The sequence below is a fragment of the Callionymus lyra genome, chromosome 13 (assembly GCF_982586985.1).
Source record: "Callionymus lyra chromosome 13, fCalLyr1.hap1.1, whole genome shotgun sequence".
Taxonomy (NCBI): Eukaryota; Metazoa; Chordata; class Actinopteri; order Syngnathiformes; family Callionymidae; genus Callionymus; species Callionymus lyra.
Genome location: NC_141830.1, coordinates 26,286,852 through 26,358,940, shown reverse-complemented (window position 1 = coordinate 26,358,940; position 72,089 = coordinate 26,286,852).

Sequence of the window (72,089 nt, the reverse complement as noted above, 5' to 3'; positions counted from 1 at the left end):
TCACACAGGACATAATACACATGATTTAACCTCTGCAGCCCTGAAGGCGGCTTCTCCTCAACCCCGACCAGTCGATATATTTCCTTCAGAACAGAGAGGTGACTGCAGAAATAATTCCAACGTGATGTGTTGGATTTCCTTTCAACAGTCTGGAAAACCTGCAGCGAATGCGTTTTACGACTTAAATGGGGAGTTTTAGTGTCTCGTAAAGCTCTAAATGTTCTGTCTAAGACTCATATAAACCGATCATTTCCCAGGGGACCTGGACATGTGTGTTGTGTGTTCATTCCTTTCTTGAAAGAGCTGCAGACATCAGCCTGACGCGTCTCGTCAGTGCTCTTTAAGGGCGCCTTGATTTAAATTCCTGTTAGCATGTTGCTAGGGTCACGTGAGGCAAATTCTTCTTCAGACTCTACGGTCGGTTTCAATATGTTAAAGCGATTCTATGTGATTTGAAGTGGAGCGACCCCAGTGGACTAAAGTGGTGGTGTTTAGCCCGACGGGAGACTACATTTCCCATGAGCACTCGCTAAACGTCGCAAAAGTTTCCAGACTTCCATTGATGAATGAAAGGATGATACTGATGAGGTCATGAATCAGATTGATAATGAAATAGGATATGACGGCTTTGTAAATAATATAACTTTAACTTTGTTTTTGTACCGTAATTCCCCCCCCCCACAACCAGTAGATATGTAGCATGTTCACACCATGAATAACTTTTACAGTGAAAATAAAAATCACACACAACACCTCAAGTCACGTACGAGTATGAGTCATTCAACTAGTTTGATGTGTCATCACTAGTTATTTTAGAACAAAAATATTAAGGCACACAAAACTACCAAGAGCTGCTTTAACATGTAAAACCTGTATAACAATATACATTTATTTTAGCTACAAATGAAAAAAATACAAATATTGGGAAACACTTCAAATGTAAAAAAAAAGATTGAAGAGTGAGATTGTAAACTTTGGCTCGGGCTTACATTTACTGATTGACTCTGACACCAATGGTCTGATCTACCCATCAATAACCATAACGTTTATAAAATACCACAAACAAAAAGAGAGGTATTGTAATGTCTGGTTCCAAAAGGAGTATCAAAGGAAACAGTGCTGGGAGCAGTTAGCTGGAAAAAAAGGTTATGGTTCAAATCTACACCAAGAGCATGAAAGGGAAATACACCATAGATGAAGTTCAGAGATAACTAGACCAGTACTGTGATATGAGAAGGTATGGTTTACCAACCTCCTAAGCACTGAGCTGCATCTGTGATACCTGGTACCTAAAGGCATACGCACAACCACACACACACACACACACACACACGCACACACACACACACACACACACACACACACACACCTACCTCTAACATTTCAACCTCCCCTTCACCATCATCGGAGTCTGTATACCTGTGTATTGTATACATTTGTCATGGGCCTGATCGGTTGCGAAGGAGACTGCCTGCCTCGAGTCCGGTCCTTCCAAGGTTTCTGCCTCTTACAGGAAGTTTTTCCTTGCCACTGTGAGTTATCATGAGCTCTTGGCAGGGAACCAGAGTCGCACTGTTAGCATAGACCAGGTTCAAACTAAAATTGTAAATAACAACCTGCTTTGCATCACATACAAAACTAGACTGTGCGACTCTGGTTTTATTGGGTCCAACATTTATCCAACAACTAAGTTGTTTATGAAAAACTGTTGATGGACAATGGATGCCCCACCACAGAATGGACAATGCAATTGTATTCTGTGACTGTTACAGTTTACATGTACTGCATTGTAACTGGTGAAGGTATGTAATAAAAAAAGAAAAAAGAAAAAAAAGAAAAAAAAAAGAACAACACCTAAAGGCAGAAGTAACTCTCACCATGTTTACATAAATATTTATTTTGTTTATTAACATGTAGGTTCTTAACTGATTTAGGGCTTCTAGGGGAGGACACCTGCACCAGAGTGACGTCAGAATGTTTCATTTAAATTGTAATCTCGTTTTGTGAGAGAGAACTTTATTAAGTAACAACTTAAAAACGAAGCAAAGGTCATGATGAATGACCTACTGCATTTTGAAGAGGATGACTTCAACATGTGAATAAGTCAGGAGAGTTGGGTTTTCACAATAGGTGCTCTTTAAGCAGAAAAGATACGTTTCTCCATCTGCGGCCGGTAGTGGCCAGAGAGAAACAAATGTATCGACAACAATCTCATCAAAGATACATAGCTATGGAGGCATCAAATGTCCCCTCACTGAGAACCTTGGCTTTGCTGCCACGAGGAATCCCACATCATTCTGTATCCTTTCCCTGAACCTAATGTCAGTCAAACCGTGCGTCCTTGCCACGCGCCACACCTCACCTGCGACATCCTGTACGCACCTTTCCCCCCCCCCGCCCTCCCAGCTGCACCGCTTCCCTTCCACTCCTTTGTTAAGCCAACAGTGTGGCGCCAGAGACACAGATGAAGGCGTGGAGAAAACACATGCCAAAAAAGACCCCCCTGCCACTCTCACTCTTGCACAGCGACAATGATAGGCTGTCATCACACAGCGATCAGCACTGTCACCCACAACACTGCCGCGCACACGCGCAGACAAGCAGGCGTGCGCACAGATGCACAAACAGGCACAGGCGCACAGGCGCACACATGCACGGGACCCACGGCTGTGAAAATCCGCACCAGCCTCGACAACACTGACAACCAAGTCACTGCTGTCACTTCAGTTATTTTTACACCGGGGTCTGACAACTCATCAAAAATCCCTCTTGCTATAGGAACAACATGAGACCACGGCATCAAGCCCATTAGACGCCACGCGTCACATCAAATATCTAATTATCGGCTTTCCAATATCCTCAATTAAGTTGGAGATGTTCTCCGTACCCAGTTTTCTGCTTCTATGCAAACCTTTTTGATGGCGTCGGCGTAAAAGAAGGGAAATGTGTCAGAAAGAAGACTGAATTAGATTCTCCTCGAGTCGTGATGCCCCATATTTCAAACACTGACCACAGACTCAAAGAAAGGGATTCTTAAAACTGCTTTTTTTTTTCTACAACCCGGTTCATGAAGAGTTAACTTCTCTGGCCCTGGCTGCTCTCAGCGAGCAGAAGGCAGCGTTGTGATGAGTCTGATTGGCGGCCGATGGCGGTGAGATCAGTGGCAGGGCTGCGCGATGGATGCCATCTTGGCCGGCTTGTGATGTGCAGTTTGTCGCCCGGGCTTCACGAGGAAGAAGAGCCTTGAAAATACTGCTGGCTGTCACTCAGACAGAAATGTGGTGAAGTTCCAAAAGAGGAAAAAAACAAAAAAAACATTGCCAACTACCTTTTGTACTCGTCCTCCTTTATTTGTCAGCCACTTGAGTTTCAGACTTATAGTGTCAGTGATAGTGTTTAAAAATCATGAAATAAGTGCTTGAAATACCTTAAACTTTGTAGTGTAATATATGATTTATGACTGAGTAATATATACAGTCATGACAAGCTAGTACTGTGTATGCTGTGCTTTAGCTCAGAGAAGTTCTAAGACTTATTGATGGAGCAACAGACTGGGTTGGTAATCTTAAGATCCAGGAAGTTCCTAATGTAGACCACCGAAACTGACTCCTGCCATGTGCCGAAAGATTCACTGGACATAACCTCACACCTGAGATCTCATCAAATCTATCCTGTCTGGCACCAACAACCATCTACAGTCGAAGTCACTCAATCTGATTATAAATCCTTCAGGTCCATGTCATTTAGTGTGGAAATCCTACATTTATTGGCAGCGTTGAAGACACATAGTGTATGCAGGAATAAAATAATAAAATAAGATAACACACAAAATAAGCAATATAAAAACAGAACCAAGCACCCAGACATTCTGTGGCGCCTAAAAGTAACAACATCTTACTCTAAAATACTCTTTTACTTTTCACCTATTTTCATTTCAAGTAACTTTATTCATTAACTTCTTTCCAAGCCACATACCTTTGCGTGGCGGATAAGTCAAATGATCTTGGACTTCCTGATACTTCCTCCAATGTCTAATATACTTACACTGGGTAAGCAAGTTCTTATCTCCACATCTAGATACAAGAAGCCTGAAAAAATCTGCCCCAAGGTTCAAAAAGGAAATAAATGAGGTCTTCTAAAAATATTTCGAAACCACCACTCTTGGAGCAAAGGATCAGCCGTTTTAATTCCTAAATCAGAAATGTTTTATACATGATCCGGACGTAGGACCGGTAGAAAGTGTCCTTGAAACCTGACGTGGTTTGTATCGTTTTCAGTCTCCTGCAGGACAGGAGCACTTGGAACAGGGTCTGTACCGGGTGAGAGGGTCAGCTACGATCCTGCCTACAAGCCCTCGATCTCCTGGTGAAGTAGAGTTCCTGCAGAGATGGAAGAGGGCAGCCAATCACCTTCTCAGCAGAACGGATAATCCGCTGCAGTCTGTTCTGGTCGCAGCAGAGAACGACACGTTGATGGAGGAGGTGATGATGGATCCACAGTAACCACAGTAACAGTGTGAAACTGCACCAGCATCAACTGTGAGAGTTGGACTTTCCTCAACTGACGCAGGAAGTAAATTTGCTTCTGAGCCTTCTTCACGATGAGACAGATGTTCTTCTCTCACTTCCAATCTCCAGTGAAGATGGTAGCTAGCTGAAGGATAAACTCCACGATGTAAACCGTGGAGCCGCTGACGTTGAGGGGGAGTGTCTGGAACCCTCTAAAAGTCCACGATCATCTCCACTGTTTTTGAGGCGTTTCCCCAGTCGATCCACCTCTGACCTGTAGATGGACTGGATCAGAGAATGATTCCTCACAAGGGTGACCGAGAAAACGCAGTTTCACCACTTCTATCTGTTCTTTTGGTCACCGCACAAAGTTGGTGTCCATGAATAAAAGCAGGAACACACATCACACCGAGATAGTTCAACTCCTCCACCTGGACCTGGACATTTCTTGGGTGGTCATCATAGTCTGTGTACAATAGTGAAGACGTCTCCAGAGGTTCTTCTGGACTGGCAGACTGGAGGGTACCAAGTCATGCCTTTCCAGTTAACAATCCATTGATGGTTGCACCCGCTCAACACGTTATCACCGGTTCTGGTCACCAACTCTGTGGATCAGAACCGGTGTGAAGAGGATGTTCGGTTTGGCGACTCATTTTTTTGCTACTGATGTAATGCTGTTCATAATTCAGTCGACATCGGTACGAAAATCTTCAGAGATATAAAAATATTGTCAAGTCACATGAAGACGTTTTATTACTTAACTCTTTGTGAGACAACTGTTTTGAAATAGACATATATTTGTGTGAACCGCCAGTCAAAGGATGACAAGGACGACCCCTCCTTTCTCTTTGCTCATTTCACCCCCTTCCCCCCCCCCCCCCCCATTAGCCCCTAGTTTGCCACGACAGAGTGGGATTAAACACAGTGTAAAATGTTACACTTCAGAGAAGAGATCTATTTAAATTTGGTGACAAAACAGACAAATTAAGCCTTTGCCCCCATGAAGCCCCCCCCCACCTTCCCCCCCGATTCATTCTCCCCTCACTTGCATTTTCATTGCCCCAAGCCAGGCTTGCTGTTTCATCACAGACAGTCAGAAGGGTCACCCGGGCCCTGGGGCCCTCAAGGGGCCCTTGAAGCCACACCAGCCGCTTGTGTTTAGTCTGAAACAACAAGGACAGAAATAGCTGGAAAATCATGTCATTTTTACTGACTGATTTATAACCAAATTATACTTTACCAATGATTGACACTTATTATGAAATCAACCTGACAAATACTTAAGAGGTTCTGTCTTTGGCTTTTTCCAAAAAAAATGTATTTCAAAATATTTTATCTTCCACATCGGACAAGTGGGCGGAACTTAAAATGTTTTTTATAATATATTTAAATAAAAAGAGAGTTTTGTACAAACACACACTTATGACACAATAGAGTCCGACACACAACAACACACACACACATAAAAACATGAGTTGCATCAGTAACTTTTAGGCATGTTTAAAAAATATTAATACAGCGATAATATTTTTTAAACTGTATCGATATTCGACAGCACCGTATTCATTAATTCATGTATTGCTCTTTCTTTAATCATATTTAATTTTTTACCATAGTTACATAACAGGTAACTGTTTAAGAAAGTGCTTAAAAAATAAGAATGTAATTACAATTTAAGGTGTTATGTGTTTATGTTGCAAATAAACCTCTGGCCCATAGTTAGCATTTATCACGTCCTCGCATCTAAAGGAAAATTAAATCTTGTGAGATCCCGGTGATGACTGGGGACGAGAGGATACAGTGACTCCAGCAGCTTTCAAAGCTGGTGTTTGTTGTATCACATTACCAGAATCAAGTACTAGACAATACTACACATATATACTTGTTACTACACTATCACAACACAGACTTGTCTTAACAGACATGCAATATTTGATTCTTAAGAACTAACTACTTTTTTCTTTTTTTTTTTAATTCTTAGACTAGAAAAAGGATAATAAAGGTATTCAATTGTATTTCATTGCTTTGGATAAAATAATGTATTATTTAAAACACAACTTTTTTCAACCTCTGGTTAAGTTTCTTGTTGGGGATTCCAAATACGCGTCGAGCTGAGTAAAAAGTGCCTAAAAACACCTAAAAAATATCCACTTTTTGGAGATTCAGACGACACACACGTATCGATGGTTCTTGTGCGACTCTGTGGTGAAACAGTCGTTTTCCGGGCGACGTCTCAAGACAAAGGGCGTCTCTATACGAAAGTGCTTCTTAATGAGGCCTGTTCTGGCTTCTTAAAAACCAAGACAAGGTCCTTATCAGACGCTTTCTCCCACGGGATTGTCACCCCTTTGCGTTTCCACGTAAGAGAGACTCCCTGACACCGAGGCATCTCGCGTCTATCTGCGAAGCTTCTTGAAGTGTTTATCCAGCAGAACTGACAGAGAGCTGACTTTAATTAGCACCGTCTCCCGTTTCTTTCACCCGCGCTCACCATCCCCTCGTCAGATTGCATAACTCACGACTGTATATTAGGCTTTATTCGCCCAGATTTTCTGAAGGACCGGCTCGTACGGAGCCGGCTGCTCTCTTCATTTATGGCACATAATTAAAACCAAATGACAATTCCACTCTGCTATTTAATTAACCACTTTAGATAACGCAAACACACACACTCGCGCACACACACACACACACACAGGCAGGTCGCACCCCCTCCCACCCCCCCAAGTCTTATTAAACCCCATAAAATTTCAATCTGGGCTTTTACTGACTTTGATAGCGCTGGGAAGAGAACGCGGCCCCTCCCTTGATGCTCTTCTGGGGGAGGGGTTGTCAGTCAACTTGACACCGTGTAAATACTCTTCCAAGCCCCCCCGCCTGCCTCCCGCCGTCCCATCATTCCAGAGTTTTCTCAGTGTTAATGATGAAGGGTTTAATTCATCATAACAGTATTCGCACAACCTCTAATTAGCGGCAACACTCGTACAACAATGCCAGCGTTATCTCTTCATGCAAATGAGCTTCGCCGTCTGTTCTTCTCTTCCCCACCGAACGCCGCGACGATCACGCCGCTAATCTTCGCCGCGTTTAACCCCAGTTTTTCTTTTTAATCCGCCATCCATAACAAACAAACAACAAACAATAATCCTATTATCAGCCTCATGATTCCTTCTCTTCTATTTACTCTTTCACTTCGTCTTCGTCGCCGGTCGAGAGGAAGCACCGACGTGCACTTTGTTCGTTCTCGTTTCCGACGAGATTACGGATCTTGGCGTCCCCCCGACGATCGCAAGTACGCCCGTGAACACGTGGTTCATTATTTACCGTGTTGTTGTTGATAATGGATACAATTCAATTAAGCAAGAGGAAGAAAAAACACCAGGGATTGTTAGAGTCAAATTAAGTTTTTAGTTGGTCTGAGATGCAGGAACATCCGGAGAACTGAAGGATCTTTGAGTTTCATGAAGCCAGGTCAAGGTTGTCTGAGTGGATTTATTCTTGAAAATGTTCAACAGGGAATATTATGGACTGGGATTGGATTATGTGACCGAATCCTAGTTTTAATCTGGATTAAACCCTTTAGTTTTCTTCCACAATTTTTTTTTATGGTAAATAAATATAACATACAGTAGCTCTGTCAATTAATCCATTTGTTACATTATTTGTAAATACTGTTTATATTTTTGATTTTTTTATGTTATATTGATGACATAGATTATGTAGATTTTGGACACTAATGAAGTCTTTCAGTAAAGTAAGAATTTCACCAAATAATCTGAAATAAAAATGATAAATTCAATATATATGTATATTATTTAAAAATAGAAAACCATCAGAGATACATTTTCAAAAATAATCTCTGATTCTGAACATTCATTATTGGTTACCTTTATTTTATTCATAGAAATATTGGCATCACTCTAAATTTCAAGTTAAAAGACAAATTATTATATTTTCATAATAGTGAGCACTAAATAAATATTTTAATTTTCATCAGGAAATTTAACATTCATAAATCAAAAATAAATATATCCAAATATTGAGGCTTTCATTTTCAAACTAAAAAAGTATATTGTGTATTTAAATTATTAACGGTAAAAAGGCTAATTATTCATAGGATTTAATCTTGATTTACTTAGAAAATTGTAGTTTTTCTGTTGATTTGTATTTATTTATATTTTGTGTATTACTTCAATCGGTGTCAAACTGTTTTCGGTTGTTTTTATTAAACGTTTTTTTCTGTCTCTCATTATGTGGTCCTTTGTTGTACATTTTGAATTGAATTTCAGTACATACAGGACCAATGTATCTACCTTTTGCTTAATATATATATATATATATATTAATATATTTAATTATATATATATATATATATATATATATATATATATATATATATATATATATATATATATATATATATATATTTAAACACATGGTGAGTCGACATGAAAGTGATGACTGAGTTTCTCTGGAAAAGTTACTTTGTTGTTTGAAAAACTGAATAAACTAAGGAAATGATTGAACTTAAGTTTGATTATTTAAGACATGTTGATGAAGATCATCTGTCCTTAAAGCAAACGGAACAAAACATTGGGAGTAAAACAAATATCCATGAATTCTAACAAAAAATAAAATTGAATTTAAAGGGACAAAAGTACTTAATTGCAAATATAAATGACGTTAAAATGTTTTCCTGGCTTGTTTTGGCCTGAAATGGTTAAGGAACTTTGTTTAATTAAATCAACTTTCACACAAAAATGTCATTTTTGTTTTCTTAGATATATTGAAACATCAATCTGCATCATTTTTCAACCCTTTGTGTTGGAATAATAGTCGTAATGTTGGTGCGTGTGACGGAGATTAGGCGTCAGGCGGGGCGTCGTGTGTAATGTCTGGAGGTGGGGGTCCGGCTTGTTATGGGCCCGGGTTCACTAACCTCGTCCATGTTGACGGCTCCTGCTATTAGGGGCCGCGGCTGCGACGGGATCCCCGTCGTTCGATTAGTGCGAGATGAATGTGAGCGAGTGTGCGTTTCGCTGATTACCCACTTTGCCTGTTGTGATCGTCTCAGAATGTATTCCGACGTCGTGATTTCATATTATTGACTCGTTTGCTTTTGTGACGCTAATAACAATTTCATTTCGATAGTCATTCAGAGTCACTCAGAGTCGCAGTGTGGCGGCGAGAGTTAAAATGCTGCCACTGGTTGAATGGGAAAATACTCCAGACACGAATACCACAATCTTTTGTTCAGCGCTGGGATTTCCTCCACTTGTAGCAACCATTTCCTAGACTCTATTAACCTCTATTTACCTTCAAAACATACACCTCTACTTTTTAAGTCTTTGAATTGAAATGTAGCTGAAAATCCAAAGTAGTTTTTGTGACTAAAATAACTAGTACGGATCATTACTAACATCTTTGTGTCATGATTGTCGGGAAATACATACATGTCCACCGTGTAACATATTTAACAAATCAAATTATTGTGTTGAGAAGTAAAAGTACTTCTCCTACTACTACTACAACTTGGATCCAAAACAAAGACCGGCACAAATGTGAGGATCATTGTTACTGTGGAAGTATTTAAGTATCATCAGAATATTGAATGAATTTCACATTTTAAATGTTAAATCTTTGGACTTTTATAATTGAAATGTTTTTTTTTTTAAGCAATTAATAATTTTTTGCAAATTTTAATTCAGTAATTTCTATGTTGAAAGGTTTCATTTGTTAAGATTATTAAATAAATAAAGCAAATAGAAAAAAAATATGAATATTTGTTTACACATACAGTTTGATATTCTACTTCAGATAAATCAAAAATATTTTTCTAAATATCATGTTTTTTGAATTGTAGTCTTTTGAATTCAAATGTAAAAATGTTGGTATAATAGTGTCACCAGACCATACTAGAAGATTACCGAGCTACTATATCGAACTTTCAGCCAATCATGGCGTCACTAACATATTAATGTTTTCTATATTGAATTTAAAAGGCTATTCATGGGGAGATAAAAAAAAAGTTGAATCGTGAATTATTGGACGTATGGTATCAAATTAATAAAACAAAAATATTTGGGAAATAGTCGATTAAAAAATGTAAATGTAAAAAAACAAAACCATTTCAACCTTCAATAAACTTGATGAACACTGTACCTCTGTGTGCTCTAATAATAATACAAATAAAGTTATTTTATTCATTAAACACAAAATTGTACACAAGATAGAGAAATACTGGCTTGCTTTGACAGATTGTGTTGATGTGATTAATGTGTATTTCACTCATTAAGATCTATTTTATTTCAATATATTGGAATTATTTTTTTATTGAAAGTGTTCCTAAATCCACGAATGTATGTTGAGAAAAACTGAACTGAGACCAAGTGTTTGATTTTCGTTCACCGCCTCTTAAAAACCCTCTATTTAATTGAGCCAATATCAAACATGAAGTAGAAGCCAGGATTTATATTCACATGCAATGTTGAGGTTATTTTAAAGGTGAGATAATAAAATAAATAGATTTTGTTCAACAGACGAGAAGAAAAAAAACAGTTTGGAAAGGACGACGACACAGATTGTGAGCCACGTTTATGGCCGGTGACCAAACATTCCGGAGCTAAATGAGGAGGAATATTTAGAAAATAAAACATTTTATTGGTCACTGTTTTCCAGACATATTTCCTTCTTAAATACTTCATGTGCTCTCCAGATCAACTTTTGTTCTCCAGGCTCCCTGTATCAAACTCGGCTAAAATAAATAAAAAAAATCACCCAATCTCTAAAATCCAGCAACACTGGGGAGAAAACTTCTTTTTCAACCACTTGTATCCACAATCTGTGCGTGACTGCCTTCTATTCAAGGTAGGTGAGGGTTGAGTCGTGGATCGACTGCTATACCAAGAGCTTCACCTTCTGGCTAAGCTCTATTTTTACCGTGTATCTGTAGATGTCGCACCAACTCAGCATCTCCCGATCTATTCCTCACTCGTGAACAAGACCCTGATATACTAGAACTTCTCCACTCCTCAACCCCAACCCAGAAGGCTGCCAACTCGGTTGAGAACCATGGACTCAGATTCAGAGGTCGTTACACACTCGCCATCGTTGAGGGGTTGGTGTGTTCCGACGGTCCCGGGAGACATGTCATCCGAGGGAAACGGGTCCTCGGGGAGGAAACCAGACAAAGAGTAGCTGAAAAACCCTTTATAATGATGAAGGGAAAATGAAAGAGTACAGCAGACTGTAGAGATCTTAATGAAAAAGTGAGAATTTAAACAACATTAACACGAAATATTAGATTTTCTTTTTTTTCCTGGTGTTTTTTGGCGATAGATAAAGATAAAATGAGGATTAAACATACAGTAAACATATTAAAATTCATGAAATAAATAATATTAATGAAAAAAAATGAATAATAGAAAAATACCAATATTGGTAACTTTGTTTATTTAAAGCGATTCTATGGGTATTGAAGTCGACACAACCAGTAGATATGTAGCATGTTCAATCCATCAAGAACTTTTACAGTGAAAATAAAAATCACACAAAACACCTCAAGTCACGGTATATGAGTTATTCAACTAGTGAAGTTGATGTGTCATCACAAGTTATTTAAGTATAAAAATACTAAGGTACACAAAACTACCCAGAGCTGCTTAAAACAATATCAACACAGATACAAACACGCATTTTTTATTAGTATTAGTATTTCCTGGTGTTTTTTTGCTATAAATAAAGATAAAATATACACTTATATCTGATCTGTCGTCAGCCTTTGACACAGTTGATCACCAGATCCTGCTGAGAAGACTAAGGGATGAAGTGGGACTGTCTGGGTCTGTGTTAGAATGGTTCTCATCTTACCTTTCTGGGCGCAGTTTTAGTGTATCTGCCAATCAAATGAGGTCTGAATCGGCAGATCTGTTGTGTGGAGTCCCTCAAGGTTCTGTTCTGGGTCCTTTATTGTTTTTGCTGTACTTGATTTCCCTTGGTAAAATCATTCAGAGATTTCCAGATGTTTCTTATCACATTTTTGCTGATGACATCCAGCTCTACTGCTCTTTTGACCCAACTGAGCCCCAAAGGCTGAACAGCTTAGTCAATTGTTTGCTAGAAATCAAACAATGGCTGAGTGAAAACACTTTACAGCTTAATGTGGACAAAACTGAAACTCTGGTGATTGCTCCTGATGATAAGATTCCAGGGTTGAGTCAGTACTTGGGTGACTTAGGTCAGTCTGTCAAACTGAGCCTGAGAAACCTGGGTGTTGTATTTGATAAAGACATGTCTCTTGTTCAACACTGCAGAAAACTGACCAGAAACTGTTTCCTTCAACTGAGAAAAATCTCTAAACTTAGGAAAATGTTGTCACAACATGATCTGGAGCTTGTAATCCATGCGTTTGTTTCTTCTCATCTGGACTATTGTAACAGTTTGTTTTCATGTCTTAACAAGAAGGATCTGTCTCGTCTGCAGTTGATTCAGAACTCTGCAGCGAGAATTCTGACCCGCTCAAGTAGGAGAACTCACATTTCTCCGATCCTTAAAACTCTTCACTGGCTTCCAGTTTCTTTCAGGATCAACTTTAAAATTCTGGTTCTTACTTTCAGAGCTATTCATGGTCAGGCTCCTCCTTACATCACTGATCTGATCCAGCCTTACACCCCAGCTCAGTCTCTGAGGTCTGTGGATCAGAATCTACTTATGGTTCCACGCACACGGCTCAGGACCAGAGGAGAGAAATCTTTTCAGGCTGTTGCTCCTAAGCTTTGGAACGATCTTCCTCTCTCTTTGCGCTTGATGGAGTCTACTGACTCCTTTAAGAAACATCTTAAGACGTTTCTATTTGTTCAGGCTTTTCCTTGAATTTCTCTAACTCCTGTGTTGTTCTCGGTGTTGTCTTGATCTTTGAAGTATGTACTGTTTTGAGTATTGTTTTGATTGTTAAAGCGCTTTGTGACCCTGGTCTCGAAAAGCGCTATATAAATAAATATTACTTACTTACTTACTTACTTATTCTCCCTCATTCGGGAGTAACCCAGAATTAAACATAAAGTACACGTATTAAAATGAAATAAATTATATTAAAAAAAAGATTATTAATAGAAAATACTAAAATAGGTAACTTCATAAAATAAATATAAAATAGAAGTTTTAAATGTAAATTTATAACAGCCATGGTCTCTGGATTTTAAAGTTTTGCTAAATGTATTTTGTAAACTCTTTTCATTTGTGAATCGTTGGTGCAAACGTTTGCTGATATCGAGAGGAGAATGAACAAGACCAGGTCAACAAAATGATTATTATTATTATTATTAATATTAATCTCTATACCGTGATGTGTTATAATGCAATAATGACGCAGTCGAGGAAGCAAATGACACGTTGTTGAGCGGAGACATTGAAGACGAGATGCTAAAGCACGGGTGTGTTTGGCTAAATGGGTCAGACTTGACGATTACCGGGCTTGAGGGTGTCAGGGGTGAGACGTTAAAGAGGGGGGACGCCACGAAGGGGGTGTTCATGGGAAGGCGGCTAATAGAATGTGTTGATGGGGTGACGTCCCTTCTCTCCACAAGCCCACCAGCCTTGTCTTAAAGATGTAATGACAACTCACATAACATAATGTCCCGACTCGTCGGCTGCTTTTAGCTGTCGCGCTGTATTTGTCTGAGCGCACAATTACTGTGTGTGTGTGTGTGTGTGAGATAAAACCTTACTGGATCAGTCACATCCCGTCGCCACAATAGCAGAGTAATAGAGTGTTAATAACACTCCACAATACTCCGTCGGTGCAGCCGTCTCCGAGGTGTGATGGATGTGATTATATATTTATTGCACAAGTGAGTGGTGATATTAATAGTGGCCATTTGTAACCTGAAGTCTGACATGATTAATGTCACATTTTAAATGTAGTGGATGAATGTTGCTAAATATTTAAGTGTCTGCTGATGGCTGAGTAGCGTGAGGGCTCCGGTGGCGTCGAGGAGTGATACGTCACACTTTGATACTCGTGTTTATTCCCTCGTAAATCTGCTCCTGGATGCTGCTTTTTTTAGACAGGATGTTGGCGAGGTAACCTGGCCGAGCATAAATTGTGGTTTCCTGTTTATTTGATGTTTCTGCAACTGCTTTATGAGCAGTTTTCAGTGACGGATACACAGTGATCGCTCGTTTATCGCGTTGGTTACGTTGAAAAAAATACATTTATTTCAACTAAACACATTTATTTCATTGTTGCATATGAGGCGTCATCCCTCTTAACAACCTTCTCAGGAGCGATGACCTAAATATCTCCCATAATGCTTTGCCGCCCAGCCAAACAATCAAAGCTGTCTATCAGTTTTGACATGGTAACATGGATGTAGAATTTATCCGAGTATTGTAGTGACCAATAGCAAATAAGCTAAACTACTCACCATCTTGTCGACTAATGTTGGAATTATTTTCAGAGTAATCTGTTCTTTTTAGAGTAATAGACAAAAATGTTTGTTCATTTTAATGTAGCGGCTGGAGCTCAGTTGTCTTTGTCCAAAAAGACACTGGATTGAAGCCTTGACATGAATTGAATCTGGATAAACTTACACAAGTCTATAATTTATGCTTTTTTTTTTTTTTTTTTTTTTTTTAGAATCCCTTATTAGTCCCGCGAGGGGAAATTCGACCATTCACACATACTGATGTGAGTAGGCTGCACACTTGCGCCAAGTTCACCATCAGGAGCAATCAGGGTGAAGTGTCTTGCTCAGGGACACAACGACACAAGCTTGTCTGGAGCTGGGATTGAACCTGCAACCTTTTGGACTGCAGGCAACCACTCTACCATCTGAGCTATGTCGCTATTGTTAATAGCATTAGCTTCAAGGCTAACATGCTACACAGGAAGTACTCTGGGTAAGTATCGCGAGTCCTTCATGTTTATCTTATGTTTCTGCAACTGCTTTATGAGCAGTTTTCAGTGATGGATACACAGTGATCGCTCGTTTATCGTGTGGATTACGTTGAAAAAAACCCCACATTTATTTAAACTAAACATATTTATTTAATCTCACAACTTCAACATTGCATTTAATACTTTGTTGCCGAGCCAACCAATCACAGCTGTCTATCAGTTTTGACATGGCAACATGGATGTAGAGTTTAAATACAGTATTTCAGCGACCATTTAAATAGAGCAGTGTGAAATGCATCATGGGAGTTCACTGATTTATTGGCACCATAGGTAAGGTAAGGTGTTGTGGTTGTGTTGAAGTTTATCTGCTTTTCAAATAATTCACATGTTTGTAAAAGAGTGAAAAAAGACAAAGAGCTTTGTTATGCTTGACAGTTGCTAGTATACATTTCAATATGTAGCACTGTTTGTAATACGGCAAGACCGTGAGAGTAGAACCACGATTACTTAGAGGGACACTGTGACACTGGAAGAAGAAGTGACTTTGTTTTCTGGTACAGGAATATATATATCAACTTTATTTTGATTCCCTTTATTCTATCTACTCTACGAGACAAATTCCACAATAAGTGTTAAAAATTAAGCCAAGATGACGATCTTTACTCATCTTTTCTTGCTTCTCAATACCAGAAATAACCAGAAAGCACTGAATGCATACATCTGCCAAAGATTTGATATAGATTTATTTACAAAAACACAGCAAACAATTGGACAATTTGATTCATGTCTACAACGAAACTTCCTCGTTTGGAAATCATGACATAAAACAATACAGAGTCATAGCCAATAAGCTAATGTCCAAGTCTGAGCCAACAACATTGAAAACAGCAGATTGATTTGTTAGTGATTAGTATTTGGATTTATTTAAGTGTTTTTTCTTTTTATTTATTTTCTTTCTTGTTCCGGAAAACTTAAAAAAAAAATAATCTTGAATTAATGCTTGTTTTTAGCATTAGCTTCAAGGCTAACATGCTACACAGACAGGAAGTACTCTGGGTAAGTATCGCAAGCCCTTCATGTCTACTGTCTTCACGACTGTCTACTGGAAGTGCCTGCGATATTTACCTGGAGTACTTTCTGTTTGTGTAGCACTCTATCATTTAACTTCCGTTAAAAAAGGAAAATAAAGACTTGTTCATTTTTTTATTCCTCATGTCGAGGCTTCATCCAAGTTGGACGTTACAGACGAGCAGTATGAAGGTATTTAGATGTTTTTAAGTATCTTTTTGGACGAAGATGAAGACGAAGACAACTGAGCTCCAGTCGCTACATTAAAATGAACAAACATTTTTGTCCATAACTCTAAAAAGAACACATTACTCTGAAAATAATCTCAACATTAGTCGACATGAGTGAGAGTACAATATGAGTAAAGGTTGAACTTTGTGTGAACTATCACTTTAAGAACTATCAACCCATTTCTACCCAGTCACTTCTTGAGTTATATCGTTTACAAACACAATATTAGATACATTCGTGGAGACATGAAATCTTGTAAAAGGAAACGTTGAAAAATGAGCTTCTGTTAGAAATCAGTTTCCTCTTAAGCTTTACAAATTGAGCCTGGTTTCAATCCATCCAAACTCTCGCCCTGACGGACGATGTGTTCAGATCAATATGACTACAATTTAATAAGGTCTAATAAATCCTCTTAGCGTGATGAATTTCACACTGCCCTGTTTGGACTGACAAGCCGCCCGTCACGAAGCTAAATACGCCGGCGTCCACTGCGTCAGACTATTCATCAGACTGCTTTAAATCCATCTCCATATTCTTCTCGCCTCTCCGCCATACGTCCGAGTCACAGCCGGCTTATATATAATGTATCTGAACAGAAAAGAAATGGAGGTGACAGAGTCAGTAGTTACTATGATCAAATATGGTAGCTGCAGGCTAACTGGGCTGACACACTGTACGGGAAGTGAAGGCAGCCAGAGTAGCGATGTCTGTAGTAGAGAGTAAAGGATGGTCGCGTGTCGATATAAATCACCGGTGCCGAGGCTAATCTCTCAGGGTCCCTGGCAGGATAAATACTTTGCTTATATATCCAACACACCTCGCTCTCCCCGCCACTCATTGGGCACGCTCAGTAGGCACAAGGCCTCCCTTGGCATGCTGCTGGCTTTCCCCTTTAAATCATCGCTCATTCCTCACTTTTCTCTTTTTTCAACACCCCTGTCTTTCAGCGTCTGATGGCTGACACGTTCTGTGACTGTGTGAGTCGTTTCTCTTCATTCCCTCCTTTTCTCGCCTTAGTTGTTCACAAAAAATCTATCAATTCTTTGATTGTAAATTGTTTAACCTGATGGGTTTTGTCATGTTTACATAAGTTTGTGTCCAAAGCATTTTCATAAATTTCCAGCATTGACGTGTTTTTTTGACCAAGAGGTGAAGATGAAGCTTAATTGACAGCTCACCTTTAAATCTGCTGTGTTTTATGTATTTGTGTAATCTGTTCAATTGTAACCGCATTGCAAGGATTCGTAGTATTACTCAATGAAGCTCTAGTATTATAACTCAATAAAACTCTAGTAATATTACTCAATGAAGCTCTAGTATTATTACTCAATGAAGCTCTGTATTATTACTCAATGAAGCTCAAGTAGTATTACTCAAAGAAGCTCTAGTATCATTACTCAATGAAGCTCTAGTATTATTACTCAACAAGGCTTCATAATATTACTCAATGAGCTCTAGTATTATTACTTAACAAGGCTCTGTATTATTACTCAATAAAGCTCTAGTATCATTACTTAATGAAGCTCCAGTAATATTACTTAACAAGCCTCTGTATTATTACTCAATGAAGCTCTAGAATTATACTCAATGAAGCTCTAGTATTATTACTCAATGAAGCGCTAGTATTATTACTCAATGAAGCTCTAGTATAATTACTCAATGAAGCTCCGTATCATTACTCAACAAGGCTCCGTAGTATAACTCTGCAAGGCTTTGTAGTATTACTCAACAAGGCTCCATAGTATCACTCACCAAGGATCTCTAGTATTAATTAATAAGGCTTTGTAGTATTACTGCACCAGGCTCTCTAGTAATACTCAACAAGGCTATTTAGTATTACTTAATAAGGCTCCGTAGTATTACTCATGGGTTTTTGTAGTATTATTCTGCAGAGCTAAGTAGAATTACTCTCAAAGGCTCCCTAGTATTATTACGCTAGGCTACCTTGTATTAGTCTGTGAGTCTCCATAGTTTACCGTGAAAGGCTCCATACTATTATTCTGTGTGGCTCTTTTGACTCCACACATCATATATGAAAATAGATCAGTTAATTTTGCCTCATTATCTGTTGTTTCTTATACTGAAAAATACTCTACATGGCCCTAAAGACAATATATTAAGAACCAAATAATGATTCATGGTCCAACTTTCTTATTTCTACATAAACAACTGTGTGTTTGCCTCCACAGTACCTTACGTGTCCAACATGTGCGTCTCCTCTTCTCCGTGGATGGAGGTAAAACGACTCCACTGGTCCTCCCTGCTTCCATCCCTCCTCATGTCTCTCAGTAATCTGGGCCTGTCGGTACCATCGGAGGTGGCGCCTGATTGAAACAAACGGCTACTGATTGCTGATCAGCCAGCTGTAAAGCCTGGCAAGGATATGAGCTAATGAAAAAAATGGACCTGATTTGAGAGGCACGGAGCGTCGCTCACCCTTCTCGCCCTGCTGTCCCCTGCTGTTACCCTCTATCCTTGCACCCCCACACCTCAACCTGTCCACCTGTCACTGTCGGCTTTCTTCAGCCAGAGAAAACAGGCAAACAGAGAGAGATGTAAAGGATGAGGAACAGCTGCTTGTGGAGTTAAGGAGGAAGTGACTGTCGTGGAATTTCTTCTTCCATACGAACAAACCGTTTTTCTTTTGTTTGAGCTTCAGAAATCTTGAAATTGTGGTGGATTCAGTTCCTCATTATTGAGGAAGTATTTTAACGTGTCGTATCGTGGACAACCGTCTTTGAGAAAAGCCTATACGAGCACCTGCTCCTTATTTTTTAGAATTTGGGAAAAAACGCTGTAGTTCTGGAAAAATCTCTTTAAGCCTTCAACGTCTTCAAAAAGGAACAGTTTACTGAATCGAGCTGCTGAAAGTCACAAAACTGTATTTGCACTTTGTCATCCTTGCGCTTTGTTCTTTTTTGCACTGTGTTCTTGTTTTTATGAAACGTCTGTACCTTATATTGTCTGCTGTGAACTGGACACCCAGAGGAGATCTCCAGAGGTATTAATAAAGTCAATCCATCTATTTATCTAATTTTTCAAGTTTTTGTTTGAACAAATACACCAAAAGGTACGAAAGGTTTTACTCCTGGTACGATTGTTTGCTGCTCATTATAATGAAAGATGAGGCAGATACTTGAGTCTATACTGTAAGTTCAACAGCTGGAGCAGTACCTTGAACAGTACTCAAATGTTATCCTTGTACCAGAGTGACGACCCAACAGTTGTAGTCTTATGGTCGAAGATCAGCAACTTGAGTTTTGAGCAAACATCTCCCTACGTTAAACTATCATGGCAGAAGCTTAAACGAAAGAAACTGAGAGTTTCGTCTAAAGAGACAAAAAAGAAAAAAGCGAGACTACCTTGATAACTTTTGTTTACTAGTGTGAGCTCAGCTTGATGCTGCCAGTGTTAGTGTTGATGCAGTTGCTGGACAACTAAGTAGTTAAGTAGTTTTGATGCTCAAATCCAAATGGTTATCTGAGCAAATTTGTAGAAAAATACATTACAAAACAATAGGTAAATGTATCTTGTTTTCAACATTGTGATCTATTATCGTTTCTCTAGAATAACATTCATCACCTCAAAGCTTTTCCTCTACATCCAGTGAAAGACTTGACCATGTTTTACACTTATTACTTTATAAAGTTGCTCTGAAATCTGCACGAACGAGAGGTTACAAGAGTCCATTATGACGTCATAATGGCTTCACTCCTCCTCCAGCCAGCTGTTATCACACCCAGTTTTGTTTATACAATGAGTCCCCTAGAGGTGGAGACTTCCAGGAAGATGATGCTCGGTGACAAACCTCCATGTTTGACCAATCACAGAAGAGTGGGTGTGGTTATGGTCGACAAGATTTAATCTCCAGAAAGTGTTTTCAGTGGGCGGAGCTTAAGATCATTTTCTAATGTCAATGTTTCAATGAAAAGAGATTTTTGTACGAACACACACTGATGATACAATAGAGTCACACACAAATACACATTAAACAAAGCAATATAATCGACAAAAAGGCTAATTTGAAACGTTCTTAAAAACAAATGTTAACCTTGAAAATAATATTGTTGAAAATCAAGTGAAACTTTGGTTTAACGTCTTGTATGTAACAAGATAAGATAAGAAAACCAACAAGAACATGCAGTTCTTTAATAGCAAATGGAAAATGGACCACTTAGACCACAATGAGCTAATTCTATTTTTTTTTTCAAATTTTGTCAATTTCCACTCCTGTTTTGATGCATACAAAAGCACAAAGTAGCAACTCTGACCCCCTCGTCTTGTCGGGTCACAGCTAAAGTGGGCTATAATTGCCAGTGGCTACTCATTAGAATTGGTGATTTGGTGAAAGTGGAAAAACACACAAATAAATGCACACACAAGTTGCCCACAGACGCCTTACTCACACACACAAATCCTGCCAAGATGAAAAAAAAAAAAAAATCCTCATGACCCTGTGTACACAAATTCAGCCACGGGGCCAACAGTTCTGGTTCAGAGCGATGCACAGGAACGGAGAAGAACTTTAATTGGAGGTCATTATTTGAGCTTAGAGATGGAAAAAAAAAAGAAGCTAAGACTCGCACTTGAGCACTTCGTCTTCCTTTTCTTTTCCGTTTGACAGATGCAGTAAATGAAGAAAATGGTGATATTTAATACTTCTTAACCTCCCCCAAGACACTTTCTGATCAATTACTGGAGCGGGCTGTAATTGTTAGCCGGGATAATGATTCCACATGTGAGGGAGCGGCACTAAGATGAAGCCCTGAGTGCAATTACCTTAAACCCCTCAAGTGTACTGGTGTCTGGAGGACATCACGGCAGCGAGACAGGCTAGAGAACCTGTGGAGAGAAAAGCTGCTGCGCCAACTTGAAGATGACGCCAGAGCTTCTGACAGTGAGAAGTAAATCCTGCGACAAAAATACAACTAACTATAAATTGACGATTAGAAGACGAAGCTCAGGTTTGTCACTTCAAATACCTTTATTTGAAACCTGGAGTTTAGGAGTTGTTTGATTCCGGCTTCAAACTAAGAAACTCTTGAAGAATATTAACAATTAAACTCAGTTTCACCTTTTTTTGGTTGAGCAAGAACCACATGCCTGTTAATAAATATATACTTATATATATATATATATATATATATATATATATATCATAATGATACTGTTTCATGAAACTACATCAACACATCACTACCATCTAGTGGACTGTGAAGATAATGACACTGTTTCATGAAGTTTCATCAACACATCACTACCATCCAGTGGACTCTGAAGATAATGACACTGTTTCATGAAGCTTCATCAACACATCACTACCATCTAGTGGACTCTGAACATAATGACATTGTTTCATGAAGCTTCATCAACACATCACTACCATCTAGTGGACTCTGAAGATAATGACACTGTTTCATGAAGCTTCGTCAACACATCACTACCATCTAGTGAACTCTGAAGATAATGGCACTGTTTCATGAAGCTTCATCAGTTGTGAAAAATTACAAAATATTTGAATTGTTATTCTCCAGTAAAACACTCTATATATGTCATGTAGTCGACCAGAACAACACATGACCACAGTCATCCCTGAAGATCATTTAAAGATACTCGTGTGATAAAAATAACCAAAAAATAAACACAAAAGTGAGTCCTAACTGAGAAGCTTTATTAATCCCTCTGGAGATGTCCTTCGGGACATTGGGTTTCCAGTTCACAGCAGACGATAGCTTCATAAAAACAAGAACAAATGGCAAATAAAAAGAAAAATGCAAAGGATGACAAAGTTCAAATATAAAGAACAAAGATCAAGGGAAATAATGTTAAAACCTACATTAAACAATTTTGTTTCCAAACAAATTGCAAAAAAATATCTGAATTAATTTCACAAAAAGTACTAACTGGGAGACAAACTACAGTATATTATTTTGGAGATTAAGAAGATGTTAACAGTTGTACATGAATAACTTGCCTCATGCATCTTAATCTTCCCAATTGATTTATATATATATATTTATTATCTACCATTAGATTAAACCCACTAATCTTAAATGTAAATGTTTTATCACAAACATTTTCTATGGTTCTTTATTTCACTCAGTCCAAAATTATCAATTGAGAAACACTTTTTTCACTTGCGTCATAAGTATTCTATGCATCAATCCTGGATATTTAAAGGTGTCATTTTCTACAAACTTAAGCGCCAATAATAAGAGTCAAATTTATTTTGGAGGATATTTTTCTTCCAAAATAGTCGATGAAAGTGTTTTTCTTTGTTTTCAATCTATTGAAAGCATTAGCATCATCACCAATAGTCGTAAGTTTCTACTCTGTGGAAGAAAAGTTGTGATGGATAATGGAATTTGAAATCTAAAGTACTGACAGTAAAACCTTCCATAGGTGATCAGATATTCCGGAACAAACTGGACCGAGTTCTGCACAGATGGTGTCGTCAGCAGGACGCAACATGAAGGTAAACAAGTTTAAATTGGTATTTTTAAACAATTTATTTATCTTTGGCATCGCAAAGTGTGTTTAATTGGTCCCGACTGACAAAAATCACACTTCATCCAACACAACAGTTTTCATCTCAGTATTGCGAATGGAAGTTAAATAAAGTCATCGCAGATACTTTTTTTTATTATTTAAAAAATAGGATATTTTAGGAAAAAAATACATTCACACATTTGTGGATTATAGTTTAGTTTGACAATAGAAAATATTTACCCTTCAATCACCTTCGCTTGTTTCTACTTTTGTTTCACCTTGTATTGATGACAAGAGCGAATTATTCCAGCAACATTCAAGCTAGCACAACGACCGTTTAGCCTTTGAGTTTAGTAGCATAAACACACCTGGTTTAGTTTGGCAACAGTTTAACTTGCTTTTTAGTCAATGCCCACAACAAAACTAAAAACCCACCGATCGGGTCACGTGACTGACAGTTTGTACGTATGTGTTGTTATCGATCATTACTTGTGTATCGTCAAAGGCAAAGATATTTTGTGATATATATATAGTTAATGGAATATATACATGGCATGTACTACATCACTGCGGTGATTGGTCGAGGAACCACCTCCGTGTATGGCAGAGAAAAGCTTATGAGTGTTTCACAGTTTTAGTGTTTTTCTCGTTGAAATTTGATCTGCTGACAAGATGTTTGAGTTTCCTTAAAACTGGGAAAATCTGAAATGATTAAGCTCGAACTTGTTCATTTTAATGCTACACTAATAATTCAAACAGCTAAGGTCATGGGTTTATAGAATTTAAGCAGTAATCTAGCAGTGAAAGTCGCCGGTTTGGATCTCATTTGTCTTTTTTTAAACATAGGGCAGATCATTGGACTACATTTTTCTATCTGTTTTGAAAAAAGTTACTTAAAAGGTTAGTTCACCCAAAATTCAAATTCACTCATTTTCTACTCACCCTCATGTCGACTAATTGAAGCTTCAACATAATGAATTATTCTGGAAAATTATTAAATAAGTCTTTATTTTACGCTTGTTTGTAGCAGAAGTGGAACTAGAAGTACTTTGGGTAAATATTGCGAGCACTTCCAGAGCACATACACTCTACTGTCTACATTACTACTACTCCTGTCTGTATTACTTGTTATTCTTTAAACTTCTGCCACAAACGAACGTAAATTATAGACTTATTTAATAATTTAATGAAGACGAAGGGGAAGACAACTGAGCTCCAGTCGCTACATTAAAATGAACAAACATTTTTTGTCTATAACTCTAAAAAGAACAGATTGCGCTGAAAATAATCCCAGCATTAGTCGACATGAGGGTGAGTAGAACATTGGTGAAGTTTAAGTGAACTATCACTTTAAAAAAAGCAACTTTTAGAATAAGTTTCCCTTGATCAAGGGAATCATCTGCTCAAAACTGTTTACTAATTAAAATTATCGGATTAGTGAACAGTTTTACCTTATAATTTCAAGAAAGAAATGCAACGACTGCTTCTAGTACAGGAAACACAGAGGCCGGACCTTTAACAGGCAGAAAGAAAAGGATGCAAATGCAGATAAACAAGCCAAGACAAACAAAAGCTTCATTGTTTCTTGCTCTAATTTCACTCTACACTCCAGCTGTGCATTTGAGGAATGCAAGGCGGCAGAAAATGTGTTTTCTCATCTGAAGCAGATGTATTTACGGACTGAAAGTTGTCACCGGCAAATGCGAGATCCTCCTTCGCTGGCCTGACTCCGGCAGGTTGACTCTGTCGATGCTTTTGTGTGTGTGGAAGGTGGCGTGTAGATCTTGGATGGTCTACTGCTAAAAGTATACGTCTCAAAAAGGCAAGACTACTTTCTCAGGGAGACCTGAATATCGCCCTTGCTTGGGGCTACGAAGGACTTTGGGATGTGAACTCATGGAAATAAAAAAATGTCGCTTCATTCCCTGCGCGACATAAGTCGGCTCCGAACAAAGACAAATGTTTTCTTTTTGTTTTACTGAGCAGCAAATATGGATCTGCAGAAAATATTTTGCTACAACCAAAACATTGTGACAAGTATATTTAGTGTATATTTTCTACGCATATTTGTGTATCAGCCATTTTACAACTGGTGGGTTGTAATGGAGCAACAACCATTGTTTTATTGACAAGCCTGACGAGCGTTGGACTCTTGGCTCCGGCTCCAGGTAGTAACCAAGCACTTTAAGATGAAATTAGATGCTGTAAAACGGCGTGATTGGCTCGGTCCTGACATTCCCCCAAAACACTAAATAAATCAGCTCTTTTATTGTGGAAGGAAACGCTCGGCTGCACATGAGTGCAACCCCCGCTCTTCAGAGGCGCATTTTCACACGTAGGTCCCACAACTGTGGCTCTCGATTTCATCATGGGACGCCGACCGCCGCTGACCGGAGAGCGCGTTAGCACGTTAGCCGCCGTGAAGAAGTAGCATGAGCTGTAAGCTGCGGTGTTCTTCACTGATACCTCCACATTCAAGTTAGAATGAAAGTCAACGTCAGGCTTGACTCAATATTCTGGCCAGTAACGAGGAAATCATTTCATGTCGACATAAAACTGGTATGAACCTCACATCAGGGGTGTTAAATCGATTTTGAGGAGGGCCACATTAAAATGAATAGAACTCAAAAGGGGGCCAAGTGTGACATCTTACCGAGAGTTCTTTCTTTCAGAATAAAAGCTCATTTATCATCAACTTTATGTAACTACTTTACAAAAGCGTTTTGCGAATTAGCGTCGACACATGTGTTCTTTACATCTGAGTCATGGGAGATACAATTAAAAAAACATTTCTTTGTTTTTCTCAAGAATTAAATGCAACTTTGGTTCTTTCAAGTCTTATGTTTAAAACATCACATCAACACATGAGAGTCTAAATACCTTTTTTTATTCACTCTACAGCACACCTTGGAAAACATGTGGCCCTTTGTCTGTATTCATGCGGCCCTCATGAGGTCAGAGTGGAACATAGACGTTTGTTTTCCAGCAATTAACAGCTAACAATTTTATTTTGTGTTATTTATTGTATTTACTTTAAGCAGTCTTTAAGCCCCTCACAACAGTCACAGTTTATAATGTGGCCCAAGAGGAAACTTCATCGCCCACCCCTGGTCTACAGTATATCTTCGAGATGGACTTTGGTGGTTGGTGATCAGTCTAGACTGATTAAGAATGGGCAACAAGAAGGATCTGTCTCGCCTGCAGTTGATACAAAACTCTGCAGCCAGAATTCTGAGCGGCTCTAGTAGAAGAACTCACATTTCCCAGATTCTTAAAACTCCTCACTGGCTGCCAGTTTCTTTCAGGATCATTTTAAAATTCTGGTTCTTACTTTCAGGTCATGGTCAGACCTTCCATCAGTGATCTGATCCAGACTTACACCCCAGCTCGGGCTCTGAGGTCTGTGGATCAGAATCTACTGATGGTTCCTGAACACGCTTCCGGACCAGAGGAGAGAAATCCTTCCAGACTGATGCTCCTAAGCTTTGGAACGATCTCTGTGTTTGATGATCTACTGACTCCTTCAAGAAACATCTTAAGACATTTTTATTCGTGCCTTTCCCTGATTTTCTGAGACTCCTGTGTTTGTCTTATGTGTCTTGATCTTTTAAGTATATATTTAACTCTGTTTTTAATTGTTCAAGCGGTTTGTTAGAAAGGCGCTCTACAAATAAAGACTTACGTACTTATGTTTTGTTATGTTTTTAATGGATTCTTTTTTTTGTGGGTCACTATGCAGGATTGACTAGTTCACATTGTTGTCCATCAATTAAAATGCTCAAGAGAAGCTCTTAATGTGAAAAATCTAAATTTGTCTCAGGAGTGAAAAAAAAAAGAGCTGCACAACGGAATTCTTGATTCCTTCAGATACGGAACAGTTGGTGTTGTGTGGCTCGCTGACCCGGCTCTCGCAGCAGGCAGAGTGGAGTGGCGCCGCCTGACCTCCTGTCGGCATCCTGGCGGACGAGAGGAGCGGAGAGCAGGAAGAAGGGAAGAAGAGACGGGCGGAGAAGGACAAGGGCAAACAAAATACCAGACGCACGCACGGGAAACATCGACCAATACTTAAAGCGAGTGCGGTCCTGCTGCCATCCACCATCCCTGCGCCGCCATCAAATATGTCCAGGCCATCTGCCTTTTTTTTTTTACACCAGTAAACAACGACGCGCTGTCAATACAAACAGGGCCAAGGTCACGTGTTTAATACATAATCACACTCGATTTTTAATAGTTAAACAAGTCATTTATCACTTTTTAAATGGTTATTTCTACGTGTGGTACTGTGTCATCTCAGGGTGACCCAGTGGCCTGGAAACAAACCCAATCACAACACAAGGGATAACACAAAAACATTTGTTTTAGGTTCTCCTGGGTTACTTTGACCCTGAGATAACAAATAAAGGTCAAGGGCAGTAAATATATCACTATTATTGATGTAAAACTCATTGCAAAAGCAATGTCAAGACAGTTCAATAATTAGAAAAAATAAAAATAATAAATAAAAAATAAAAAAAGGACACAACTTTTATCTAAAACTCAAAGTTGTATTTCATATCATAACTCTTTCATTAATATTAATATTAATAATATTATTTGAAAGAAAATAGAAATATGTTGCAGTAAGTTGGAATGATTGAAAATTATAACAAAAAGAAAGAAAAAAAGATGTGGAGTTAAATGAAATGAAACAAGCTGTAGTTGTGACTTTGACACACATGACTTGAGTAAGCGGCCATTTCGACAGAATGACGTAAATGTGTTTTATTGTTGATTCTTTCTCACTAAACTTTCAATCAAGCATATAGTGAAGGTGATTTAAATCCTTTTAGTCTTTAAACTTAATGTGACATTTTTACTTTGACTGATTAATTTGTCTTTCTTTTGCTAATACACCAGTTATTTTTATGGAATAAGAGATAAAAAATAAATCTCAAGTTAATGAAAATGTGAAAACTGATGTAACCATGTTATTATTTCTCTTTATATACTGAGACATGAGAAGAAGTTTGGTATGAAAATGTTAAACAATTGAAAGTTTAAGGTTTGCGAGTAATAAAATGTACTTCCTGTATGGAAGTGTTGAATATGAATTTATAAAGCTGAATTTTTACAGGATTCAAATCTATTTAATTATAGAAACAATTAATATCAAGGACTGCTTTTTTGTTAAAAAAAAATTCAATGTTAATTAATTTTAAATAGAATTCAATGTAAAGAAAATTCAATGTAAATTAAATTAAACTATTTAACGTCAGTTTAAAAAATTCTGTGTTCAAATCTGGCCAACCAATCAGAAGTAATCCTTCCCTGCTGTTACACTTTTGATTTTTTTTGTGTGTGAGTCTGTTATTTGTGTTAGTACCATCACAAGTGTCCGTTGCCGTGGCTCTCTCTTACTTTCTTTGCGTGACGTTGCAGCTTAAAATGACGTCCGGGATCGATTGCTTTTCCTTGGTTGCCAGAATATTAATATTGAATTGACATTTTTTCCATTCTTTTTTTTATTGAATTGTTTACACTGAATTTTCTTGTGTGTGTGTGTGTGTGTGTGTGTGTGTATACCTTTTTCTTTCACTTTTGAATAGTAAACCGAATCAATTCAGACTTTAAAACATAGATAATTAAAACTAGGTGATTAAATAATAAAGAAAATGAAAAGAAGTTACGAGCCAAAGGTCACAGGGTCGGCGGCTCACGTACGAAGGAACCAGCTTTTCATTCAGAAGCGTCGACGTCCCTCGACTCTCCTGACTTTGTAATCGAAACAGACAAGGATGATTTACCTCCACAGCCATCGAGATGATTCGCGCAGCAGATGTTTTACACTTTCTGACCATTTATTTGTGCAGCGGCAACAGGGACGGGGATCTGCCGGAGTGGGGGGGGGGGTTTAATTAGGATTTATGGAGTGAATCTGCAGAGTTGCAAAGGCGACTGATGAGCCTTCCAGTCAGAAGTGTCTTTGTCTGCTAGGCGAGGGATAACGGACGGCGCCACGATGACAAGGGCAAGGACAAGGAAGTGGATGTTTTAGTGTAGCGTGTCGGATCCCTCACCGGCTCGGCACAGACCAACACACACATATGCTTCCATAAGCACACAACTTCAACACGCTCGTATATTTGAACGACGGCTGTTTCTGCTTGGACGCACAAACTAAAACGCAACATGTACAAACCCAACAACGCTAGGATGTTGTGACCTCCATGTTGTGCAACTGAGATGAAGGTTTAGGTGAAAGAAGTTGATGTTTAATTAACACACAATACAAACACAGTAATATCTTTTAGTCTTTGAAATATAATCTCTAGAGGGTTGTTTCTACTTGATCATGTCAATTAAGTGTTGGGATTATTTTCAGAGTAATCTGTTTTTTTTAGAGTTATATACAAAAATGTTTGTTCATTTTAATGTAGCGACTGGAGCTCAGTTATCTTCGTCTTCATCTTCGTCCAAAAAGACACTTAAAAACATCCAAATACCTTCATACTGCTCGTCTAAAACGTCCCTCTTGGATTGAAGCCTCTACATGAGAATATGTTCAGAAAAAATCCAAGAAGTCTATATGTCAAGCTTGTTAGTAGCAGAAGCTAAAAGGCTAAGATGCTACACAGTTCAACCCTTGTGTTACGTCTAGGTCAATGTGACCCGGTGGCCACAACTGCACATGTATTTCTGGAAGCCAGGGAGGTCGTTCAGCTTGACACAGAGACAACACAATGTATACCACAATCACATTTGTTTTTCGGGCCTTTGGGTCACAATGACCCAGAGTTGACACAAGGGTTAATTTTTTATATGAATTATATTTCCACTGTAGATTTAGTCCTAAAGGCCTCCTTTAGTTCACATCATCCTTAAGCATTCCCTGTTCCAAATTGTTGTACATTCTTCCTCGATACCCTCAAACTCTGGGTTGTGTCCAAAATCACACACTTAATATTTTGAGTGCACAAGTGCCTTCCGATGAGCAGTGTGCTAAAAAAATGTAGCACTCAAACGTCCAAAAAGTTGAGTGTGTATTAATGGACACTTTCCACCCTCAACCACCTCCATCTTTTTGACGTAGATGAAGCTACACTGAAGCTACGTCACTGATGACGCATCTTCGGGGCAGATAACGACGCAAATGCTTGAAAAAAATGCTCATTTTACCACAACACAACACAACAACAATAGTAACACAATGAAACACAACTTGATAACTTGTTTCTATTGGAGAAAAGTGCTGTCAAGTGTCAGTGATAGTGTTTCAACGACTGGTTACAATCAGTGTTAAAAAGTAGTAGAAGAAGAAGCTGTCGAGTCATTTCCTGTAAGTGTGTAGCAGCAGAGTTTGATTTGAGAGAGTACTACACTGTTGAAATTTTCGCACTGCGCAAGTCAGTGCACTGTCTTACAGAAAAGTGTACTATTTGAGACACAGCATCTGACTTACTTACGTACTTTTTATTCACTCATACTATCTTCTTGAACTTTGATCCGTCGATCAGTGGAAATCTTTCTAGTGAACAAACTAGCAGAGAAGCTTCTGCTATCATGGACAGAAGATCTGGTGGACAAGCTGATGAAGAGAACCAGGAACCATAACGGTTTTCCTTGATCAAGCACGAATGCTGCCCCCATGATGCAACACTAATAGACTCAGGGACACATTTATTCCACAGCTTTGTATCCTTTTTCCTTTGGGATCCTTCTCTTTGCGTTATTCCTTCTGACCTATGTTATTTTATTTTGGCCTATGTTATTTTATTTTGACCTATGTTCTTTATGCTTGTATGTTGTTTTGCACTTTGTTCTTGTTTTTACGAAACTATCGTCTGCTTTGAACTGGAACCCAATTTCCCGAAAGAGATCTGAAGAGGGATCCATGAAGTCTGTCTAATTTAATCTAATCTAATCTAATCTAATCCAATCTAATCTAATCTAATCTAATCTAATCTAATCTAATCTAATCTAATCTAATCTAATCTAATCTAATCTAATCTAATCTAAACTCCTGACTCCGTCTCTTGAGCCACAGATCACAGTTTAATTATTTGACTGGACGAGACACAAGTTCTGAAGTATTTGTCATCCCCAAGTCCAAAGCGTTGAATCTGACTAATGGCGAGTCGACCAGATGACTCACATTTGGACTCGTGCGAGCCTCTGGTCCTGAGCCCGAAGGCCTTGCCAGAGGTCATTAAAGCGGTTATTTACGGTAAACAGCACCATAATCCTGACGCGACCACTCCCTCATCCGTCCACGCCGCCCGGGCCGGCGAGAGGCGGCGAGTGTTAAATGGCCATCGAAGTGACGTTATCTGGATTTCTTTCTCTTTTTTTCCCCCTTCGATGGATGTGGAGCAGGGTTTGTTTGTCTAAATGTTAGCACTTTGGAAGAGCTCCACAGCTGTGGGCGCCTGCATCACACTGGAGGTTTCACCACACACACACACACACAAACACACACACACACACACACACACACACACACACACACACACACACACACACACACACACACACACACACACACACACACACACACACACACACACACACACACACACACACACACACACACACACACACACACACACACACACACACACACACACACACAGTGCTCACTCACACTCTGACAGGCAGCCATGTTGGGCTGGCAGCTCAACAACACAAAGCTTTTATCTGTCAGTGGTCAAGCCTGACTGAACCCACGCTACATTATAGGCTCCCTCACACACACACACAGACACACACACAGACGGACACACAGACACACACACCGAACACACACACACACACACACTGGTGCTCACCCAAACACACTTTGAAAAAGTGCCATTTCTATTTTTTTCCTCCTTAAAACCTGGCTCAAATCTGCTCTTTTCCGGAAATTAGCCATCTGTGCTGCCCGTGAGTGACAGAATGTTCATATCAATCCTTCCAGGAGATGATGAGCACATGGTCTGCACCAATAACACCCATACACACACACTCTCTCTCACACACACACACACCACAATGACACACTTCAGGGTGTCACTCGAGCATTTGTTTAGACTGTGGCTTCCGGTTTTCGGTGCAAGTCTTACCATGGAAACAGACGCACAATCCTGTGACCAACCCATTGAATTGTGCGACGCCACACAACACCAGAGGTACACACTTGTGTGTAGACGTGTGGTGGTTAATGAATCTTAGTTAATGCCATTAGACTGAGAGATGAGTGCTGTCCGAACGTGCTTTCCTGCAAGTGCTCTGGTTTCTCGCTTTTCTCCATCTCGCCGTTTTTTTCGAATGCCTGAATTTCGACAAATGTCTTTCATCAGCAAAGCGCGTCTCATTAGCAGCGATGATGCGCCGTATGTTGATCATCATCATTTGTGAGTGGACTGATGAGCGATGAGCGTCAGCTGAAATGGAGGCGACGGCGCCGCATCCAACAAACCCACGGCTACACACTCGTGATTATTGCAGCAGTCGACGGCAGCGAAGGTGCAGACACGAGTGGAAATGACCGTCGTAATGGAGTAGATTCGGGTTCAGCAGTTTATGAGACGCCAAAATATCCACAGATGTAGAAACAGAAAGTCATGATTGACATTTGTATGGAAGTATTTCAGTGTCGTCGTAATATTGAGTCTGTTGTGTTAAATGTTTCATTTAAAGTCTTTTCAAAACAAAAGTATATATTTTTACACATAGAGTTTGTGATTCTTATTACAATAAATCAGACATTAATCGTATAAAATCAATATTATTTTACTTGCAGTCTTTTATATTCTGGCACAAGACACCAAATTTAAAAGTTTAAAAATGAAAAATTATTGAATTTGGAAAATTCATTTTTAAATAAAAATTATTTTAATGTGAAAAACAATACAATAAAATGATCAATTACATATATACATTTTTGAATAATATTATTCAAAGAAATATTAGATATTTGAAAAAAACTTAAAAGTTGAAACATTTAAAATATAAAATTCAATATTTTGATGGAACCTATATACTTCTCTAACTCTCTAATAGGATTAATTATTCTTTGTTTTGCAAACTAAAACAATAGCTGCAAAAAGAAAACTAGTTTCTAATATATCATGAAGTAAAATTTATTTTTTTTCCACTGATTTGTATTTTCTCTTTCTAGAAATCTATATATCACATTAGTACTAGTAAAGCTGGGATCTTAATATTCATATGTAAATCAGAGAAAAAACGAAAGTTAGTGACTCGGTATGAAAGAGCTAATTCCCCCTCCCAAGCCAGTTCCAAAGTTGATGTCAGCATAAAGTAGCTTGATCAAGTGATGGCGGCGGATGAGCAGCAGCAGAAAGGAGATTGTCCTGGTAGAATTCCCATTTGTCCTAGGACAGATTGGAATTCCAATATTCAGATCCCAGTACAGTAGTAGGATTCCAATCTGTAATAGTAGAGATTGGAATTCACTAGTAGAATCTGGAATCCTCCTAGGACAGATTGGAATTCCAATCTATACTAGTAGGATCTTCAATCCTAATAGTACAGATTGGAATTCCAATATTCAGATCCTAGTTCAGTAGTAGGATTTTATTTATTTATTTATTTATTTTTTTAGAATCCCTTATTAGTCCCGCGAGGGGAAATTCAACCATTCACACATACTGATGTGAGTAGGCTGCACACTTGCGCCAAGTTCACCATCAGGAGCAATCAGGGTGAAGTGTCTTGCTCAGGGACACAACGACACAAGCTTGTCTGGAGCTGGGATTGAACCTGCAACCTTTTGGACTGCAGGCAACCACTCTACCATCTGAGCTATGTCGCCCCTAAGATTCCAGGCTGTACTAGTAGAAATTGGAATTCCAATCTCTACTAGTAGGATCTGGAATCAGGAAAGATTGGAATTCAAATATTCAGATACCAATACAGCAGTAGGATTCAGGGTTCCAGATTGGAATTCCCATCTGTACTAGTAGAGATTGGAATTCACTAGTAGAATCTGGAATCCTCCTAGGACAGATTGGAATTCCAATATTCAGATCCCAGTTCAGTAGTAGTCTCTACTAGGAGAGATTGGAATCCTACTACTGTATTGGGATCTGAATATTGGAATTCCAATCTGTTTTAGTATGGTAGGATTCCAGATCTACTAGGAGAGATTAGAATCCTACTACTGAACTGGGATCTGATTATTGGAATTCTAATCTGTACTAGTAGGATTCCACATCCTACTAGTAGAGATTGGAATTCCAATCTGTATTAGTCTGTAATGAATCTGTACAATCTATACTAGTACAATCTGTACTAGTACAGATTGGAATCCTACTACTGAACTGGGATCTGAATATTGGAATTCCAATATGTACTAGTAGGATTCCAGATCCTACTGGATTCCAATCTTTAATTTGAAATATACATTATACATATACATTTTAAGTAGAATACTTGATTACTGATATATTTTATAACTTAAAAAATGAGCGAGTACAACCCGTGATCTTGAGAATAATAAACATGACAAATAAAGTCAATAAATACAAAGACATGTGACAAAATACTCTCTGAAGAAACAAGAATATTTTAAAAGACAAGTGGACATTGAAGTGAGAAGCAGACGAATACTCTGAATGTTCTCTTTAAGACCGTCTCTAGAAAAAGTCTGCCCGATGTTATTTTGTCTGACCTGAAGTCTGCAACTTTGGGTGCGAGTGTTGGAAAGAAAGTGTGTACCTTCGCTCCAGTTTGGAGAGATTTATGAGTGGACCGAACCATCGGGCGCGAGAGTGTGTACTCGGAGAGAGTTTGGTGGGGGGGGGGGGGGGAGATTTACGATCCGGCATTTGGGTCATAATTCAAAGTTCACGCTCACATATATCACATTTTGAATCACATAGATTACGTGAGAGAAGAGATTTATCATGGACACAGGTAGCACATGTGCAGGCTGGAAGAAAAAATTGCAAAGAAAAGCAGAAACAACAAACTTTCGCAGCAGATGTTCCTTCCATTTAAAAATCCCAAAATACTGTTGTTGGACGCGTCAGGTTATTTTCCAGCTCCGGTTTAAATCATCTCCTGATCATCTATAAACCTTTTGAGATGCTACAACAGTGTTGGGATGAATCGGAATTCCCAACTTTTCCAACGTGTCTTCATCCCTCCAGAGGCTCCGAGTCTATCTGGATGTAAACTTTCTATTTCTTGTGATTAACTGTTGGGAGTGTGTTAAATGTTTCATGCGCCACAGAGGCCACTCTGCTGAAACCTCTCTCCTCCGAACACACAATCTATTTCTGTTGCTGTTTGTTAAATATTAACCACACTTTCCCAGCGTCATCCTCACTCTGGATACTGTGTGTGTGTGTCTGTGTGTGTGTGTGTGTGTGTGTGGGTGTGTGTGTGTGTGTGTGTGTGTGTGTGTGTGTGTGTGTGTGTTAGGGAGATCCAAAGTGTGACTCTTTATCTGTGTGTGTGCGTCCTGTTTCTGTAGGTTTTTGTGTCGGAGATTTCCGAGTGTTATTTAGTGTAACAGTGTGGAAAGAGTTCTTTCCATCTTTTTCACTTTTAGCGTTTGAATGAAAACCACTGAAAAATATGTCTGTCCTTTGATGTGTTGTCAATATTCACACAATGATGAAATTCAACTTTCAAGAGTTATTATGATTGATTTTTCGACATTAAACTGTTTATGTGTGTGTGTTGTTGTGATGTGTGACTCTATTGTATCATCAGTGTGTGTTTGTAAAAAACTATTTTCATTGAAATATTGGCATTAGAAAATGATCTTAAGCTCTGCCCACTGAGATGGAATCTTGTTGAACATAACCACACACGTCATAATGGACTCTCGTAACCTCTCGTTCCCGCAGATTTGGCCCCTGAGGAGGTTTAATTACCCTGTCTCAGATGCTTCTGGGTAATTTTTAGAGATTGCAATTGTCCCAAAAGTGATGCTAACACCATTTTAAGTAGTGTTTCATTAAGCTTCATCGACACATCACTACCATCACTCTGAAGATAATGATACTGTTTCATGAAGCTTCATCAACACATCACTACTATCTAGTGGACTCTGAAGATAATGAACCTGTTTCATGAAGCTTTATCAACACATCACTAACATCTAGTGGACTCTGAAGATAATGACACTGTTTCATGAAGCTTCATCAACACATCACTACTATCTAGTGGACTCTGAAGATATTGAACCTGTTTCATGAAGCTTCATCAACACATCACTACCATCTAGTGGACTCTGAACATAATGACACTGTTTCATGAAGCTTCATCAACACATCAATACCATCTAGTGGATTCTGAAGATAATGACACTGTTTCATGAAGCTTCATCAACACATCACTACCATCTAGTGGACTCTGAAGATAATGACACTGTTTCATGAAGCTTCATCAACACATCAATACCATCTAGTGTATTCCGAAGATAATGACACTGTTTCATGAAGCTTCATCAACACATCACTACCATCTAGTGGACTCTGAAGATAATGACACTGTTTCATGAAGCTTCATCAACACATCACTACCATCTAGTGGACTCTGAAGATAATGACACTGTTTCATGAAGCTTCATCAACACATCAATACCATCTAGTGGATTCTGAAGATAATGACACTGTTTCATGAAGCTTCATCAACACATCACTACCATCTAGTGGACTCTGAAGATAATGAAACTGTTTAATGAAGCTTCATCAACACATCACTACCATCTAGTGGACTCTGAACATAATGACACTGTTTCATGAAGCTTCATCAACACATCACTACCATCTAGTGGACTCTGAAGATAATGACACTGTTTCATGAAGCTTCATCAACACATCAATACCATCTAGTGGATTCTGAAGATAATGACACTGTTTCATGAAGCTTCATCAACACATCACTACCATCTAGTGGACTCTGAAGATAATGAAACTGTTTAATGAAGCTTCATCAACACATCACTACCATCTAGTGGACTCTGAACATAATGACACTGTTTCATGAAGCTTAATCAACACATCACTAAAATATGTATATATTTTTTATCTTATCTTATCATCGACCAGCTCTGACTTCAACATGCGTTCAATTCAAACAAAATTGTACATAAAAAATCCTCGAAATTCAGGAGACAAAAATAGCAAAACTGTCCCCAAACTATGTTTTTTCCATTCTTTTCAAAGGTATATAAAAATGGCAAAGATCCCTTTTTGATGATGCAACGCTACTTTTTTATCTCAAACCTCCTCACCCGCCTGTGAGAGACAATTAACGAGTGTTTTGTTTTCTCCAGGCTCAGTTCTCGCTGAAGTTGTTGTGATGAAGCTCTTGTTTTTTATCTTGACCTCGCCGAAGCCTCCATCACCTTCCAAATTAATATTCAAAAGCCCTTAATTAAAAAAAAAACGCCACCCCGTCCTCCTGCAGTCTAAACAAATCTCAGACTGTTTGTTCCTTCCAGCCCATTCTATACACACATCTAATGATTCGACTTGAAAAAAAGGGTGAAAATGCAAGATGGCAGGAACTTACAGAAGATGACAAGTCAAGACATAGCTGGGGGTGAGTGAGGAGAGAACCCGTGGTGGTGGTGAGGGGGGGGGGGGGGGGGGCAGTCGTAGTTAATTACAAAAAGCATTAATGTTTTATTAACCCCTTATCAGCAATTAATCGAGAGTCTTTGATGTAAATTTCAGCTTCTAAGAGCCGACAAAAGCGGCTCATATTTGCCCATTAAGCAGACTGGTGCGGACCAGCCGCGCTCGCTGCAGAGCAGGACAGCCTCCGCAGGCATTAAAGCATTTGTTTTGACAGCGCTGTTTGTTTTCTACTCCCAGAAGCCATTGCAGTGCACCCCCCCAACTCCCACCAGTCTCTCACCAAAAGAACCCGTTTGCATTTCAAATATGATGGTGCGATTGCATATCGTGCTCAGAAGTTCTACCTTGACTTCGCCTGGAGATGTTTCTCAACGTCTGTGAACCCGAGTGACAAACGTTTTCACGACTCCGGCTCCTCGAGTCGAGAGTTGAACCGGTGACAACGTCGCTTGTTGCGTATAAATCTCGTCTCTTGTACTTTTACTACTACTTACATTTCTCTGTTTTCTTTATTACATTTTTTTACTACCTCTTTTGTTTATTTATATTTATATATAGAACATTTTTTGCGAAGGGAAAAATAAAAAAATACACCAAAAATATTTTGGGTTTTAAAGTATAAGTCAGAAAGAAGGTTAATGTGTATTTTTATGAAAACAATTCGATTTTTTTTTACATTTACATTTTAACTGCTTTTTTTTTCATGTTTTTTTCTTTTGTTTTTTTTTTATCCAAAAGTTCATTTTTTTATAGATGGAAAAAAACCTGTTATATTTTAAGGCCCCTTTTTCTCTTAAACGTTTTTCATTTTTATATTAAAATACATTTTTTTGTTTTTTGTATGAAACAATAATTGGGTCTATTATCTGTGTGAGTTACACAGATAATATATTTACTGTTATATGTTTGTGTATATAAAGTAATAATAAGTATCTGTTAAATTAACTTTCATAGTTAATTGGAGTTTATTACTGTGTTCAGTGACTTGAAAGAAAAGGTGGATTTTAACTCTTAACCTCTTGTGTTCTTATCAGGACGGTGTCTGCGGGTGACGTGAAGGTCAGGGGTGACACTGAGGCCAGCTGGACCACGAGAGGGTGATCTCCAGGTCAGTCGTCCTAAAGCCGTCGCTGTGTGTGTGTGTGCCCGTGTGTTTGTGCCTGTGTGTTTGTGTGTGTGTGTGTGTGTGTGTAAGAGGGGAGACTTTAAGTGTTGCTGTTATCAGGGGTCAGACTCAGGTCAGGCTTTGACCGGTCTCTGAACGCCCCTGCTCGGGGTCACGTGATGGTCATCGTGGCTCAACATGTAACTCACCAAACTGTGGATCCACAGGTTGTTTTTTGTTTTTTTAATCATTGTCAAATCAGTTGTTCTCGCGCACAACAAACACACAACTTTGCAAACATGTTCTGAGCTAAAGAGCCGCCGCAGGCCGTGTTTCCACTGTTGATGCTCTGGTTGTTATTGTTTGTGGCCGTGTTGATGAAATTAGGAAATCCTTTAAGTCGGCAGAAAAAGAGGGAAGCGATGTTTTATTATTAAAGAGTCGACGAGCGCGTGCAGCCTAATGAGAAGTTCAGGGGAACGCTTCAGGACTCGCACATTTCAATAACAAGGTAATGGAAGAATTCTTCACCTTCTGAGGTTCAAATATCAACATGAATCTAGGTCAACACCTTTTTTTTTGGAATAAAAACACTTTGTTGGGTTTGAGGAAATCTCTCAAAACCAGGGCCCAAACTTCTAGATGGTAGTGATGTGTTGATGAAGCTTCATGAAACAGTGTCATTATCTTCAGAGTCCACTAGATGTTAGTGATGTGTTGATGAAGCTTCATGAAACAGTGTAATTATCTCCGGAGTCCACTAGATGTTAGTGATGTGTTGATGAAGCTTCATGAAACAGTGTAATTATCTCCAGAGTCCACTAGATGGTAGTGATGTGTTGATAAAGCTTCATGAAACAGTGTCATTATCTTCAGAGTCCACTAGATGGTAGTGATGTGTTAATGAAGCTTCATGAAACAGTGTCATTATCTTCAGAGTCCACTAGATGGTAGTGATGTGTTGATGAAGCTTCATAAAACAGTGTCATTATCTTCAGAGTCCACTAGATGGCGTCTCTGCACTTTTTCCTTTGTTTTAAACAATTGTTCTAATGAAAGATCATTTTTAAACTGATGGCACCACCTACTGACCTCTGAACAACATGACACTGTTTCATGAAGCTTCATCAACACATTACTATCAATGCGCTCACAGGTTTGCTCTCGCACAGGTTTCTCAGATGATTGTTGACGGTGTCTTTCTCCAGCCAGTGTTTCTTGTTCTCTTCACTGATAGCAAATCTTCTCTTGAATAAACAAGACAACCATTTCCTAATATAAAAGTATCAGTCGTTTAATAATAACAATAACATTCAGAATGTTTTTGATAATTTCCTTTGATTCTCGTCTAGAGTAATTTTCTTCTATGGGAACTCTTTGGTGTGTTTTATAAAGTTACTCGAACCCTATAAAAGAAAATAGCGATGATGTTTGTTATTTTTGTGGCAACAAATATAAAAAAACTTGTTCAGGGGCCAAAGAGTCGATGCACCGAGATGTTTGAAACGAGTGACGTTGTGTGTCACACAGATTGCGTGTAGGTGGGCGAGGTCACTTATATGCGAATGTATTGAAGGCTTTTTGTTTGTGTTTATCAATGTGTGTGTGTTTTATGTGTGTTCTCATCTCCCTCCTACACGACTGCTGTTTCCCCACACAAGTGTGTGTGTGTGTGTGTGAACGACAGCAGCAAAATATTTACATGCACACACTTTTGGTCTTTGACCGTCCAGGTCAGGAATCCTGCTGTTCTTCTCTCGCACGGTTTCATGGACAGCGAAGGATGCTTGAACATATACGAGCGTTTGTTGAATCACTGAAGGGTTTGGAAGGTGCTTCAGTTTGCGTCTACTCGTCAAAGTCCATCCTGGATCAAAGATGAAAGTGCAACACCTCCTGCACTTCCTCATTCCAAGGTCAATGAAAGGACTCCAGTGGTCAGACAGGAGTCCTTTCTTTGACCTCCCTATGACCCAGTCAACTCAGATCTATCAGGGCAGTTTGACTACAGGGTTCAAAGGTCACCTACTGTTCAAAGACACATTAAGCCTGCGGGATCTAAGTACAGCCTCTGATCATTGTTCCTAGAAGACCCTCCAAGTGTCCTTCTCTTCTCCTGGACCAACCAAAACTCCTCCTTACGAACGATCTGGTTCTGCCTGGGCTTCCGTCATGAGATAATGTCATCTGCATAAACAAGATAAATGCCAGGCTCGGTGACGGCGACACAAATATTTGCTGCTTCTCCACGTGTTTCACGTTGACAAATCTGCAGAGGCTCCGACTTGACCTTTTGACTGAGGAGAGCCTTATGGGTAATGATGATACTGATGGCCTGACAGCCGACTCGCCCGGTGGCCATCTGGAGCAGCTGTCACCCGGGCTGATGGAAAAGGAGTCCCGCCACCGGTCAACCATTGATTTTTGCACTGGCCGCCAACGTTCGCCTCCCAGGTCTCGGCTAATAAGGTCTTTTTAGCATGGTGCTCGCGGTGAACTTTGACCCCGGGGAAAGTTAAAATGGAGGTCACTGTCAATGGCTGGCTTAGTCACCGGGGCAGCAGAAAGAATTCTGTCGTTTTTAGAGACGATGCTGACGTCATATTTATCATGGGATGAAACCAAACAGAAAAATACATCTTCTTCTAATGCAGGTATGTTTGACTAACAGGAAGTCTGGTATCAATATTGTCTTTTCATTCTTTGAAGCTTAATTTATCTCCATTATCTTTACGTTAAGTTCTTCTACAGCAACCGAATCACAGTTTTACTCGTCAAAAATGATTGTGAATAGTATAATGCAGGTTTCAAAGTACATCATACGCTGATATTTTTATGTTAACAACTTAAAACGAGACTTAAAACATTGACATTACTATTTTTTTTCTAATATTTTCTGTAGAGGGTTACGCTATATTTGTATTATTTTAACATATACAACTTTAAGTCTGTGCGAAAAGTGGAACTTGTGGCTTTGCAGTAACACTACTCTAGCAACAGGGGGAGTCAAAAATACTGTTTGAAACCTACTTATTTGGCCTTTAAGTGACGAGACAGAAAAGATAACACTAAAGCCCTTGCAAGAGAGCAATATGATCAATTTATGTATCGTTTTGATAGTCGAACATTGTTCCTTTAGCTTAGAGTATTTCTCGGACTATGTCACATTTTTTTCTACTGTGTGACTGAAAGTCTTGAGTTTGAAATCCTCTTCATTAGCAAGGTTTTTTAACAGGTACCATTTGGATGTTCTCATACAGTAATACTCTTGAGACTCCGGAAGCAATACAACGGAGACCCGTGCAGTAATACTATAGAGCCTCTCGCAGAAATACTACGGACACTCGCAGAGTTATACTACAGAGACTTGTGCAGTAATATTACAGAGACTCTGGCACTTATACTATGGAACTTTGTGCAGTAATACTACGAAGCATGGTGCAGTAATAGTACAGAGACTTGTGCAGTAATACTACGAAGACTCAGTCAGTAATACTATGGAGCCTTCCGGAGTAATACTACGGAGTCTCACAGAGGTATACTACAGAGACTCCTTGAGTAATACTACTGAGACTTGTGCAGTAATACTATGGAACTTTGTGCAATAATACTATAGAACATGGTGCATTAATACTATGGAACATGTTGCAGTAATACTATAGAACATGGTGCAGTAATACTATGGGACATTGTGCAGCAATACTATGGAACATGGTGCAGTAATACTACGGAGCATGGTGCAGTAATACAACAGAGACTCGTGCAGTTATACTACAGAGACTTGTGCCGTAACACTATGGAGACTAGGGGAGTAGTACCAAGGCCCCTCATGATATATAAAGTAAAAAAAACAAAACAAATAAAGACAACACTGTGCGGCTTCGTACCAAAGTCGTAATTTTTTTCAAATTTGTTTAGTGCTTTGAACCAATCAATATCAGTTTAGGTTAGTAAGTACAATCAACATTAATACATAAATTGCACCTGACTTTAAGGCGCACGGTTGATTTTTGAGAAAATGTAAGGATTAAAAATGAGCCTTATAATACAGAAATACCATATTCTTACAAAAGTGTAACACTGTCCTCACAGTTGATCACCAGATCCTGCTGAGAAGACTGAGGGATGAAGTGGGACTGTCTGGGTCTGTGAAAGAATGGTTCTCATCTTACCTTTCTGGGCGCAGTTTTAGTGTATCTGCCAATCAAATGAGGTCTGAATCGGCAGATCTGTTGTGTGGAGTCCCTCAAGGTTCTGTTCTGGTCCTTTATTGTTTTTGCTGTACTTGATTCCCCTCGGTAAAATCATTCAGAGATTTCCAGATGTTTCTTATCACATTTTTGCCGATGACATCCAGCTCTACTGCTCTTTTGATCAAACTGAGCCCCAGAGGCTGAACAGCTTAGTCAATTGTTTGCTAGAAATCAAACAATGGCTGAGTGAAAATACTCTACAGCTAAATGTGGACAAAACTGAAACACTGGTGATTGCTCCTGATGATAAGGTTCCAGGGTTGAGTCAGTACTTGGGTGACTTAGGTCAGTCTGTCAAACTGAGCCTGAGAAACCTGGGTGTTGTATTTGATAAAGACATGTCTCTAGTTCAACACTGCAGAAAACTGACCAGAAACGGTTTCCTTCAACTGAGAAAAATCTCTAAACTTAGGAAAATGTTGTCGGAACATGATCTAGAGCTTGTAATCCATGCGTTTGTTTCTTCTCGTCTGGACTAGTGTAACAGTTTGTTTTCTTGTCTTAACAAGACGGAGCTGTCTCGTCTGCAGTTGATTCAGAACTCTGCAGCGAGAATTCTGACCCGCTCTAGTAGAAGAACTCACATTTCTCCGATCCTTAAAACTCATCACTGGCTTCCAGTTTCTTTCAGGATCAACTTTAAAATTCTGGTTCTTACTTTCAGAGCTATTCATGGTCAGGCTCCTCCTTACATCACTGATCTGATCCAGCCTTACACCCCAGCTCGGGCTCTGAGGTCTGTGGATCAGAATCTACTTATGGTTCCGCGCACACGGCTCAGGACCAGAGGAGAGAAATCTTTTCAGGCTGTTGCTCCTAAGCTTTGGAACGATCTTCCTTTCTCTTTGCGCTTGATGGAGTCTACTGACTCCTTTAAGAAACATCTTAAGACGTTTCTATTTGTTCAGGCTTTTCCTTGATTTTCTGGAACTCCTGTGTTGTTCTCAGTATTATCTTGATCTTTAAAGTATGTACTTTTTTGAGTATTGTTTTGATTATTTAAGCGCTTTGTGACCCTGGTCTCGAAAAGCGCTATATAAATAAATATTACTTACTATTACTTACTTACATAAAAGACACCATAGACTTCTCAATGTCCTTTCAGGTCCTTTTTGTGTTGTTTGATCTGCTTGAGTGTGTGTTAGAGGTCTTAACAACGTCCATCTCTTATACCTCGTGCCCCCCCTCCATCAGTGGCTCGGTTTAAAGACACCTACACAAAACGTACCACTGCTGCCGTGGAGTGATCCACATAATCCGACAGGCTGTGGGATGACTGATAGCTATTGTTGTGCTGGAAAGCTTTTGTCACATGACAAAGAGCTGTGGCTTTGGCCCTCATCCCTTTGCATCATCCTCATCCTCACTCTCACGGGGATCTGAAGAGGCCGCGGCGCCCCATCATTATGACTGATGGGGTCTCTGTGATGGTTGAAGAGGCCTAAGGTGTGGGTGACGCTATCAGTGGCCATCTTTTTTTTCCTGACACTTAAGCGTGTCGCGGCGTTATTTTTTCCATCTGAAACAAAACAATCTGGTCGTGGTCTGGCGCTGACTTGATTAACACGTCGGGAAAAAGGTATTGACATCACAGACGAGGCAGTGTGCAGCCAGCGCCACATTTCTGCTGCTCTGACACTTTTATTTTTGCTCATTTTGCTTGTTTATTGTCATGATAATGAAGTCGCAGCGTTAGTGTCATCAGGAGAAATCTAGCATTTTGGCCTGGTTCCACAGCTAATGTATGCAAAATCTACTTTTCCTCTGTCATCACTGTCAGCCAGACGCTCGCCACAGAAATGGCTCCTAATTGAGCGGACTGGAAACTAGACAGAAGCCGTTTCGTCGACGGTAGAAAAGTGATTGAGGAAATGTGTTTGGAAAAATGTGTTTCTGTGATCAGTCCAAACCCTCAATCATTTTTTTTGGGGATGTAAATCTACAAGTGCTTGAGATATATTTATTAAACCGATGGGTCTTTTTTCAACGACCGAGACACGTTTTCTCCTCTTTGTCTTCCCTTTTTTATTTTTTTGTATTCACGCCATTTATCTCAATGGCCTCTTAGTGCACTGTGGGAATAGCAGCAGCACATACGCCATGTGTGAGACAAAGAGAAAGGTCTGTTTCAACACCATCAATCCCACAATCCCACACAGTGACGACTGAGAGATCTTCACCATCTGTGGATGTGTTTCTCATCACTTTTAGAAAGTAAGACTGCACCCATCCTAAAGTTAACGTGCGAACGCCTCAGCGTGGCTTTGGTAAAGGTGTTTGGGAGACAGCTCCTCCCACTGTTGACTTTCTTTTAGTCATGGCAAACTTGATAATTCTGCACCTTAGAAATATAAGGATAAGCCTTATACCTATACCTTATAGCCAATAACCTTTATTTGTACTGGTTTGATGTCTTCGGTACATTATTTATATAATATAACACAGTTTATTCATGGGCCAAAATCCAGATAAAAACAGTGAAAATAAAATAGCATGACTTGTTTTTCCACAATTTTATGAGTTTTCTGTCTCGCCTGTAGTTAATACAAAACTCTGCAGCCAGAATTCTGAGCCACTCTGGTAGAAGAACTCACATTTCTCCGATCTTTAAAACTCTTCAAGGGCTGCCAGTTTCTTTCAGGATCATTTTAAAATTTGAGTTCTTGCTTTCAGATCTATTCATGGTCAGACCTTCCATCAGTGATCTGATCCAGACTTACACCCCAGCTCTGGCTCTGAGGTCTGTGGATCAGAATCTACTGATGGTTCCTTAACACGCTTCCGGACCAGAGGAGAGAAATCCTTCCAGGCGGTTGCTCCTCAGCTTTGGAACGATCTCTGTGTTTGATGATCAACTGACTCCTTCAAGAAACATCTGAAGACACTTTTATTTGAGCTTTTCCCTGATTTTCTGAGACTCCTGTGTTTGTCTTATGTTGTCTTGATCTTGTAAAGTATATTTTAGCTGTGTATTGTTTTTGTTTGTTAAAGAGCTTTGTGACCCTGGTCTAGAAAGATCTTAACAAATGACTATTACTTATTTATTTACCTACTTAATTTTTGTAAGTGTACTTGACTGAAACAATTTGTTGACGTGTCAAGAGATAATCTTACTTGAAAAATACAAAGCAAAAAAAACCTCAGGCAATAATCAATCAAACAAAAATTATATAAATGTTTTTCTGCACGGCCCAGTGAAGGATTATAACATTTAGTGCATGAAAAATACATATAACGCTAAATCATCTGGACCTCTGTACTGGATTCCCCTTTCATGTAGAGTTTGTTTTTGACTATTTTGAGGTGTTTACTGATTTATTTTTTAAAGTAAACTTGATTGAAACTAACATATTGATGTGTCAAGAGTCACTGGCTAATGTTGCTTAAACAATCAAAACAATATACAGTTAAAATAGATACTTTAAAAGGTCAAGACAACATAGAGACAAACACAGCAGCAACAACAAGAAGAAAAAGCACAAAAAAAAGGTCTTGAGATGTTTCTTGAAGTAGGTCTCGATCAGATCACTGATGGAAGGTCTGACCATGAATAGATCTAAAAGTAAGAACCAGAATTTTAAAATGATCCTGAAAGAAACTGGCAGCCCGTGAAGAGTTTTAAGGATCAGAGAAATGTGAGTTCTTCTACTAGAGCAGCTCACAATTCTGGCTGCAGAGTTTTGTAAGAACTGCAGGCTAGGCAGCTTCTTCTTGTTTAGACATGGAAATAAACATTGTAAATGTGTCACGCTACTGCTGAGTCAATTTAGCCTGCTTTTTTTCCAACTCGAAATGTTGTGAAAAATACAACTCACAATAACGCCGAAATAGCAGCAGCTCTGGACTGGATTTCCTTGTACAATTTTTTTTACGAGTTTACAGATTTATTTTTTGCCTGAACTTGACTGAAACAAGTGTGTTGATGTGCCAAGACTAACAAGCTATGTCACTTTGGAGAAAAAAAAACAAACCCAACCTCTCAGACAGAAATAATCAATAGAACGTAAACTATATAAATGTTTTTTTTCTTTCTCTGCGGCCTGGTAAAGGACGCCGGACCTGGGGTTGTGAACCACTGCTATAGCATGTAAGTGTGTCACACCACCCTTGTGTCAATTTCGCCCCTTTTTTTTCAGAGCTCTCCCTCATTCCCTGTTCCTGGCTGCAGCACAGCAGCCATTAGCTTTACAAATCCAGCCTTTGATCTCTGATTTGGGCGGGTGCCTGGGAGAGGAAGGCTACTGGCTGAGGGGGTGTGTTTCTGCGAGTGTGTGTGTGTGTGTGTGTCAATGTAGGCCATGGGAGGACTAGCTGGCGCAGCAGAGGAAATGGGTTCACGACCAGTCCACTCCTGCAAAGGTATTATTGAGGGACTTGATTTCCAGGGACGAGAATAACGTCGGTTCATTTGCATTTGAGCCAATAAGCTGCCTAATGGTTTAAATATAACTCGCTTATGTCTCTCTCCAACTCTGTACCGGCGCCTTTTCCTTCCCCTTCACTTATCCCTCCTTCAGAGCCTCTCGTCGTGTCTTATCCACACTTCATCTGCTCAGAGGATTTTTCCACTCTGTGACCCGATATTACATTATTGAACAAAAATCACTTTCAGCTTTTAGGAAGAGTCAGAGACTCCAAATAGGACAGAAACATCCAGGACCGGTCAACTCTTACCAGTCGATGTCAGTGTCTCAGTCACTTCAACTTATGACACAAATTCAGATGTAGTGTCTAAGTAATATTCAGTAGTGATGTGTCAATGAAGCTTCATGAAACAGTGTCATTATCTTCAGAGTCCACTAGATGGTAGTGATGTGTCGATGAAGCTTCATGAAACAGTGTCATTATCTTCAGAGTCCACTAGATGGTAGTGATGTGTTGATGAAGCTTCATGAAACAGTGTCATTATCTTCAGAGTCCACTAGATGGTAGTGATGTGTTGATGAAGCTTCATGAAACAGTGTCATTATCTTCAGAGTCCACTAGATGGTAGTGATGTGTTGATGAAGCTCCATGAAACAGTGCCATTATCTTCAGAGTCCACTAGATGGTAGTGATGTGTTGATGAAGCTTCATGAAACAGTGTCATTATCTTCAGAGTCCACTAGATGGTAGTGATGTGTTGATGAAGCTTCATGAAACAGTGCCATTATCTTCAGAGTCCACTAGATGGTAGTGATGTGTTGATGAAGCTTCATGAAACAGTGTCATTATCTTCAGAGTCCACTAGATGGCGTCTCTACACTATTTTACTTTGTTTTGAACAACTGTTCTAATGAAACATAATTTTTAAACTGATAACCTACTGACCTCTGAACAACATGATACTGTTTCACAAAGCGTCTGTGGCAGGACACAAAAAGACAAACAACCATTCACACACACACTCATACCTACGGACAACTTTCCCAAGTTCTCAATCAACCTCTGTATGTTGTTTGACTGGGGGAGGAAACCGGAGTGCTCGGAGTAAACCCACGCAACACGGGGAGAACATACAAACTCCACACTGAAGACTTGACTTTGACCTAATCCTCTTGGCCCACTTGGGAGCATAGGGTGTCCACCATGGATCTCCACCTCACTCTCCTCTGCGCAACAGCTTTTGCTTCTTGCCAGGTGGTCCCCGTCTTGGTCAATTCATCAAGCATGGACCCCCTCCAGTTGGACTTTGGTCTACCTGGCTTCCTCTTGCCTTGGGGGTTGTAGTCCAGGGCTTGTCTTGCTATGTTTCTGAGATCCTTTCTAAGTGTATGGCCACAGTGAAGGGTCATTGGTTAACCCCCTGCCCCCAAACCGGGAAGCGAACCAGCAACCTTCTTGCTCTGTCAAACTGTGAGCCCAGTTTATGAAGGTAGAAAATGAATCGGTTTTACTTTACTTCAGCGGACACTTTCGTCAATTAGCAATAAAAACTCAATGATAAAATGTGAGGAGTAAAGAAATGTTACTATCAACATGAAGATGCATTATTGTCGTTTTTCTATGTATTATTTAAATACCCCTAACATATTATAAACATCTTCCTTTTGGTCTTGTTCCATTGGAATGAAGTTAATATAAAGTCAAGAACTCACAGTTATATTAAATGACAGATATTGTTACGAACAATTGTACAAAAAAGTGCAAAATATATAAATATTTACCCGACAATGCTATACCTATAGAGAATAGCTGTCCAGCTCCATTGGAACAAAATGGATAATCACCAAACTGTCTCTAAGAAGAAGTATCATATAGACCATCAAAATCCTTCAACCTCACTGTAATAAGAATTCTCTTTATAATTGTTGAAATCAATAATCTCTGTTCCTTATCTTATCTTAAGGACTGACATCTTCGTAGGACAACGTTTCAACTTGAAGGTTCATCTACTCAACTACCACCAAATAGAACCACAAGTAAGAGGACATTGCTTCAATCCAAAGAGTCAGAAATACGGGTGTTGGTTTGAAAACACCTACGAGAATCGAATATACTTCCCGCGAGTGTTTTTTTTTCTACTTTCGAACAATAGGGGCGATTCCTATGTTGAGATAAATAAAGGTAGCGTTTTGTTGCTTTTGAATCTCTTCGTCCTCGTGTCCAGTTCACTTTCTTTGCTCCGCCTTATCGCAAAGGTTTAACAAATGATTTTTCGCCTCCAAACGCGTTCACCTGTTTCTGCTCCAACATTCCTCTGTTGCATTAGGAGGCGATTTATTGAGCCGGCTTCACTTCCAACGAAACCATTCGTCTTCTAGTTTGGTTTAACAGCACTCTTTATTCCCTGCAGGTTTAGGGATAGGTTGGGAGGGGGTGTGGGGGGGTTGGAAGGGCAACACCATTAAGGACTCCGGTCCTCTCAATTTCTCCCACACTTACGGAGGGAAGGCAAACAGCCCTGAGCGCCAGCTTCCTAAAGAGACCTTTGTGAATAGATGGATGCCTGATGGATTAACTGGAGTGCTAACACTGTCCCATTTCTGGCTCTTTTACATGAGTGCACCTGCGTGGTCTCAAACGGGACCTGAAGTGAGAAGACTTTCATTCCCCGCCTAAGAATAGAAACGTATAAATGAAATCAAAAGCAGGGTTGACGCACAAGGTATTCAAGTTTCGTCCCCGATTGTGAATCTATTACCAAATCCTCCGTTGAAAAAGGAGCCGACGTGCTCCAGCCTCTCGTAGAAAGTGTAATATTTAATAAGTGCTCAGTGGGTTTGGAAGAATCTTTTAACTGCCGAAGACCGTGTCACATGTAGCTGCATTAGCGTCTCATTACTTTGGTGATGGGGAGAAAATTCCTTAATGCCCGCCGACAGGCCGTGATGTAATTACACAGTGTTTGTTGCAAGTCAACATGATAATTTGTGTTTCCGAGGGATCCGTCACACGCCCGGGATGCCGGGTGCATAAATGATTCAACCCCTTCATAAATGTCCTGATTGAAAACAAGATGTTGCCCAGAACAACATATATATTGTCTCGTAGAACGTGTCGATCTGAGGACGAATGATCGTCGGAAACGTACAATTCTGTCTCCGCTGGAGACCAAGGTTCAAATGTTCGCTTCAGTTTAAGTTTATTTCAGTTGTATTACACACTTTAAAGTAGTTGAATTGAAGTCAAACTTCACAATTTGACTGAAATGAGCGAAGGCATAAAGAAAAGCTTATTAATGCCCATTAACTTTACAAATAAAGTTAATCTATATGACGTATACAAACACATCATTGCACGTATACATACATATTTGCCCCTTATTTACATTTCAGCCGTCACATAATAAATATTGATATTCTTTCGTGTTTTTCAAAATCAGATCAGTAGTGATGATAGTGATGTGTTGATGAAGCTTCATGAAACAGTGTCATGTTGTTCAGAGGTCAGTAGGTGGCGCCATCAGTTTAAAAATGTTTTTTTATTAGAACAGTTGTTCAAAACAAATAGTGCAGAGATGCCATCTAGTGGACTCTGAAGATAATGACATTGTTTCATGAAGCTTCATCAACACATAACTACCATCTAGTGGACTCTGAAGATAAGGGCACTGTTTCATGAAGCTTCATCAACACATCACTACCATCTATTGGACTCTGAAGATAATGACACTCATTCATGAAGCTTCATCAACACATTACTACCATCTAGTGGACTCTGAAATAATGACACTGTTTCATGAAGCTTCATCAACACATCACTACCATCTAGTGGACTCTGAAGATAATGACACTGTTTCATGAAGCTTCATCGACACATCACTACCATCTAGTGGACTCTGAAGATAATGACACTGTTTAATGAAGCTTCATCAACACATCACTACCATCTAGTGGACTCTGAACAACATGACACTGTTTCATGAAGCTTCATCAACACATCACTACCATCTAGTGGAATCTGAAGATAATGACACTGTTTCATGAAGCTTCATCAACACATCACTACCATCTAGTGGACTCTGAAGATAATGAAACTGTTTAATCAAGCTTCATCAACACATCACTACCATCTAGTGGACTCTGAACAACATGACACTGTTTCATGAAGCTTCATCAACACATCACTACCATCTAGTGGAATCTGAAGATAATGACACTGTTTCATGAAGCTTCATCAACACATCACTACCATCTAGTGGACTCTGAAGATAATGACACTGTTTAATGAAGCTTCATCAACACATCACTACACACTTTGTGTGTCCTGAGACAGACTGGCGTCCTCTCCAGGGTTTCCCCTGCCTCTCGCCCGATGAAACTGGGTTAGACTCCAGCCCCCCGTCTAACCCCACAAGGGATTAAGCGGCAGGGAAAATAAAAGAATAAATAATTCCAAACAGTAATGTATGTAGAATGAACCTTCCACACGACGGCTTGGACTAACAAATCCACATCAAGGCTCGTGTTTACATGCATCAGCGTCTATTTCGTGGGCAACACTGTTTATCTATTTCTCTATCTGTTGTGAAATCAGTGAGCTGAGCTAGTATATTAAAGGCAGAGCGAGGTATTCCTGCGTCGCCTGCAGCTCTGTTGCACCTCTCTAGCATTCTGACTGTGACCCCTGCCTCCGGCTGTGTGTGCGCCTGTGTGTGTGTTTTCATTCTCTTTGTACGCAAACCCAAAAGATGTTTTCTTGTCCTCCTCTTTTCTCCACTTTCCCTCCTCCTCCTCCCCCATTTCTTGTGCAGAACACAGGCCCAGATAGTGAAGATATCGCCGCTGGTTTATTTGTCTCTATTTCTCTTCCTCCCTTTTTCTTATTCCGTGTATATCCTCCGATGCTTTCCTCTCATCTCCTTTCTTTTTCCTCCTCATTTATCTTCCACAAGTCTTCGCACTCCCTCCATCCATACATGTTTTTTTTCCGCATCAGGCGCTACAGGAGTTTTGAAGTGGGAAAGCTAAGCATGTTAAACAGCCGAGATGTTTTTGAAAAATGTTGGGCTCATCGGAGAGATGAACGTCTGAATTTGTTTTTCCCACTTCCCTGCCGCAGACTGTACGTGCATCAGACATTATGGCCTTTTATCCTCCATCTTTGATCTCTCAGACGCTCCTCTTTATATAATGTTTCAAGATTCATGCTTTTGAATCTATTAGCAGATCAGTAGAGCTGAGATGTAGCACTTACGGTTACAAAATGAACACGTGATGGAAGATATTTATATATTCATAGGAATACTTTCAGTCTTAGGTTGAAGTCTGTGGAAAATTAAACATATTATTGTTGATATTTTACATTCAGACACAGAGTTTCAAACTCATTTACAAGTCCAGAAAATAGTTTTATTTATTAAGCTACCTGAGCCAGGAAGTCTGATTGATATATTGTCAATATTCGAGGATTACTAACTTAATATCTGCATGTTCCTTAAAATCCGTTTTAATATTATTGGAAGTTTCTTTATAATTGTTGACATCGGTAATATCTGACCCTTATCTTATCTTAACTGGTATTTTTGTAGGTCACCTTATCAACATGAACATTTATCTACTTTTATGTAAAACAAGCTGTTATATAAAATGAAATGTGACTCAGTCAATCATGTCAAGTGTAAAAAAGTACAAATAAATGTTGTAAAATAAAGTATACTACTTGAGACCTTTAGACCTAATTTTCCATTTCTAATCTTATTTTAAAGAAAAAAAAATTGAATTTGTTAAAAATTGGAATATTCCTTTGGGAAATTAGGGTTACAATCACATCAAAGCAGTTGAAAGTAGAACAAAGTGCAAATAAAGTGAAATATATATATATATATATATATATATATATATATATATATATATATATATATATATATATATATTTTACAACTAATTCAACCTTTCAATACAAATATAATAAATTATCTAATTAATTAATAAATAATAATTTAATTATTAAAGACGTATTCATAAGTTAGTTTCTGAGCATCAGGACATGGTAGAAGATAAGACGCAGGGTTTATATTTTGAATTAAATGTCATTATGAGGTCACAGTTTATGTTATTTTAAATACAATTTGTCACAGTTTTTCATTTTCAAGACAATACACCATCAAACAAAAAGCATGTTTTGGTTAATACATGTACAATAGAGATAGAATTGTGTTATCAGGATTGAAATAGCTGAGTTAAATATTTAGACACTACATTCCGCATCCTCAGATTTGTTGGTTAATTTAGGTGATTAATTTTAAACTGAGAATAATTTGAAACCATTTCCTCGTTTGTCAACTGTCATAAAGTCACACGGACCCTGTGACGTCCCCCGATGACCGCCATCATCGCGGCCCGTCTGTTGGACCGCGCTTGACAAGCCAGGACGGCAGCGAGCCAACGAGCCAGACAGCGGGGCCGGCGGAAGGGAGACGCAAACGGCCCCTGTGCCCCTGTTTGTTTGCAACTGTCGGGACCATTTCACGCAAACTTTTGAAACGTCACAAGATTGTGAATCAGGTGTTTTCTCGACACAAAGTGGGGAATAAATTGGATTTTCTGAATGAATCAAATGAGTTTCTAATGGTTTCTTATTATTAATACGTTGTGTGATGATCATAACTTCTCTAGAGGAACGTTCTGATTCAATACACCAAATGCACCCCCAGGTCACATTTTACAGCCTCAGACTGTATGAATGTGTTCATGTATTTCAAAGTACCTCTAATCAGAGATATGGACTAGAGTCTAAGAATCGAACTTGTGATCTGTGACTCAAAACTGCAACTTGTGACACGTACATGTTTGTATTTTTACATTCTGACGGGGAGAATACAAGAGTGGCCGACGTCTGACAATAAAGACTTGCGACTTGACTTTTAATCGTCAATAAAGACTTGAGACTTGACTGTTAATCGTCAATAAAGACTTGAGACTTGACTTTTAATCATGAATAAAGAAAGACTTGACTTTTAATTGTGAATAAAATCTTGAAACTAGACTTTTAACAGTTAATAAAGACTTGAGACTAGACTTTTAATCGTGAATAAAGACTTGACTTTTAATTGTGAATAAAAGCTTGAAACTAGACTTTAAACAGTGAATAAAGACTTGAGACTAGACTTTACACAGCACTGGTTAAGATGATTTGAAACATGTTGCGTCACTAGATTAATTAGATCTTGGTTCTGCTCTGGTTTTGTTCGAATCTGTCTCGCAGAAGTAAGATGTCAGTCCTGGTACTTCCTGGATTAGAAAAACATGTTGTGTTCAGACGAAGAGATGGAAGAATGACGGAGAGATTCAGGCATCACTGCGTCTCCTCCAGGTGTCTTCGGCCTGCATGATTTCATCTGCGAGACCATAATAAACTTCCTTAATGAAATAAGTAATTAACATATTATAATTGTGCGGCGGATGATTTTGACAGAGATCATTTTCCATATCTAATGCTATGCTAATTTAATCTGTTCCCCTCCTCTGCCCGACACGACCCTTCCTGTGATTAAGTTTCATGGCATCTCACTTTCGTTTTCACTCACCTCTCCGTCTTCACCCCCCCCTCTGTCAGACTCCCCACCCTATCCCTGCCTTCCTTCAGTGCTGCATCCTCTTTTCCTGCGGTGATGGATGGACTCCACCGTGGAGGTTCAGGGCCTCCTTGTCGTGGACTTGCAGGAGGAGGGATGTGCACAGATGGCCGGGGAACGAGGGGTTTGGAGTGGAGGGTGGAGGCCTGGGTCTGTATGTGTGGTCCGATCTCTGTCCCGTCTGCAGGGTCCAGGAAGTTGTGGGGACGGGGGGGACGGGGCCTGGTGTGTTTGGCCTCTACTGCTCGACTGAAGACTTTAATGGCCGCTGACATTGAGACAAACAGACGGACAAAATCACAGGTTATAATAGTATTGTGTTCATCCTGTGGTGAGGATTGTCCAACAACAGTTTTTCATAAATAGCATAGTTGTCGTTGTTGTGGTTCATTAAATATTGGACCTGAAAGAACCAGAGCTATACAGCCTACATTTGTACGTGTTTAACTGAGTAATGTTTTTATCATTTTAGAAAGATTGATTGATTTTACATATAAGGCGCATTAAGAAGTAATACTTTGGAGTCTCATGGTATTTACTACGTAGCTTCACGAACTAATGAGGTTAATAAGCACAACCAGGACTTCATATATAAGGCGCCCGGGATTATAACTTCAATGGTTTTATGTGCTTCTTATAGTCCGATAAATTGTGTAAATGTTTGATGCAGGAAACTCTAGAGAATCAGACAAGGTTAGTTTGGATTAGTTTACTAGTTCAATGATAATGATTCTTACTTTGATCTCTGATGGTTCAGTTGTCACCGATCTGGGCGCGTAGTTACCCACTCTCGAAAACTGATGTGTTGCTCAAGGACGACAAATTCATGTCCGAACAGAATCGTAACCGGAGCAGGATTTAACCCCTAACCTCTTAGACACAAGCTATGGTATTGGGAGCAGTCTATGGCCATGAGTGTCAAACTACAGTCATTGTATGTAAGTAAGTAAGTAAGTAATATTTATATAGCACTTTTCCAGACCAGTGGCATGTTGTATGTTAGATTTATGTCCATGTGGATATGTATTGAAATGCCAGTGTTTACCATGAGATCATCTTCATTATTTATCATTCTGAGAGTTTCATTAAGACTACAACTGATGTCGAAGTGTAAGTGTGTGCAATGTAAGTACAAACATACATAAATATACTTTCTTTTCCGCCCACAAATTTAAGTATTTTTGACGCCTATGTCATGAACATGCGCGCACGTTGGCGCAGTGACCTTTCCGTGTGTAGTTCGTATGTTCTCCCCTGTTGCGTGGGTTTACTCCGGTTTCCTCCCACAGTCCAAAAACATACAGAGGTTGATTGAGACATTGATTGGGAAAATGACCGTAATTATGAGAGTGTGTGTGAATGGTTGTCTGTCTTTGTGTGTGCTAAGACAGACTGCCATCCTGTCCAGGGTGTCCCCTGCCTCTCACCCAATGTAACTGGGATAGACTCCAGTCTCCCCGCGACCCCCATAAGGGATAAAGCGGTAGAAAGAAAATGAAAATGAATGAATGTGATAAACCTTGACGTTCCTAGTCAGATTTTTTCTTCCTCAATTCCAATGATCCCTGTAAAGAAACATTCAGTGCATCACATGGTGTCTTCGTCGCTCCTCCGAAGACTATTTATCAATCCTTCTGGAGCAGAAATACACATAAAAGATTAAATCATTTCCAGGGCAGAAATGTCTCCCCCGAGAAAAACCTCAAGCAAAAAACTATTTTTTTCCTCGAGTGGGATTTTTAGACCTTCTTGACCGTTTTTTGTTTCATCTACTTTTCATCAACCTAATATCTATTCGTCGTCCTGAAATGAAATGTGGGAATTAAACGTGATCAACAGGCCTCAAGGCTGAAGGCAGGATGTCGAGGGGGGGACGGCGCTGGATGTGCTGAGTGGGAGGCGAGGGACGAATGAAATCATCCAGCTGTGCTTTAATCTGTCCCATGAGACGGCGGACGACCTCTCCACCGCTCTGTCTGTTTAACTGTTTAGCTCGCTCCGTCTCCGGGTCCCTAAAGTGTCTCTCCCCTGGCTTCTCCGAGCAGACGGAGGCACCCAGCACTTCATTTTTTGTCACCCACGAAATGATCCATACACCACAGCGACTCCCACTCCATCCATTTACACCCGTTCCCCAAGTCCATCTTTCACAAACAGAACCGTGCATACATTCCGTGATAATTATTTTCCCACACAAAGAAGGAGCTTGAAGGAAAAATATATACCGGAAAGTTTACGGAAAACTTTAACAGTACATATTCAGTTGTGATCTGCGTGATGTTTACTCTCTTACAAATCATCTTAGCAGATTTGAATAAAGTAAATGGTCCGATGGAGCCGGAAAAAAAGGCAAAAAATGCTGAATAATTGTGATTAAACACTTGAGACTAGACTTTTATCGTGAATAAAGACTTGACTTTAAATTATGAATAAAGACTTGAGACTTGACATTCAATTGTGAATAAAGACTTGAGACTTGACTTTTAATAGTGAATAAAGACTTGAGACCAGACTTTTAATCGTGAATAAATACTTGAGACTAGACTTTTATCTTAAATAAATACTTGAGACTAGATTTTAATCGTGAATAAAGACTGAAGACTAGGCCTTTAATCATGAATAAAGACTTAAGACTAGACTTTTAATTTTGAATAAAGACTTGAGACTTGACTTTTAATCGTGAATAAAAACTTGAGACTAGACTTTTAATCGTGAATAAAAACTTGAGACTAGACTTTTAATCGTTAATAAAAACTTGAGACTAGACTTTTAATCGTGAATAAAGACTTGAGACTTGACTTTTAATCGTGAATAAACACTTGAGACTAGACTTTTAATTGTTAATAAAAACTTGAGACTAGACTTTTAATTGTGAATAAAGACTTGAGACTTGACTTTTAATCGTGAATAAACACTTGAGACTTGACTTTTAATCGTGAATAAATACTTAAGACTAGACTTTTAATTGTGAATAAAGACTTGAGACTTGACTTTTAATCGTGAATAAAAACTTGAGACTAGACTTTTAATCGTGAATAAAAACTTGAGACTAGACTTTTAATCGTGAATAAAGACTTGAGACTTGACTTTTAATCGTGAATAAAGACTTGAGACTTGACTTTTAATCGTGAATAAACACTTGAGACTTGACTTTTAATCGTGAATAAACACTTAAGACTAGACTTTTATCTTGAATAAAGACTTGAGCTAGACTTTACTTGTGAATAAAGACTTGAGACTAGACTTTTAATCTTGAATAAAGACTTGAGTCTAGACTTTTAATCGTGAATAAACACTTGAGACTAGACTTTTGATTAATTAACAAGCTGTATTTAGTCAAACTGTTTAATTAAAGAACAAGTCATGTTGGACGTATAAATATTGTAGCACGAAGGAGCGACTTCTGAGGTGGAGTCATGGAGGTGAGACGTGGCAAACGGAGGATGAGTAATGCGAATGACTCAAATATGAAGCAGATGGTTTGAGTGATTGACAGACGGGACACATGCAGGCGGGTTAATGAGAAGTCACACCTCCATGATACACTGATTTTTTTTTAAAACAGACTTGGATGTCACATGGCTGTTGAAGGGAAGATGTAAGTCAAATGTTTCCATGACACAGACATGATTGGAGTTCAGTTGAAGGCACCACTGAAACACTCGCTTTTAAATGTTCTATTCTAGAGAGAAAGTAAAACTGAACTTGTTTCGTTTACATTGTAGTTTTTAATCCGTCACTGTTGTCTGCGCTGATTTAGTTTTCAATAGTGACTATAGTGTTTGTTTCAGTCCCTAATTGGTGACCATTGAACCCCTAGTTTATTTTATTGGTATTTGTTTATTTCATGTATTGTTGAATTGTTTAGTCACAGCATCCAACCTTTCACTGGTTTGTACACTTGGTAAATGCATTCCTCTCTTACATTCACTTTAAAAGTAATGAGTAGCTTGAAGTAACTGAGTTACTCTTAAAGGAAGGAACTTTAATGGTAAGTTGCCTAATATTGTTGACAATAAAGCTTTGAAAAATTAGTTTGCGGCATGTGATGTCGTCGGGTAGGTAGTTTCCAGATCTAAATGGCATTCCCAACAAATGCCTTATTGACCGACGAAATACCTTTCCATCAACCAACTGTTCCAGTCCAAGTACTTCTTACTTGATGAAGTCACACGTTTTTTTTTTGTTTTTTTTACGAGTGAAAAAAACTTACAACAATTCTACCACACATTAAAGGTCAACCACTGTGAAATCCCAACTCTCCTGACTCACATGTAGTAACATCTATTTCTTACTCTTCTTCAAGATGCTGTAAGTTCCTCATCATGACCATGTTTTACACTTATTACTTAAGTAAGTTGCTCTGAAATCTGTATGAAAAAGAGGTTACGAGAGTCCATTATGATGTAATAATGGCTTCACTCCTCCTCCAGCTGTAATCACGCCCCGCTTTGTTTATACAACGAGTCCCTTTTGAGGTGGAGACTTCTGGGAGTTATGACGCACAGTGACAAACCTCCCTGCTTTACCAATCACAGCAGAGTGGGTGCGGTTATGATCAACAAGATTTCATCTCCAAAAAATCAAAGTGTTTTCAGTGGGCCGAGCTTAAGTTCATTTTCTAATGTCAATATTTCAATGAAAATAAGTTTTGTACAAACACACACTGATGATACAATAGAGTCACACATCACAACAACACACACACACTGATGATACAATAGAGTCACACATCACACACACACTGATGAGACAATAGAGTCACACATCACAACAACACACACACACTGATGATACAATAGAATCACACATCACAACAACACACACACACTGATGATACACTAGAGTCACACATCACACACACACTGATGAGACAATAGAGTCACACATCACAACAACACACACACACTGATGATACAATAGAGTAACACATCACAACAACACACACACACACTGATGATACAATAGAGTCACACATCACTTTAAGAGAATCACAGTCACATGTAGCTCGAACACCTTTAGTTGGGTGAAAGTCACATTTGTGTTAATGTTTAAAGCGTCGTTAAAAAACACTTAAAAACATCTAAATACTGCTCATCTGTCATGTCCCTCTTGGATTGAGGCCTCGACATGAAGAATTGTTCAGGAAAGAAACCTATTTTTTTAGCAGGTGCTGCTAGGCTAGCAACACACACTTACAATGGGTTTGAATGAGGAAAGATGTCAGGCTGAAGCTGAGAGACTGAAAACGTCAGCTATAAATGAGTGTGAAATACAGAATAATTAAAAAAAATTCTCATCAATTCTTCTCATAATGAGGCGTCAATCCAAGTTGGACGTTACAGACAAGCAGTATGAAGGTATTTGGATGTTTTTAAGTGTCATTTTGGACGAAGATGAAGACGAAGACAACTGTTTGAATGTTGGTTGAACTATCACTTGCTCATTTCCTAGAGGTCTTTAGAACCACCTTTATTTCTTTTTATCTCTTCCTCACATATCAACTGTTTCCATCCTTCAGTGTCGCTTCTCTCTCGTCCTTGTGATGTTCATCTCAACTTCCCAGAGTCATCATCAGAATGTGAAAAAAAGGAGTCCCAGGGCTAATGCGATGCAGATATGTTGTCTTTTGCGTCTGAATATGAGAAAAAAGGAATTTATTTGAGGCGCCTGGGAAGTCAGGATTCATTTCTTGCTTGTGCTTTTGCCCCCGAGTCAAACGCAAACTGACTGCAGACTCAGCTGGCTGAGGACACGTGCGCACACACACACACACCAGACACACACACACAAACTCAATCCACTCCAGTCCATTCATAGACTCACAATCATCCCCCGATGGTGTGTGCTGGAGCAGGCCCCGGCTGTCTTGAGTGACAGGTGAACATGGGGCGGCACAATGGTCGACAATATCGTCCGGCGTCCGGCACTAACAATGGTCCGTCCCCGGAGTCACGGACACGAAAGCGCTCTTTTTTAGGATCCGGTGAGGAGAGGAAATGGAAAATGTTGATGTGGTTGGATCGAGGTGTCGCCTCGGACACACACTTGTGATGGTTTGTGATCTTTGTAACACAACAAACCTTCTCGACCATCATCAGAAGACGCCGATGTAAGAGTGTAATGTAACAGTTAATGAGTTGCACACTTGATCAACTCGCTCGATGACAAAGGGTCGACCAATAACCCGAGTGTTTATAAGCGTGTGTGTGTGTGTGAGGGAGAGACGAGCCAGCAGGAGCGTCGCACTCTTATCAGTCTTTCCAGTCCTCGGCAGCGGCAGATAAACAGGAGTGTGAAGGGCAGCCGCGCTGCAGGGGGCTGATTGACATGGCTGGCACCCAACAAACACACACACACACATGCAGAGACACACAATTTCATTTCGCCTCGCACAACATTATTCATCAATATGTATCATGTAGATTTTTTAAACTGTGATGTTATTTTACTTATGATATACAGTATATATAGATGTATGGATGCAGACGTATGAAAAAACAAAAAGGATATATAACAAAAACAATATGCTATATATATATATATAGATGTATGAATGTAGATTTGTAGATGGATAGATGTGTAATGTATACAAAAAACATATAAATATATATATATATATATATATATATATATATATATATTAATGGGGGGATCAAAATATATTAATCCATATATGTACTGTATATGTAGATGTATAAAAAGATTTAAAAAAACAACCTGTATAGCTGTGTAAGAAAAATATATAAATATTTAAGTTATATATAAATGTTAATGTATTTATAGTTTTATTCAAATATATAGATATATAACAAAACCGTATATAGCATATAAATGTATAGATGAAAGAATGTACATTTGTAGATAGATAGATGTGTAATGTTTATAAAAAAATATATAGATATATGGGGATTATAATATAATAATGTAGATATGAACTGTATATGTAGATGTTTAAAAAGATAAAAAAAAACAAGTATAGATATGTAAGAAAAATATATAAATAATGTAATTTATATATAGATGATAATGTATATACATTTTTTAAATATATAGATATATAACAAAAAATTATATTTTATATAAATGTATCGATGTAGAAATGTAGATTTTTAGATAGATAGATGTGTAATGTATATAAATAAATATATATGGATATATAGGGGGAATTATAATATATTAATGTATGTATGAACTGTATATATACATATATGTGTGATGTGTTGATGTAGATATACAAAAAAGATTTTAAAAAAAAACATGTATAGATATAAATGAAAAATATATAAATAATATGAGTTATAGATAAATGGTAATGTATACATATATTTTTTAAAGATATAGATGTATAAAAAAACCCCGTATATACTAAACTGTATTTACTATACTATACTAAATACAAATTTAGTTTAGATTCATCTGCAAATTATCAATAAAAAATATCATTAAACAGTTCATGACAAAGTCTGTTGCATTGAACCTCAATTATTTTTTAATTTGTCAGAAAGCTGGTGTTACAAGGAATCTCTGCGAGTCCCAAATAAAGCCGAGAGAAATATTTCAGTCTGACCTCACGAGGGCCAGTCTAGGGGCCGCATGTGGCCCCCGACCTGCATCTTTATTGATGACGTCAGACTTGTCCACATTGGTTTGTAAAAGTCTCGACTGCAGGTTCAACAAATATTTTCACAAGCGTTTACTTCTTTTGCATCATGCTTTGCATTTACAGTGTGTGTGTGTGTGTGTGTGTGTGCGGATGATGGAGCAGGGATGCCCCGTGGCTTCATGCACTTCCTCGCCGAGCAGTGAAACCAATACTTTTTTCATGGCTGATAAAACTGGATGGGCAGAGATAGACATGCATATTATCTCACTATTCTTTGCCAGAACCTGTGTGTGTGTGTGTGTGTGTGTGTGTGTGTGTGTGTGTGTGTGTGTGTGTGTGTGTGTGTGTGTGTGTGTGTGTGTGTGTGTGTGTGTGTGTGTGTGTGTGTGTGTGTGTGTGTGTTTGTGTGTGTGTGTGTTTGTGTGTGTGAGCTTACAGGATTTTGATTTGTGTGTGTTATCTGTTGATGTGTGTGAGTAATACACTCCCACAAAGACACCATGCACTCCTGCTCCTGCACCTCCCCGGAGACAAAGTCCCAATTTCAGCAGCGCCTGCAGTCGGAGGAGAATGAAGGTGTGGAGGAAGAGAAGGAGTAAAGAGAGAGGTAGAGGGGAAGAAGAGCCCAGATGCTATCAGCCGGGAGAGTCAGCGGGGTCATTGTCATGTGTCAGTCAATGTAACACAACTCTCCCCGATAAGACCGGACGCTCGCCCACTCTGGGTTGATGGTGCGATACCGGGGCGCTCCTGACGAGACAGGAAATTAACCCCTCGCTGCACCGATAAACATCTAAAATGGTTTTGTCACCCCAGGGGCTGATGGGAAGAGACGGGAAGCTATCAAAATATCAAATGTGCGTGACAAGCCGCACAAGTGTCTGTTCAACACTCGCCCGTTCAGGCTCGGATTTAAGAACCGAGTCAAGAACCAATCACTGCCTGAGTCAAGGTGACGCCATCTTTTAATGCAGGTTCACTAGTCCCTCATTCATCGCGGGTTATTTTACCACAGTGACCATTTTTTACTATTCAAGTCCGTGTGGATGATTCAAGATCTTTTGACTTTTTTCTCAACAAACAACCGTCAGTACGATCTCAAAACCTGACTCCTTGTTCAATCATACTGGCTCCTCCTTCCATCACTCTGACTTCTCCTTTCATCACTCTGACTCCTCCTTCCATCTCTCTGACTCCTCCTTCCATCTCTCTGACTCCTCCTTCCATCACTCTGACTTCTCCTTTCATCACTCTGACTCCTACTTCCATCACTCCGACCCCTCCTTCCATCTCTCTGACTTCTCCTTCCATCACTCTGACTCCTCCTGCCATCGCTCGATTCCTCCTTCCATCGCTTTGACTCCTCCTGCCATCATCCTACCTCCTCCTTCCATAGCTCTGACTCCTTACATCACTCTGACTCCTCCTTCCATCGCTCGATTCCTCCTTCCATCGCTTTGACTCCTCCTGCCATCATCCTACCTCCTCCTTCCATAGCTCTGACTCCTTTCATCACTCTGACTCCTCCTTCCATCCCACTGACTCCTCCTTCCATCGCTCTAACTCGACTGGTGACAGTGAAGCCTGATAGAAAACACTTGATATACAGTATGTTGGTAACATGATTTTTTACCCACATTTTTAATGGGGTAAACAGCGCGACCATGCACAGGAATCATCAGAGATCCGTGAACGAAGATCTCAGGCTAACAGTCGAAGCCTCTTCTGTCTCAACACTCTCAGAAGTGAACTCAGTGCCTGGTTCTCCTCCTTCAACTGTGTGTGTTTCTAAAGGTGTGTGTTCAGGTGTCCTTGCTGAAGGACACCGTGAGAGCGGACACAGGCCTTTGTGTCGTGTGTCTAGTGCTGGGTGACACATGAAGGTGACGGGTGTCACTGGTGTCCCTGTCGTCTGAGGGCACGTCTGCGTCCGACTCTGGTCTGACTGAGTTATGGTCAGGATTTATCATCTTGATTTATGAAGAGACTCATTCCTTTCCTGCACAAAGCGTGCGCTGATGCAGTGTTTTATGGGCCGTCCAGAAGCTTTTAGAAACATTTCACGAAGCATTCATCTGTTGTGCTACAAATATATATGATCCTCATCTTCGTGAAGTTTTTCAAGTCGATCGCACCATCCGTTCTACAAGTTCAATGTCTTACCTCCTGATTTATCTTCTTCACTTTACCTCAAACTATCAAATAATCCACAATTAATTGAAATCTGTGCGTGTGTTGTTGTGATGTGTGACTCTATTGTATCATAAGTGTGTGTGTGTTGTTGTGATGTGTGACTCTATTGTATCATAAGTGTGTGTGTGTTGTTGTGATGTGTGACTCTATTGTATCATAAGTGTGTGTGTGTTGTTGTGATGTGTGACTCTATTGTATCATCAGTGTATGTGTGTTGTTGTTGTTATATGTGACTCTATTGTATCATCAGTGTGTGTGTGTTGTTGTGATGTGTGACTATATTGTATCATCAGTATGTGGGTGTTGTTGTGATGTGTGACTCTATTGTATCATCAGTGTGTGTTTTTACACAACTTTCTTTTCATTGAAATATTGACATTAGAAAATGATCTTAAGCTGCGCCCACTGAAAACAGTTTTTTTTTGTCTTGTTGACCATAACCACACCCACTCTGCTGCGATTGGTCAAGCATGGAGGTTTATCACTGAAAGTTATCAAACCTGGAAATCTCCACAGTCAAGGGACTCGTTGTATAAACCAAGCAGGGCATGATCACAGCTGGCTGGAGGAGTAGTGAAGCCATTATTACATCATAATGGACTCTCGTAACCTCTCGTTCGCCCAGATTTCAGAGCAACTTTATAAAGTAATAAGTGTATAACATGGTCATGATGAGGAACTTACTGCATGTTGAAGAGCAAGACTTCAACAGAGAATTTAGGTGTCAAGTCACTCACTGATCTAAAATGAACTTTTCTATATATTAACTCTTAACTTGTTAAGTTTTCTCAAACGATGAATCTTTGCTACATTGACACATGTTGTAGTGAGGATGGATGATCGGCCGACATTTATTTTTTAAAAAGCACCATCTGATTTGGGTGAACGGATGTTTATGAACATTTGTGAAAATCCAGAAGGGACTGAAATAATGACTGGACTGATCATGCATGTGTGTGTGGGGGAAATAAAGATAGAGCTTAGCATGGGTGACATTACACACCATCTGGGCATCACATCATAGAGGTGCCCGTGGTGCAACCTGGACATACACGAGATGCCGGCGCCAAAACACACTTCAAATGTGTCCCACATTCTATCCTGACAATCTGTCAGTGCAAAGTTGTGCTGAATCCAATTCTTTCCTCCCCATTTGTCATAATCCTTGAAGGAAAACATCAAGATGGGTTTGGACTAGCAGCCTTTCCACAAAAGACCCTGCAGGATGAAATGTGAACTTGTGATTCCGGCTTTGATGAGCAGTTTATAGTGAATAAACAAATAAATGACCAGTGGCGTCCACTTGGCTTTCCATGGTTTACACTAAGGCATAGATAGCAGTTTGTGTGCGTTAATATACGTAAAGAATTTTCCTGACAAGGAACCAATGACAGTTAGTGATTAGATTGTTTAAATAAATTAGGCTGCATTGGTTAATTCACCAACCATTTCCTAACTGTTGCTCTAAGAAGATCTCTTAAGCAGGACAATGCTCGGATGTTAGAGTTGTTGGTCACTCATTTTCTTCTCACACTCATGATGACTATGTGTTGGGATTATTTTTAGAGTAATCTGTTCTTTTTAGAGTTATAGAAAAAAAAGGTTTCTTAATTTTAATGTAGCGACTGGAGCTCAGTTGTCTTCAATTCAATTCAATTCAATTCAATTTTATTTAAAGTGTCTTATCATAACAAAGTTATCTCAAGACACTATACAGTTGAAATAAGACTACAGTTGATTAAGGAAAAATAGATCCCAGCAATTCAACAAAGAGTTGTCTCAGTCTTCATCGTCATCCAAAAAGACACTTAAAAACATCCAAATACTTCCATACTGCTCCTCTTGTATTGAAGCCTCGACGAGAAGAATTGAGAAAAAATTATTAATACGTTTATTTTTAACATGGTTTGTGGCTTTGGTTAAAAGAATAGCAAGCTATATAAACCGGAAGTACTCAGGGTAAATATCACGAGCGGTTCCAGTGCAGACTGTATGCACTCTCGAAACACTCGCAATATTTACCCGGAATACTTTTGGAGTATGGAACAATATCTCATGTTGATGCTTCAATCCAAGAGGGACGTATTTTAATGTTTTTAAGTGTCTTTTTGGACGAAGATGAAGACGAAGACAACTGAGCTCCAGTCGCTACATTAAAATGAACAAACATTTTTTGTCTATAACTCTAAAAAGAACCGATTACTCTGAAAATAATCCCTAACCCTTGGTCGACATTAGGGGTAAGTAGAAAATGAGTGAAGTTTGAATTTTGGGTGAAATATCACTTTAACCCCTGATTATAAAGTTCAAAGTACCGCCCCTAATGTGTGCATGTTCGCTTGGTGTAAACTTCCTTCTGCCTTGGATCCGCTTCGTAATCTCTGTGAAAAACAACAGACATTTACCTTTTTTAACTGCCTAGTAAGTTTGTACACATTTCAGTACATTCACCTTTTCAGTCTTTTTATTCATGTTAACCAATCCGCCAGTAAACGCTTCACATGACACAAATATGTAACGTGTTGATTCTTCAATGGTTTTTTGATTTTGGCAGAACTCTGGATTGGATCTCTACAAGTACTGGAAAAAAAAAATACAAACTGGACCCAGGTTTGAACCTGTGAGGCCTTTAAATACCTGTGAATTCCTGGTCAATTATAGTGACATGACTTGGATTCTGGTGGGATTGAGGCAATCGCACCGCAGTGTATCTACAACACAAGTCTTTGACAACAACGACAACCAATTATTGTATAGATTTCTTTTTTAAAGCGATGAAAGTTCTTAACTGAAATCAAAGCACCCACTATTTCAGTTCACGACATCCAGCTCCTGCTACAAACATGGCTTGACTTTGACTCAATGCTATTGATAGAATTGTGCATCACATGCACTCCCCCCTGACCCCCCCACTGCGATGAAAGCTGCCGTGTGTGTCTTTGCATGAACAGAAACCGTATCTGTAGTTGGGGAAACATGGAGGGCTGAAGCAAAAATCAGATACTCAGTCAGATCCACGGGGGAATATGTGTGAGCGAGTGCTGTTGGTTTGTTTGACAGGGACCTCTTAGCCCCGTCTCTCACACCTCAGATAGAGAGAGACAAATACGCCGCGATGGCAGATAGAAGACAAGTGGATCGGAGAGTATGGCGTGTTGAAAAAGGAAAAAAAAACAAAAAACAAAGACAGACCAGAAGGTGTTGAAGATGGACCTTGGGAATAGAGGACACCATGTGAAGGGGGCAGGAGGAGGGCGCCAAAAGAGGGGCAACAATAAAGAGATGGAGGAGGTTAGAGAGAAAGCCAGAGATAAGGATGGAGGGAAGGCTTGGCACCGCACCCTGGTATTGGAGGGTTTATTATTCTCTGTAGCACTCAATCAAACGCCGGCCTTCTGAACAGAGAGCAATGCTGGCGAATCATCCTGAGGGCTTTCTCTCTTTCCGCATCCATCGCCCTCCCCCGCTCTCTGTCTTTTTTATTTTTTTTTTCCTGCGGTGTATGAGTGCTATCCATCTGTCAGCTGTCAGTGCCAGTGAGAGATATACAGAGCTGTCACTTCACGTCAGCCTAGGTTTGGGAGGCCCTTTTTTTGCAGCTGCCGCTCGACACATACTTTCCCTATGGCAGCACAGAAGCTTGGCTATTAAACAAACACACACACACACAACACTGGCAGCGGACCAATATATTCGTTTGCCTATATTGGCCTTTATCCACAAACTTTCTGATGATGTTTGCTGTCATCGTTCCACTGTCTTGTAGTTGTAATGTTGTTTTATGACTTCGGCTGAGCAGCAGACGAACATGAAAGCATTGTTTTTTATTTTGTTTTCAGGGAACTCAAGTACTTTTTAATGCGACAAATTCGCTTAAACGTGAGGCAAGCATCCCTCAAACTGGAAATCTGCATGTGTTAAATACACGTTTTGCTGGAATTTGTTTTTTTTAAACAAAGGCAGATTGAACTTTAAATGGTTCTCTTTTCGAGCAGCTGCTCTGTATTTACATCAAGATTAAACCATTTGCTACATTTCACTGTTTGTACTTATCTTACGTTAACGTAATTGTTAAATTCCTAGCAGCAGTTTCATATAAATAATCGGTAATTTCAACATCTTGTGTATGATTTCCCTGTATTTCTGTTGGTTATAAGTCTTTTTAAGTTTTTAATCAAAGGAAGGGTAGGTGTTCGAAAAGGTTCAAGCAATCTAAATGCGCCACCTTTTCTTAGATCACTGAAAGCCAAGCCTTTGTGAACCCAGAACCATTTCGGTCCGGGCACTTCCTACATGATGATGTCACACGCCGCAAACGCGAACGTCTTTTAGTAAAAAGAAATGTCTATTAGTGAACAAAACTTTAACTGAGCTATAAAATGACACCTTGTAACAACACATTAAACGTTTATATTAGTAAAAATAATGCCTGTGTCTTTCACCAAATGGAATCTGTCGAGGATACAAGTGACGACTATGCTGATTGGCTGAACCGTGTCCCATTCCACTTATCAAACTTACCAGCAATCAATACATTTCAACAGTTTATAATTAAAACATATAAATCTTTGGTCATTTATGATAGTCATTTGAAAGTTTATATTGCATTGTACGGTTGAAATTTTAGTCAAACACGGTTCAGAAAATCAACAGCGCGGGACACGGTTCACTGAGGTGAAAGTCCAGTGCGTCGTCAGACCAGGAAGTGACAGACGGAAGATAAATGTTTGGTACAAAGTGTGGTTAAATTGCTAAATTTGATTTCTGATAACTCATGAAAACGTAAAAAAGACGTTTGCAATAGGGTGCGTGACGTCGTCACGTAAGAAGTGCCCGGACCGAAATAACAGGGTGGACTTAAATAAAGTTTGATTGACGAAACCTCCTCCAAATATACTTCATATTTTCAAGTGTGGGTGGTCAATACAGTTGAAACCCTCCAGGAAAACTAGACCCTATTAAGATCTGTTTAACTTGACTCTTTGAGATTCTGTGGTACCAGGAAGGTTGAAGGGTGGGTTAGATGCTGAGACAGGAATGGGATGGATGCATCTGGAGGTTGTGTTGCAATTACACATATTAATTGTAGGGCTCAGCTGACTCGGGAAGGAGACATGTGTTCTATGACAACGGGAGAAAAGGGGAAGTGAAGCTTTCCAGGCCTTCCATTTGTATATGTTGACAAGATTGCCGGGGTTTTGTGCCTATTGTTGCCACTTCTGCCATTCCGGCTCCAATTGTGTTGGGGTTTTTTGGGTGCTCGTTATTAGAGGGTGACAGTTTCTGGGCGGAAACAAACGCGACTCTGACGATTAACACCGTGTCACTGTGTCAGCTCATACTGTAATCCCGGGAATTCTGCGCATGGCACATGTGTGTGGAGAATAGGAGGGGGAGGTTGGAGGAAGGGACAGTGAGAAGATCATAGAAATTGAAGAGGGGAGTGAAAAGAGGCACAGTTGAGATCCCAGGAGAGGAGGATAAAACCGTGTTGTTCACCGAGGACACTGTGTACGTGGCATCGTGCCGTAATGCAATGTTAACATTCCCCCCAATCCCGCCGTCTCCACGGGGAAGAGCAAGGCCTGCTGGGGGATCTGTTTAGTTGATCAGACGTGCCAGTGCCTCCACGCCGGCGAGGGAATAGACTAGTGTAGGACACAATAGCAGAGCAGGGTGTGACAGACTGGGATGAGATAAAGCTCACTGCTGAGTGGAATAGCATTGTTAGACTAAGCATGAATAACAGAGCGGTCAATGGAAGACGTAACGTGGTTATGTGTACCACTGGAGTCAATGTTTCACATTTGCTTCATTATTTCTATTTCACTTACATTTTTCAAATGCGGATGACTAAACATGACATCACCTGTTCTTGAAAATAAGAGGATGCATTGGATTTTTACAATTCTGGGTCAATATTGGGGCGAGAGAGTTTTTTTTGTTTTCAGATTTTTTAGGTGCTTAGTGACCCTGGTACAGGTCTGTTCCGGGTTCTGGTCTTGGTGGTTTATTCCTTGGTGTCTGGGCGCTGAGAGGCTGGTGAACAAACGTGTGGTTGAGAAGAGGTGCACGGTGCTCCTGCCCCAGTGGCTCAATCTTGATCCTGGCTGTCCTAATCTTCTTCTGCTGGGCATGTATCTGAGTCATTGAGGCATCAGGGATCCAACGCGATATGGAGCATTTAGTGTGATTGTTTTCTGAATTGGAGTAACTTACTAAGGCCTCCGTACAGGGAAGGCTTGAAATAATTATTGGGTGGTGATCGAGGGTTCCATCTGGATCTATGAAAGTTTTAAAGGTCTGCTTGTTAACTAGTATGGCCTCACATCGCAGCTGCTCAGATGGACCATCCAATCACTGAAATGGTTTGGATTGCTAGCTAAGACTTCAAGAGTAGACGAGCCGGGAGCTATAACAATTATTGAATCATGAATTGATGAGTTGATTTATTGATTCCATTCTACAGTTTGTTTTTTGAAGTCATTTAAAATGATCTCCTTGGCAGAGGTATGCATTATTACAGTGCTGTCTCTTTCTGTGTCGGTCATAAAAAGTGATAAAGAGACATAAACATAATATCATTCCTCATAAAGACTATATTTGTTCCGAGCGTGATCAAAACATTTTACTGTTGACAATGTCCTGGTTGCAGTCCCTGATAAAAAAAGACAAATTCCCTTAGAGGTACAAACTTTTGAACCAAACCAGACACTGGGTGGCCAACCATCTGTCCAAATAGATTGTGTGGCACAGAGGAGGCTGTCGCTGACGGCATGTTGACTTTACACCTGCTTATTAATTCTGTATGTGATTATAAAGCAAGTAGCTTTACCAAAAAAAAACTCACTTTGTTTCAACCATAACGTCCAACACTCCTTTTAATGTTGATATACAGTATGTGTGGAAGAAAGATTTGGAAGTACATAAGTGACATCAGAATATTGAATGCTGGAATTTTATTTTGAACCTAAATGTATTTATTTAAATGATTTTATAAATATAAATAAAATATTTTAACTTTTTTTTTTTTTTCATACTAAGAGTTTCATATTATAATGTCAATAATTAAAAAATACATTTTCTAAATTCAATATTTTCATTTCTTGATATATTCGTAGCCTTATACATTTTAATTTAAATAATTTGCCATGTTGAATTG